Below are 71,790 nucleotides of genomic sequence, written 5' to 3'. Positions count from 1 at the left end.
TGTCACTTGGAACCAATGAAAAGAGCCTGGCTCCATCCTCCTTCAGCCCACCCTTTAGATACTTGTATGCCATAATAAGGTCTCCCCTCAGCCTTCTCTTCTCCAGGCTAAAGAGTCCCAGCTCTCTCAGCCTTTCCTCATAAGGGAGATGCTCCAAGCCCTTAATCATCTTAGTTGCCCTTCGCTGGACTCGCTCCAGCAGTTCCCTGTCCCTCTTGAACTGGGGAGCCCAAAACTGGACACAGTATTCCAGTTGTGGCCTCACCAGTGCCGAGTAGAGGGGGAGAATGACCTCCCTCGACCTACTGGCCACACTCTTCCCTATGCAGCCCAGGATTCCATTGGCCTTTTTGGCGACAAGGGCACATTGCTGGGCCATGCATAATTTACTGTCTACCACAACCCCCAGATCCTTCTCCTCCAAGCTACTTCCCAGCAGGTCAGCCCCTAAGCTGTACTGGTGCCTAGCATTCTTCCTCCCCAGGTGCAGGACCTTGCACTTGGTTTTGTTGAACCTCATTAGGTTCTTCTCTGCCCAGCTCTCCAGCCTGTCCAGGTCACGCTGGATGGCAGCACGGCCCTCTGGGGTGTCAGCCACCCCACCCAGTTTGGTATCATCAGCAAACTTGCTGAGGATACACTCTGTCCCCTGAATGATTGTTCTCACTGTAAAAAATGCCTTTCCTGTGTCAAGGTGAAGCCTCTCCCGGTTGCTCCCAGTCCTCTCTATGTGGCTCGTTATTAAGAGAGGCTCTCCATCCTCTTTGTACTGGCCTTTAAGTACTGGAAAGCTGTGATGAGTGCATGGGAAGAGCATCACACGAGGCCCAGTATGGGATGTTTTGGGGGAGGAACCGGAGGCAGGGAAAGCGAGGCTCCCGGGTGGTACTGAGAGGAAGAAACGGGAGAAAACTCGAGGGAAGATGGGATAACATGGCTGTCACTCAAGCATTGGCTGCTGTTCCGGATGCTTGCCTGGCCATGCCTGCTTCTGATCAGCGCAGCTTGTCCTGTCTTCTTCTTAAGTTCTATTCCTAACTATTTTCCCTGCTGAGGGGCTCTCTAGTCTGTGTGTATATGTATGTACGGTAGCCTATTAGGATGAACCTGGGAGCTCATGAGAGCCTTGAAGCTTCAAGTTGCAAACTTCAAGAGGAGTTTGGCTTGTTCAAGGGTACTTGTAGGATGGATCCTTTGTCTCGCCCCTAGAAACTTGCACACAGGCACAAATAGGCCTTCTGGTGTCTCTGGCAGTTGGCCAGGACCCCTTGTGCCTCCTGTAGCCAACTTCTTCTGTAACCTCACCCTTATTTCCACTCGCCCTGGTCTGTCCAGGTGCTGGCACCCCAGAAGAACAGTCCCAATGACCTCTGGTCCCACTCCAGTGACTGGGTCCACCGAGACAGGAACCACGAACCACGGCGACCTGTGGTTTGACTCCAGTCGCTGGCCCCTAGACTTCCATACACACACATACACACAGAAGAGAGAGCCCCTCACCGTGGAAAATAGTTCAGCAGACACCAAACAGAAAGGGATCCTTCTGGGCTGTCCAAACCGCCAAGCTCATCTGTCGCTGAGAAAGAGTTCTGCTCTTCTTCTTTTCCCTGAGGCTGGCCAGATGAGATTAAGGAGCCGATGAAACAGCTGACCTCTCCGCAGCAGACAGCCCCTTTCTCATCTCCTCTCCCTCTGGATTCAGACCCAACTGATCTGGCAGTGGCGGCAGTGGTCCCCTTTACCTGGCTCGCAGGCCTTAGGGAAATGCGAGGCTGGTGGGGGTGTGGGTGGGGCCTTGGCTGCAGCAGCATTCTGAGCTCTGAGCCCCTTGGTCAAACCCCAGTCTCTTCTTCTCACATCTTGTTTGCATGCTGGTGTGCCCAGGCACGCTGCTGATCACCGTGAGCCACGACGCACCCTTGGAAGTGCAAAACTACTGGGAAGTGCGCCCAGAGCAGGGCAGGCTGGGAAGAGCAAGAGACCCACGGTCGTGGGGAAGAGATATCCCAAGGAAACGTCCAGGGATTGGGAGAGGGAAGCAGGTGGCCAGAGAGGTAGAAGTGCCAATGTGTGTAAGAGAGGGAAGGTCGTGTGGGCAGGAAGAGGCTCCAGCCACCTCTGTGCCTTTCATAACCACGCTGGATCGTCCCTGTCCCTCTGACCCCTGCCAAGTTGCTCCTGACCACCCGGGACAGCACATCCCTTTGTGGCATGGCTGGCTGCTGGCTACTCCTGCCTTCACACGGGTCTTCCCTGCAGGTCCCCGCATTGTCACAAGACTGTTTAAGGGCCCGGTGTGTCTGAAATATGAGGGGAGGCTGGGATAGCTGGGATTCTTCCTATACCTGATGGAAGGGAGTGAAGAGGGAGCCAGACTCTTCTCTGTTGTACCAACTGGCAGCGCAAGAGGCAACGGGCACAAATTAGAACACATTAAATGTGGGATGGGGCCTGAAGAGCAGAGCCCTGAGCACTGCTCAATTAACAAGCGGGGATGTGTTACAACTTGTAGGCCATAAACATCGGGAAACTTGACAAAAGGTACAACACTGAGATAAGCAAGCTCCAGGCCCCCTGCCAAAAGAAGCCTTAAGAACTGTGTCCTTCAAGATAAGATATGTTTGCTAGCGTGAATCTCTGACCAATTAGATGCAGCTGTGTGAACAGTCTATGAACACAAAAACTCATTCCATTTAAAAACACGTAGTTAATGTAAGTATATATAAATGAATGATTGCGCACAACAAACGGACTTTCTGCTTGCATCAAGCTGCGTCCCGTCTCTCAATCGCAGCAATTAAATTCCATTTCAAGGCAAGAAACCACTTTCTTGCCGTGAGGGACAGTGGACCAGGTTGCCCAGAGAGGTTGTGGAGCCTCCATCCTTGCAGATACTCAAAAGCCAACTGGACCATGTCCTAAGCAATCAGCTCAAGCCGACCCTGCTGGAGCAGTTGGCTCAGACTGAAGGATCTCAGGAGGTCCCTTCCAGCCCCAGCAATTCTGAGATTCTGTGACCAGATAAGAGCAATGGCCCCCATTAAAAAGTATGTCACCCAAAATGTTCTGTGACAGAAAGTGGTTCACGCATATTTTGTTTTTGTTTCCCGTGGCTGGTTGAGCCTTGCTGAAGGCAAGGTAAACAACATCTACTGCTCTTCCCTTCTCCACCAAGCTAGTCACCTCACCACAGGAGGCTACCAGCTTGGTTAAGCATGACTGCTCCTTCGTAAATCCATGCTCACTACTCCCAACCTCCTTCCTGTGCTACCTATGTTTGGAAACTACTTCCAGGATAGGATGTTCTGCTCTATGGTCTTCCCAGGCTTGCCTACGCGGAGACAAGAAGAGGTTGCGGTGTGTGCTGAGCCACTTCAAAACCTTGCAAGTTCCTTCAAGGCAACTTTCATCCCAAAACAAGGGCTTACTTGAGGGCACACATCAAGATGCTCACACTCAGAAACTCTGGCAACAATGCTGGGCTGACCGACGAGGATGGGATTCGAACCCATGCGTGCAGAGCACAATGGATTAGCAGTCCATCGCCTTTACCACTCGGCCACCTCGTCAGCATACTGCTGCTGCTCCTGCCACTGCCACCACTGCCGCTGCCACAGCTCCTGCTGCTGCTTCTCCTGCTGCTTCTTCTCCTGCTCCTGCTCCTCTTGCTCCTGTTCTGGCTCCAGCTACAGCTCCAGCACCTGACGCCTACACCTTTGTATACTCTTTAGCACCAGAGAGAAGGAGCCAGCCTCCAGCTTTTGCCTTTGGGGAAGGGTCCATTCTCTCGACAGCCGAGCTGAGCTCCCAGTACCGTTCATAGAATCATAGAATGGTTTGGGGTGGAAGGGACCTTAAAGGTCATCTAGTTCCAACCCATACCCCCCCACACCCCCTCCGGGCTATAGGCAGGGATGCATTTCACTAGACTAGGTTGCTCAAAGCCCCATACAACGTGGCCTTTAACACTTCCAGGGATGGGGCACCCACAGCTCCTCTGGGCAACCTGTCCCAGTGTCTCACCACCCTCACAGCAAAGAATGTCTTACTAAGAAGGTAATGCTTACAGCCTTGGTGGATAAGGGGAGAGCAAGAGATGTCATCTGCCTGGACTTCCTAATATCTACTCTAACCCTCCCCTCTTTCAGTTTGATGCCATTACGCCTCGTCCTATCACTACGTGCCCCTGTAAAAAGTCCCTCCCCACTTTCTTGTAGGACCCTTTGAGTCCTTGAAGGCTGCTATAAGGTGTCCCTGGAGCCTTCTCTTCTCCAGGCTGAACAACCCCAACTCTCCCAGCCTGTCCTCACAGCAGAGGTGCTCCAGCCCTCTGATCATCTTCGTGGCCTCCTCCGGACTCGCTCTAACAGGCCCATGTCCTTCTTATGTTGGGGGCCCCAGAGCTGGATGCAGTACTCCAGGTGGGGTCTCTTGAGAGCGGAGTAAAGGGGCAGAATCCCCTCCCTCGACCTACTGGCCACGCTTCTTTTGATGCAGCCCAGGATGCGGTTGGCTTTCTGGGCTCTGAGCGCGCATTGCCGGCTCATGTTGAGCTTCTCATCCACCGACACCCCCAAGTCGTTCTCCTCAGGGCTGCTCCCAATCCATTCCCTGGCCAGTCTGTACTTTTGCTTGGGATTGCCCCGGCCCACGTGCAGGACCTTGCACTTGGCCTTGGTGAATTTCATGTGGTTCGCACAGGCCCACCTCTCAAGCCTGCCCAGGTCCCCGTGGATGGTATCCCTCCCCTCCAGCATGTCGACCGCAACACACAGCTTGGTGTCATCGGCAAACTTGCTGAGGGCGCACTCAATTCCACTGTCCATGTCCCCAACAAAGATGTTAAATAATACTGGCCCCAGTACGGACCCCTGAGGGACCCCACTCACCACTGGTTACCACTTGGACATGGAGCCGTTGACCGCAACTCTTGGAGGGCGGCCATCCAGCCAACTCCTTATCCAACCGAGTGGTCTGTCAGTCAAATCCGTCTCTCTCCAATTTAGAGACCAGGATGTCATGCCGGACAGCATCAAATGCTTTGCACAAGTCCAAGTAGTTGATGTCAGTTGCTCTTCCCTTACCCACCGACACTGTAAGGCCGTTGTAGAAAGCCACCAAATTTGTCAGGCACGGTTTGCCCTTAGTGAAGCCACGTTGGCCATCACCTATTTTCCATGTGCCTTAGAATGGTTTCCAGGAGGATCTCCTCCCTGATCTCACTGAGCACAGAGGTGAGACAGACTGGCCTGTAGTTCCCCGGATCGTCCTTTTTTCCTTTTTTAAATATGGGGGTTGTGTTTCCACCTTTTCCAGTCAGCGGGAACTTCACTGGACTGCCACAACTCCTCAAACATGATGGATAGTGGCTTGGCAACTTCATCCTCCGGTTCCCTCAGGAACATGGTGTTCTTCTACAGCGGGTGGTTCCTCATTCTCCCAGTACGTGCCCTTGCCTTTCAGTGACTTGAGCGGTGTGGCCAGAGCACTTGCCGGTGAAGACTGAGGCAAAAAAGCCGTTGACTACCTCAGCCTTCTCCATATCCCGGGTGACCAGGTCTCCCATTTTCTTCCGGAGAGGGCCCACATTTTCCCTAGTCTTCCTTTTTCTGTTGGAGTTTGTCGAGGAGCTCGTCCATGCTCATCCGTGCTCATCCGTGCAGGCCTCCTGATGTTTTTGCCCGACTTCCTCTTTGTTGGGATGCATCGCTCCTGAGCTTGGAGGAGGTGATCCTAGAATATTAACCAGCTTTCTGGGGCCCATTTTCCCTCCAGGGCTTTATCCCGTGACGCTCTGCCAAGCAAATCCCTTGAAGAGGCCATAGTCTGCTCTCCCAAAGTCCAGGGCGGTGAGCTTGCTGTGCTTCCTCCTTCCTTCCCTAAGGATCTTGAACTCCACCATCTCATGGTCACAGCAGCCAAGGCTGCCCTTGAGCTTCACATTCCCCACCAGCCGATCCTTGTTGGTGGTGAGAACAAGGTCCAGCATGGCACCTCTCCTCGTTGGCTCCTCGGTCACTTGGAGAAGGAAGTTATCATCAGCTCATTCCAGGAACCTCCTGGATTGCTTACGCCCTGCTGTGTTGTCCCTCCAACGGATATCAGGGTGGTTGAAGTCCCCCATGAGAACCACGGCTTTTGAACATGAGGCTGCTCGTACCTGTCTATAGAGGGCCTCATCCGCTCGGTCTTCCTGGTCGGTGGCCGAGATCATTGCCCTGCAGGCGTGCTCACGTCTCCAGCTCCTCTTGCTTGTTCCCCATGCCACGTGTGTTTGTGCATTAATTTGGGCCCCCAGTGAAGCTGACTTACTGGCTGGAGTGGCTGGAGTTCCTGTGTGCTGCACTCCAGGTGCTCTCCTGCTGACTAGTGATCCTTCTCCAGGCTCTGGGCATCTATTGCTGGCACTGGCATCAAAGTGGTAGGGCTGGGATGGATTGAGGTTCCCCTCCCCTGGCAACTTTAGTTTAAAGCCCTCTTCATGAGCTTGGCAAGCCTTAGTCTGAAGATGCTCTTCCCCTTCTCTGACAGATGGACCCCACCAGCCCGCAGCAGACCTGGTTTCTCAAAGCGAATCCCATGGTCTGAGTAGCCAAATCCCTGGCTGTGGCACCCGTCCTGTAACCATTTGTTGACTCGCCAGACTCGACTGGTCCTTTCAAACCCCTTTCCTTTGACCGGGAGGGCTGATCAAAAAACAAAACTACCTGCACTCCAGAATCTTTTACCACAGCTCCACAGCTCCCAGGGCTCTGTAGTCCTTGTTGATATTCCTCAGCCTGCTCCTGGCCATATCACTGGTGCCACACGTGAAACAACAACAGCTGACAATAGTCGGTGGACTGTACGAGCTTTGGTAGTCTCTCAGTGACATCCCTGATACAAGCCCCGGGTAAGCAGCACACCCATCTAGAGGGTGCGTTGGGTCGGCAAATGGGTGCCTCCATGCCTTTCAGAAGAGACTCACCTACTGTATCAGCCATCCCTTTTTCTTGGTTGCACTGGTCGTTATACAGGGATCAGACCGGGCTGCCTTACTCAGCTCCAGCCACTCACCTGATGTGACTGGTCTTTCCTTTTCAGTCTGCAGAGCGAGGAAGCAGTTCCGCAAGGGCACCTCAGGCTTTGGGGGAAGTCTCTTCCTCCTGCTGGTCCTTGCCATTGCAAGCTTCCGTTTGTCCTGGTTCCAGCAAGGATGGGGCTAATTTCCCCAAGGAGCCGGCAGGGGAGGCAAGTATTCCATACCACGTGACCCATGCCCAGCTATAAGAGGAGCTAGCCGGGGAGAGGGAGTCAGTCGCCACTCGGGGGCGGGCTGCGGTGGTGCGGGTCTGGTCGGTGCGCTTCGCGGCGGTGCTGTGATTGCGTTCTTATATTCCTTTACCGGTGTTATTGTTTTTCTTTCTTCTTCCCTTTGTCTGTTCTGTTAAATTATAATATTTCAACCCACGAGTTTCGCCCTTTTCTGCTGATTTTTCCCACGGCTGTGGGAGTCGAGCGAGCGGCTGCGTGGTTCTTTGTTGCTGGCTGAGGCCAAACCACGACAGTCCTTTGTGGCGCCCAACGTGGGGCACGAAGGCTTGCAATAACGACAGATCTGACCAGAACTTGTTAAAACGGATTTCTTATATGCATTTCTCCTATTAGTTAAATAGTCGCCGGTTACAATGTTGCTTCGTTTGTTTACATGGCTGTGTTATGTAAATTCTTATATGCTGTATGTACTCCCCGTGATGCTGTTTGTTATCTCGGGGAGAGGGATCAGGACTATCATTTTGTTGTCTTGTGCAATATCAGCTTATGATATGGTAACATCACTATTCAAGTGGCTTTGTTGGGGTTTCTATGCAGTATTGCTGTCCTGTCCATACCTTGGTTACCGTCTCTCAGAAGTTATCAATAACCACACCCAATCTATGGGAGAAACAGGGGGAGATACTTTCACCAGCTCTTTTGCCTCCTTTTTCTCCTTTGGGCCAGGTATAACACCTCTTGAGAATTTTGAATATCCTTGGGACGCTCAAACCAGTGTGTTCCTATTGCTATGTCTCCTGAATGTTTTTCAAGTCTTATTTAGGGTAAAACAACTGTTTAAGACTACCACTCAGAAATCTGTCCCAAGGCCAGATAGTCAGGGGTGGCATGGGATGTGGGAGAACATGGGCAGGTATCTAGAGAACTTCTCACCTCCAATGGTTTGGGACTTCACCCTTGAACAACTACAGGACCCTGATAAAGTAATAGAATATTTGAAAGGAAAATGCTGTGGCTATTCCAGAGAGGCACAACTTACGGCACTGTGTTGGGCCCTGGCCAGTATCTACCAAACACTGCTCAGTACTATGCAGGACCCTCAGGGAAAAGAGGGGAAAGCCAGACCAGCAGACAATGAGGCTACTCCAACCCCGGTGGCAGACAATGAGGCTACTCCAACCCCAGTGGCAGGCACTGTGGCTACTCAAACCCTCGTGACAGACAATGCAGCCACTCAAATCCCAGCGGCAGGCACTGCAGCTGAACCGGACAACCGACCTGTGCCAGTATCAGTTGCTCCTATACAGAAGAAGAAATACACCAAGAAATCAGTTCGCATAGTAAAGGATGATGATGATGAACCAGGGACATCAAAGGAACAGGAGGAAGAGACAGAACCAGAGATAATCACTCGATCCCTATCCCTGAGTGAGCTGCGAGATATGCAAAAAGATTTCAGTCGACTTCCTGGTGAGCACATTGTCACCTGGCTGCTCTGATGCTGGGATAACGGGGCCAGTAGCTTGGAATTAGAGGGCAGGGAAGCTAAGCAGCTGGGATCCCTGTCTAGGGAGGCAGGCATTGACAAGGCAATTGGGAAAAAGACACAAGCCCTCAGCCTCTGGAGGCGACTCCTGTCAGGTGTAAGGGAAAGGTATCCTTTCAGTGAAGATGTTGTATGTCGTCCAAGCAAGTGGACCACCATGGAAAAAGGTATCCAGTACCTGAGGGAATTAGCCGTACGAGAGATGATTTACTTCGACCCAGATAATGCGCAGTTACCCACAGATCCTGATGAGGAAGGTTTGTACGGAGCGCACCATCATCATATGCCAACTCCTTGGCAGTGATGGAATGGAGAGGTGAAGAGGGACCAACGGTGGATGAGGTGGATGGACGACTCCGTCAATATGAAGAAAGCCTATCTTCCCCCTTCGTTTCAGCTCTGGAGAAACTGTCCCAGAAGGTCCGGCAACTTGAAGAGAGTATGTCCTACTCCCCACCTGTACAGGCCAGCGTCTCAGCTATTAGGAGCAGGCGTTTCCCTACTTACTCAAGAGGGAGAGTATAGGGGGTACACACCACGAGGCACCCTGTGGTTTTACCTACGTGACCACGGAGAGGACATGAGGAGGTGGGATGGACAACCTACTTCAACCCTACGGACAAGGGTACGTGAGCTGCAAGGAAGAACAATCACAAAAGGGGATCCCTCCAGGAAAAGTGCAACTCCTGTTTCCAGCAGACAGTTCCCCAGACAGAATGGAAGGCCTGATCTTACCTCCGATCCTCTTGAAGGGACTTCCAAATAATTTTTGCAACAAGTGAGTAACGTATACTATGATCAGGATTAGAGGGGCTCTGCCTCCAGCCAGGTGGGGGAAAGGGACAACCGGGTTTATTGGACTGTGTGGATTCGATGGTCTGGCACATCTGAGCCACAGGAGTATAAGGCTCTGGTGGACACTGGTGCACAATGCACCTTAATACCATCACATTACAGAGGAGCAAAACCCATTTGTATTTCTGGAGTGACAGGGGGATCCCAAGAGTTGACTGTACTGGAAGCTGAAGTAAGCCTAACTGGAAATGAGTGGCAAAAGCATCCCATTGTGACTGGCCCAGAGGCTCCATGCATCCTTGGCATAGACTATCTCAGGAGAGGATACTTCAAGGACCCAAAAGGATACCGGTGGGCTTTTGGCATAGCTGCCTTGGAGACAGAAGAAATTGAACAGTTATCCACCTTGCCTGGTCTCTCAGAGGACCCCTCTGTGGTAGGGTTGTTGAGGGTCAAAGAACAACAGGTGCCGATTGCTACCACAACGGTGCATCGACGGCAACATCGCACTAACCGAGACTCTGTGATTCCCATCCATAAGTTGATTCGTCAACTAGAGACTCAAGGAGTGATTAGCAAGACTCGCTCACCCTTTAATAGTCCCATATGGCCAGTGCGAAAATCTAATGGAGAGTGGAGGCTAACAGTGGATTATCGTGGCCTGAATGAAGTCACACCACCGCTGAGCGCTGCCGTGCCAGACATGCTAGAGCTTCAATACGAACTGGAGTCGAAGGCAGCCAAGTGGTATGCAACGATTGATATTGCCAATGCATTCTTCTCAATCCCTTTGGCGGCAGAGTGCAGGCCACAGTTTGCTTTCACTTGCAAGGGCATCCAGTACACCTGGAATCAACTGCCCCAGGGGTGGAAACACAGCCCCACCATTTGTCATGGACTGATCCAGACCACACTGGAACAGGGTGAAGCTCCAGAACATTTGCAGTATATTGATGACATCATTGTATGGGGCGACACAGCAGAAGAAGTTTTTGAGAAAGGGAATAAAATAGTTCAAATCCTTCTGAAAGCTGGCTTTGCCATAAAATGAAGTAAGGTTAGGGGACCTGCACAGGAGATCCAATTTTTAGGAATAAAATGGCAAGATGGACGCCGTCAGATCCCAATGGATGTGATCAACAAAATAGCAGCTATGTCCCCACCGACTAGTAAAAAGGAAACACAAGCTTTCTTAGGTGTTGTGGGTTTTTGGAGGATGCGTATTCCAAATTATAGTCTGATTGTGAGCCCTCTATATCAAGTGACGCGGAAAAAGAATGTTTTTAAGTGGGGTCCTGAGCAACGACAAGCTTTCGAACAAATTAAGCAGGAAATAGTTCATGCAGTAGCCCTGGGGCCAGTCAGGGCGGGACAAGACGTTAAAAATGTGCTCTACACTGCAGCCGGGGAGAATGGCCCTACCTGGAGCCTCTGGCAAAAAGCACCAGGGGAGACTCAAGGTCGACCCCTGGGGTTCTGGAGTCGGGGATACAGAGGATCCGAAGCCCGCTATACCCCAACGGAAAAGGAGATATTGGCAGCATACGAGGGGGTTTGAGCTGCTTTGGAGGTGGTTGGCACTGAAGCACAGCTCCTCTTAGCACCTCGACTGCCAGTGCTGGGCTGGATGTTCAAAGAAAGGATCACTGCCACACATCATGCAACTGATGCTACGTGGAGTAAGTGTATTGCACTGATCACACAGCGAACTCGAATGGGAAACCCCAGTCGTCCAGGAATACTGGAAGTGATCATGGACTGGCCAGAAGGCAAAGATTTTGGAATATCACTAGGGGAAGAGGTGACGCGTGCAAAAGAGGCCCCACCATATAATGAACTGCCAGAAAATGAGAAGAAACATGCCCAAGTTCACTGATGGGTCCTGCCGTATTGTGGGAAAGCATCAACAGTGGAAGGCTGATGTGTGGAGTCCAACACGACGAGTTGCAGAAGCCACCGAAGGACAAGGTGAGTCGAGTCAGTTTGCAGAGGTAAAAGCCATTCAGCTGGGTTTGGACATTGCTGAGCGAGAGAAATGGCCGGTACTTTACCTCTATACTGATTCATGGATGGTGGCAAATGCTCTGTGGGGGTGGTTACAGCAGTGGAAGCAGAACAACTGGCAGCGCAGAGGTAAGCCCATCTGGGCTGCTGAACTGTGGCAAGATATTGCTGCCCGGATTGAGAATCTGGTTGTGAAAGTACGTCATGTAGATGCCCGCGTCCCCAAGAATCGGGCCACTGAGGAACATCAAAACAACCAGCAGGTAGATCAGGCTGCTAAAATTGAAGTGGCTGAGGTGCATCTGGACTGGCAACGTAAGGGTGAACTATTCATAGCTCGGTGGGCCCACAATGCCATCAAGGAAGAGATGCGACATATAGATGGGCTCGTGACCGAGGGGTGGACTTGACCATGGACACTATTGCACAGGTTATCCACAAATGTGAAACGTGTGCTGCCATTAAGCAAGCCAAGCGGTTAAAGCCTCTTTGGTACGGAGGACGATGGCTAAAATATAAATATGGGGAGGCCTGGCAGATTGATTATATCACACTCCCACAAACTCGCCAAGGCAAGCGCCACGTGCTCACAATGGTGGAAGCAACCACTGGATGGCTGGAGACATACCCTGTGCCCCATGCCACCGCCCGTAACACTATCCTGGGCCTTGAAAAGCAAATCCTATGGCGACATGTCACCCCAGAAAGAATTGAGTCGGGCAACGGGACTCACTTCCGAAACAGCCTCATAGACACCTGGGCCAAAGAGCATGGCATTGAGTGGGTATATCACGTTCCTTATCACGCACCAGCCTCGGGTAAGATAGAACGATGTAATGGACTGCTAAAGACTACCCTGAGAGCCACGGGGGGTGGGACCTTCAAACACTGGGATACCCATTTAGCAAAAGCCACCTGGTTAGTTAACACTAGGGGATCTGCCAATCGAGCTGGCCCTGCCCAATCACAACTTCCACGTACAGTAGAAGGGGATAAAGTCCCTGTAGTGCATATGAAGAATATGTTAGGGAAGACAGTCTGGGTTAGCCCTGCCTCAGGCAAAGGCAAACCCATCCGTGGGATTGCTTTTGCACAAGGACCCGGGTGCACTTGGTGGGTGATGCGAGAGGATGGGGAGGTCCGATGTGTACCTCATGGGGATTTGATTTTGGGTGAGAATAGCCAATGAATAATTTTATGATGTTAAATGTTAAATAACCTTGCTGGTGTATGTTATCATTATCATTGCTATCAATGGTACTACAGAAGAATCACCCAAATCAATGACAGATGGACTTTGATGAGACTGAGTAAAGTGCATGATGATGTAATAAGAACTGATCTCAGTATCTGGTACCCTGCAATTTTCCTTAAGATCAACATCTTTAATCTGCGGACTGTGGGCATGGACTGCATCAGGTACACCAGCCTCAGCAGCTGGCGCCCAGCAATCTCCTTGAGATCGACATCTTCAACCTGTGGACCATGGGCATGGACTGCATTGGGTTCCCCAGTCACGAGCTTCAAATACAGCACCCAACAGTTCAGCACTACACATCATCTGATGTGCCCTGAGAGACTGTTCTCACCGATGGAGCCTACCGTCATGGACTATGTGAGCTTAATGGACATTTTTAAGGGATGGCTCATAGACTATGGGAACTGAAAGATCTGGGCATGACATAGATGGTATGGAATAAGGGGTGGATAATGTCCTGGTTCCAGCAAGGATGGGGCTAATTTCCCCAAGGAGCCGGCAGGGGAGGCAAGTATTCCATACCACGTGACCCATGCCCAGCTATAAGAGGAGCTAGCCGGGGAGAGGGAGTCAGTCGCCACTCGGGGGCGGGCTGCGGTGGTGCGGGTCTGGTCGGTGCACTGCGCGGCGGTACTCTAATCGCGTTCTTATATTCCTTTACCGGTGTTATTGTTTTTCTTTCTTCTTCCCTTTGTCTGTTCTGTTAAATTATAATATTTCAACCCACGAGTTTCACCCTTTTCTGCTGATTTTTCCCACGGCTGTGGGAGTCGAGCGAGCGGCTGCATGGTTCTTTGTTGCTGGCTGAGGCCAAACCACGACACCGGTCTTCTACATTATTGGCCCCCTACCCTTCTGTGTGTGCCTGCGGGGGAGTTTTTGGTTGTTTGGCCATGGGCTATGGGAAATAGGTCTTTGTGGGAAATAGGTCTCAGTGTTCACATCAGAAAATGACTGAACGGCAGAGCCCCACGCTCGTTTCCGGGAAGGAACGCGGTAGAGTCACCCCGGAGGGGCTCAGTGCCTCTAAAGGACTTGAGCCTGACTTTGAGTTTAATTTGCCACCAGCCACGTTCCCCTCACATTCTGGAAGGATACCACCAGCTCATTTGGACAGGAGTCACTCACACTTGACTGGTGGACTTTTCACCAGGACACAGCATGTGCCTCAGGCTTGGCTGTGGCGTGTCTGTGCTGTTCCCCACGGCGCTCACCCAGGATCTCCTCACAGGCTGCTTCTCTCCCAGCACAGCTAACAGTCAGGAATGAAGAGGCAGCTGAGGGGCACCAGCCCCACTGCACTCGACTCCTCTTTTTACCTGCCAGAGCTCCAGTGCCGCAGAGAGTTGAAACCACTGCACTGGTCCCATGAGCCCAGGCCGCTCTCTGCCTTGAAGGTCAGACCTTGAGCTGGGGAAAACGGTGCAGAGGCCGGGCTTGCTGCTCCTGGTGGATAACATAAAGGTGGGTATGGGACTGTGTGCTGTTGGATGGACACAGACGGCAGGGCCCTGGGAGCCTCTCTTTCTCTTCCGCCTGGTTAATTCCTGACCTGGACAAAGGGGAGCAGCGCACAGCCTTGGGGTTGGGACCAGAACCACTTGCACCCTAGCCACTCGCAGGTGTTTCTCCAGCCCCAGCCTACCCCATGGGCCTATAACTGTGGAGATGCATGAATAAGGAGGACTGGCAGATTCAGGATTGCCTCTGGGGCAGAAGCCCACAGCAGAGGAAGGACTGGCTTGGGAAATGCCAGCGAGCTCCTTCCCAGACTGCTGGCACTCCCCGTTGTGGATATGAAAAATTCCTGGAGATTCTTGCGGTTTCTGGGTTCTTAACAAAGTCTCTCCTAACAAAGTAGCCAGGTCCATATTGGCTCTCATAATCCGCCAGCCCGTTGAGCCCCTGTTGCAATCAATGCAGCTCAGGGATAGTGAAAGGAAAAAGTGGGCTTCTGTGATACTTTCTTTTGTGTATTTAGAGGTGTGCCAACGAGTAATGGGGCTCCTTCCACAAGAGCTCTCAGCCCACACTGGTCTTTATCCCATCTTCCCTTGAGTTTTCTCCCGTTTCTTCCTCTCAGTACCACCCGGGAGCCTCGCTTTCCCTGCCTCCAGTTCCTCCCCCAAAACATCCCATACTGGGCCTCGTGTGATGCTCTTCCCATGCACTCATCACAGCTTTCCAGTACTTAAAGGCCACTACAAAGAGGACGGAGAGCCTCTCTTAATAAAGAGCCACATAGAGAGGACTGGGAGCAACCGGGAGAGGCTTCACCTTGACACAGGAAAGGCATTTTTTACAGTGAGAACAATCATTCACTGCAACAGCCTCGCCAGGGGCTGGAGGTTATCAAGGTGCGATTGGACACAGTGCTAGGTAATCTCATCTAGGCTCCCTCTCCCATGGAAGGCTGGACCACATGATCTTCTGCGGTCCACGCCGATCGGGGCGATTCCATCATTCTATGAATGCTCTATGAATACTTTGGGTTGTGTCTTTCGAGGTGTGCCAATGAGTAATGGGGCTCCTTCCACAAGAGCTCTCACCCCACACTGGCCTTGTCTGCGTTGCTATGGGATGTCAGGGGCAAAAGACGAGGCGCTCCTCAGCCCAGGAAACTAGGGAGAAACCCACAGTCTTGCCAAACCCACAGGAACTCTTGTGGCTACTCAGGGGGTTGGGACTGGAGAAGAGGGGAGAATGAAACAGGACTCTCAGGCAAAGCTGATGCCCAATGTCTTTAATGAGAAAATCAAAGGAAAATGGAAAAGACGAGAGCTTAAGCAAGGCATTTTGGAGGCTGAGTAAAGCTCAGAGAAGGACTGCCGTCCGAAGCAAAGCCTGCACGCCAGGGACGCTTCTTTTCCGATTCCCCTTCAAGGCTCGGGCAATCGCGTAACACCTAGACCCATTGCTACGGAAGGAAGGAGGCGGTATTTCCTGGGGAGCATAAGGCAAAGCAGAGCAAGAGGGGGAAAGAGAGAGGCTTCCTTGGGAAGGGACGGAAGGCCAGTGCAGGCCCCTTCCTCCAGGCGGAGCGGTGGGCGCTCGGCTCCTCTACAGACCGTGGCCGCGCTCTCAGGGCTGGCTCCTGGGCTCTCCTCGAGGCTTGCGACCCTCAGCCACGGGCAGGCAATCCACAGGCTTCAGCATAAGAGGTTGCCCCGTCCCAGAGGCCCGCAGAGCCCACGGCCCAGACCGGACCACCCAAAGCCCCCCAGCCCCAGGGAGCCCCCAGAAGCAATGGGCACACTGCCAGTGCTGAGAGAGCTCCCCACGGCAGCCGACGCGGTGGATCCCACGGCTGTGCTCTGAGGGAAGGAGCTGAGGATTGGGCCCGGCAGCGTCACCAGGACTGGCGAGGGCTGGATCGCAACGCTGGAGTCGGCGCACCGGATGACGCACGGCTCGTTGCAGCTGTTGGCAAGCGGGGTTGGGCCGCAGGCAGCCGCAGCTGGCAGGCACGGGCCGTAGCACGACATGTCTCGCAGAGGGGGGCGACCCTGCAAGACCAGGAGGGAGCAGAAGGCATTAGCTGTCGGGCCCTTTCAGACTCCCAGCTTGGCTCCTCTGAGAACGGGTAGGCCCCGGTCTTCCTGGGAAGTTCCTGCCCGTGCCAGGAGGAACCAAGGCAGGTCGCTGCACCATGGAAGGGAGAGGAAGCCCCTGTTGACCGGTTAGACGGTACTGGTGGTCCAGCCACAGACTTCAGCAGAGCGACAGCTGTAAAAGAGCCCAACTGACTCCCTCTCGGAAGGGAACATAGCCTTCCCTCTACTCTCCCCAACTCCCCTCCCAGAAGAGAGAAGCGCAGTGTATTTTCAAGCCTGGACTACATATCAGAAGGGATAGCAGTCCCCGGACAGAAATCCTACCAGCAGGAAGAGGAGTGAGTTCAGACTTACCAAGTTCACCGCGCAGAGCAAGGGAAGAGATGTGGATGGAAGGGCCTGGAGTGGCACAGGCTTTTTATATGGTGAGCCAGCACCTCAGGGGACCTGGAACACACCTTCTTTGTGAAGCACGTTAACAAACAGCAATTTGAGGCTTGCAAAGCACAGCCAACAGATGAAGAACTTGTCTCTTTGATCTGGAAGGTCTGGCCTGCATTTCCCTATTGGGTGAGAGCACAGTGATGCCTTAGATGCTGGCTCCTCAAAGCAACGGTCGTTTGAGGTGCCATGCCAGTTCCCAGGGAAAGGTTTCAGGAGCTCCAGGCCCTGTGTGTGTGTGTTGCTCACGTCCTTGCTGGGGAACGTGACTACCACTCTCAGTCAGGCCTTCATCTGCAGAGCACTCCTGATGAAGACCACTTGCGTGGGTCTCCTGTTGAATGGCGGAGGCTGACGCTGAGAAACACAAGGCCCCAGAGGGCCACGGAAGGGCTCAGCAATCAGCCAAGCCCCAGCTGGGTTCCTGTCCGTCCGAGGGACACGGAACGGACGGCACTCAGATCCCCAGAGCTGGTTGGAAGGTAAAGGACAAAGAAGGACCCTCTGTGAGATGGAGAGAAGCGCCATGGTGTGAAGGGATGGGGGCACTGGGACCGTTCCTAGAGGTGGCCAGGTAGCTTGGTGGTGGCCTCAAAACAAAGGTAAAAAGGGGAAGGGGGGAAAAAAGGTCTTGTTCTATGGAAATCCGTCAATGCTCATGCTTAAAATTCTCATTCTCAAAGTGGGTAGTCAGCCCCAAGGGTGCAAGGTCAAAGTGGCTGAGGAGTAAACGCACAGGCATTTGACCCAGGCTGCTTTTCACTTTCGCTTGCCTTGCCAGCCCTGGGAAGGACATGTCGTCTTGTGGCTACAGTTCAAAGGACAAGGCATCTTGCGGAGCAAGGATGGGCCTGTGCTGTCCGCTTCCTGCCCTCAGGTGTTAGACACGCCTGCTGAGGCAGGTGGATGCATGTGCTCTCTCCCGCTGCCTCAGCTTTGCTCAGGCGCAGCAAATGCTTGGCTCCTCACGCGGCAGAGGAATGCCTCCCCACCCATCCCGCATCCAGCTGCGGGGCAGGATGGCAGGCCAAGGAGGACAGCAGCCCAGCCATGCCACTCACTGCCTGCTGTAGCGGAGCTGTGACGAGCTGTGTCATGCTCCTGTCTGGTGGCAAAGGAGGCTACGTGAGGAGCAGAGTGTCTGTCCTGGTGTCTGCTTCTCTTTGCACCACCAGAAGGCAGAGCAGAGAGGGAGGAGCAGCAAGGCCGCGCTCCAGTTCTCTCCTTACCCACCGCGGCCTTTGGCATTTACTGGTGCACATCAGTAGTTTGAGCGCTCATCCATTAGTGCCCTGGCTGGGAACAGAGCAGCCATAGGGCAGGTCGTCCCATTCGGGGAGTTTCCCTCGGGGCTGGTTCCTGCTGGCAGCTTCCCCTGCAGACATTGCTGTGGGCAACGCATGCCTCTTCTGTGGGGCTGGGCCACGTCTCAAAGGGCCACATCCGGGGGCTTTGGGAGCTGGAAGAGATAGGCAGCCACTTCCCTGCCCTTCAGTTGAGGACATGCTGGGAGTCGAGGGCCTCGCAAGCCCCTCACAGAGCCTTTCAGGAGGGAGCATCACTGGCTGCTTTGTCAGTGTCTGCACTTCCAGTTCCACCTGGCAAAGAAGCACGGGTGGCTGCCTCCCACCCTGGCACCATACTGACTCCAGGGACCTCTTTCTGCCTGTACGGAGTGAGCACCTTTCTGCTCTGAGCTGTGGCACTGGGTCGGCCGTCCCGGCAGGATGGCACAACAGTCCCAGAGCGTGGCCCTGCTGGAAACGACGGCAGAAGTGAGACAGAGCCATCAGTCCTTTGCAAAGAAGGCAGAGGAGAAGGCAGCACCCTTCCCCCAGACACCACGGCCGCCCGGGTGAAAGCGTGGCCCATCTTCCCAAGCTGCATGGGCAGCCAGAGGCAGCTCTCAAGGCTGGTCACGTCCGTGCTGTCCCCCTTTGGCTGCTGTTTCAGCAAGGAGCACGACAGGATTTCAAGGAGTCACCAAGCGGTTGGGCAAGACGCTAGGAGCCATGACAACACTGTACACAAAGCTTCATTTCCGCAGGAACGCGGACATGAGGTTGTGCCTAGGGTCCTCTGCACGTCTGAGTCCATTTACCCCAGAGCCCCTGATGCCAGCGCACGGATGATTCGCACCGAGGTGGAGCTGAGGTCTCTCATAGCGCCTCAGCGCTTTTTGGTGGCTCACAGGTGATGCCGAGGTGGTCTGCTGGTGCCACCTTGCAATTAAAGGGCCTTGAATGTGCCCATTTGTCCCTGCGCCAGGGAAAACAAGCCAGACCCTCTGGGTCAGTGACCTGAACAAGCCACCCAGCAATGATGCAAAAATGAGTGTTGCTCGGGAAGGCTGCGCCAAAGAAAATTGGTCCACTTGGTGATGGCTCTCTTTCAGGCATGAGTCAGCAGGCTCCTTCATTGCTCTCCAGGGCCTTGTTGAGCTGTTGATTCTCCTCGGGAGAGTAAGAGTAAAGCCCTGGCAGGCAAGGCAAGGGCTCTGCAAAAGAAAACACTCTGGCCTTCCCTGACTGAAAACAACAGCTGAACTCCTGGGCTCCCTTTGCACAGCTGGAAAGTGCGTGCGTCACCGAGGCCCCAGGGGAGCATCTGCCACCAAGGCGGGCACTGATGTTGCTCAGGGTCGGCCTCAGTCCATCACAGAGAGTCCCTTTGAGTGGTCTTCAGGCGTGCTCCACAGGCAAAGTCCAAAGTAAGTGGCAGCCACCTTCCCCCGGATGGGCAGGACGTGCACAACATCCTACTCATGACCTGAATCTGCCGCCAGGCCTCACCAGCAACTGGAACGAGACCTCAGTGGTCTGGGGAAGAAACACAATTGCTATCAATGAAATCACTTCAGTGCTACCCAGGATGAAAAGGGAGCCAAGCATTTCAGGCAAAGGAGGCACGTCTTTCATCTACCAACAGAGCTTTGAGAAGCCAAAATTGCTGTTTCTCAACGTGCTTCATGCTTGTGTCATTTTCCAGCTCCCCTGGGGCTCTGGGCCACAGCATAAAAGCGTGCCCAACTCGCAGCTCCTCTACCCTCTCCTCGTGCCTTCCTCTGCTCTGCGAAGTTGGTGAGTCTCAGTTCATTTTGCCTCTTATCTCCTCGGTTGGCAGGGCAGTTTTTGTGGAGAGGGCTGCATGCTTTTTGCCTCCCTTGTCCTCGGTGAAGGGTCTAGGATGTGAAACAGGGCCTTGTTAACCGAGCAGCTGGGGGTAGCAGCGTGCCTCCATGGGGCAGGCATGCCTGGGAGTGGCAAGGCCAGCTGAGCTACAGGCTGTGAAGGAGTGTGACTTGAACGGGGGGAGCTTCCTTGCGTTTGGACGGACCCTCTTGGAGCAACCTGCAGTTACAAATACCCACTGCAGGCCCACCAAACTGCCCAGAAACGCCCTCTCTGCTGACACTGGAGGTCCATCAGCTGTCGGGCCATGCCGCTGCTTCCACCTTTGAGAATGCTTCCCAAGTGGGACCCTGCGTTTTGTGGGGGCGTTGCAAGTAATTCTGGCCAAGTTAGCCCAGGTGCCTGTGGGGACAACATCCCAGGCGGGCGAGAGAAGAGGTCTTCAGACACTGCAGGGGGTCAGCAGGCAGCGGGGAGGTTAAGGTGGCAGAGAGGAGGGTGCGTTGTGCTGTGCTGCCAAAAGCGAGCAGGGCACCATTGCGGGCCCTCCTGCTGCACACAGCTTTCTTGACTCGTGGGCCATCCCAAATCTCTCCGCTGAGCTCCCAGGCACTGCCCGTTCTCAGAGGAGCCAAGCTGGGAGTCTGAAAGGGCCCGACAGCTAATGCCTTCTGCTCCCTCCTGGTCTTGCAGGGTCGCCCCCCTCTGCGAGACATGTCGTGCTACGGCCCGTGCCTGCCAGCTGCGGCTGCCTGCGGCCCAACCCCGCTTGCCAACAGCTGCAACGAGCCGTGCGTCATCCGGTGCGCCGACTCCAGCGTTGCGATCCAGCCCTCGACAGTCCTGGTGACGCTGCCGGGCCCAATCCTCAGCTCCTCCCCTCAGAGCACAGCCGTGGGATCCACCGCGTCAGCTGCCGTGGGGAGCTCTCTCAGCGCTGGCAGTGTGCCCATTGCTTCTGGGGGCTCCCTGGGGCTGGGGGGCTTTGGGTGGTCCGGTCTGGGCCGTGGGCTCTGCGGGCCTCTGGGACGGGGCAACCTCTTATGCTGAAGCCTGTGGATTGCCTGCCCGTGGCTGAGCGTCGCAAGCCTCGAGGAGAGCCCAGGAGCCAGCCCTGAGAGCGCGGCCACGGTCTGTAGAGGAGCCGAGCGCCCACCGCTCCGCCTGGAGGAAGGGGCCTGCACTGGCCTTCCGTCCCTTCCCAAGGAAGCCTCTCTCTTTCCCCCTCTTGCTCTGCTTTGCCTTATGCTCCCCAGGAAATACCGCCTCCTTCCTTCCGTAGCAATGGGTCTAGGTGTTACGCGATTGCCCGAGCCTTGAAGGGGAATCGGAAAAGAAGCGTCCCTGGCGTGCAGGCTTTGCTTCGGACGGCAGCCCTTCTCTGAGCTTTACTCAGCCTCCAAAATGCCTTGCTTAAGCTCTCGTCTTTTCCATTTTCCTTTGATTTTCTCATTAAAGACATTGGGCATCAGCTTTGCCGGAGAGTCCTGTTTCATTCTCCCCTCTTCTCCAGTCCCAACCCCCTGAGTAGCCACAAGAGTTCCTGTGGGTTTGGCAAGACTGTGGGTTTCTCCCTAGTTTCCTGGGCTGAGGAGCGCCTCGTCTTTTGCCCCTGACATCCCATAGCAACGCAGACAAGACCAGTGTGGGGTGAGAGCTCTTGTGGAAGGAGCCCCATTACTCATTGGCACACCTCGAAAGACACAACACAAAGTATTCATAGAGCATTCATAGAATGATGGAATCGCCCCGATCGGCGTGGACCGCAGAAGATCATGTGGTCCAACCTTCCATGGGAGAGGGAGCCTAGATGAGGTTACCTAGCACCGTGTCCAATCGCACCTTGATAACCTCCAGCCCCTGGCGAGGCTGTTGCAGTGAATGATTGTTCTCACTGTAAAAAATGCCTTTCCTGTGTCAAGGTGAAGCCTCTCCCAGTTGCTCCCAGTCCTCTCTATGTGGCTCGTTATTAAGAGAGGCTCTCCGTCCTCTTTGTAGTGGCCTTTAAGTACTGGAAAGCTGTGATGAGTGCATGGGAAGAGCATCACACGAGGCCCAGTATGGGATGTTTTGGGGGAGGAACCGGAGGCAGGGAAAGCGAGGCTCCCGGGTGGTACTGAGAGGAAGAAACGGGAGGAAACTCGAGGGAAGATGGGATAACATGGCTGTCACTCAAGCATTGGCTGCTGTTCCGGATGCTTGCCTGGCCATGCCTGCTTCTGATCAGTGCAGCTTGTCCTGTCTTCTTCTTAAGTTCTATTCCTAACTATTTTCCCTGCTGAGCGCCTCTCTATTCTGTGTGTACGGAAGTCTAGGGGCCAGTGACTGCAGTGAAACCACAGGTCGCCATGGTTCCTGTCTTTGTGGTGCCAGTTTCTGGAGTTGGATCTTTGTCTTTGTGACTGTTTTTCTGGGGTGACGGCACCTGGACAGACCAGGGTGAGTAGTAATAATGTGGCAGCTCATGGAGCATGTGAAGGTATTCAAGTGCGCGTGTGATTGGTCTTGAGTATCAATCCAGATGATGCAGCGACTGGGTAAAGTGTTCTGGGAGCCACGTCACGGTGTGAGGTTACAGAAGGAGTTGGCTACAGGAGGCACAAGCGGTCCTGGCCGACTTCCAGAGACACCATAAGGCCTATTTGCGTCCGTGTGTGAGTTTCTAGGGGCCAGAGTGAGGATCCGTCCTCCTAGTACGCTTGAACAAGCCAAACCCATTTGAAGTTTGCAACTTGAAGCTTTAAGGGTCTCATGACCTCCCAGGTTCACCACTGTACTATTTTTCCTCCTATGACTACGTCCTCCTCTTGACCAGGTGGCCTCCCCTCCAGTCCTGTGGAACCAGCTCTGAAGGGGTCATCTGCCACACCATGGGAAAGCTCTGTTCATTGTGGCCAATTCCTTGCCGGACGCACAACCACCCCTCCTCTATCTTCCCTCATTGTCCTTTCTAAAGAGCTTCTCCAGATTCACGGCAGCACTCCACTCTTGCCCAATATCCCACCTCAGCTCTGTGAACCCTCTGAGACTGCAACAGTGCAACTGTGCTGGAACTTCACACTTCTCTGACTCCATCTCACACTTCTCTGACTCCATCATGCGTGAATCTCTGTTGTGAATGAGACTGCTTAAAGAACCAGCACCAAAGGTATCAGCAAAAGCGGTTTTATTGAGATATGCTGTTGTAAAATTGGGACTTAACGAAGTTCAGTGGCAAGGTTCACTGTTACTTATTGCACAAAGGATGTAACAATGATTCAAAGTTACCAATACAGAGTCAAATTTACCAGTACAGAGTCTTAGTGCACTATAATACAAGGTTATGCTATCATACCAAAGATCTGCTGTTGGTAAGAGGCCTTTCTGCCTCGAGGAGCAACTTTGAGAGGAATCCCAGCTCAAGGGGAGATCACCACCATTTGTAGCCAAATTACATGCATCACAATCTGCTGCTGCAGGCACAACAAAGCTGCAATGCCTACTGAAAGATGTGCTGGTGTGGAAAAGCGAGGAGGGAAATTCCAGCACAGAAAGCAGAGCTGTCCCTTCAAAGCAGAGCGTAAAAGGCCCCCCGTTTTGCTCCCCTTTGCTCCTGCACTGGTCAAGTCTTTACTGGAGTGAGTGGCAGCTGAGGGAACTTTGGGCTAGGATGGATGGTCGGTCTCAAAGGTTTTTGCTTTTGTGAAAGGTGCAGGAACAGGCCTTCCACATCTCCTTGCTGTTGGGGAATCTAGCACACGTGTCCCACATCACTGTACATCACACACACCGCTGTGCTCCCAAGGAGAGGCCTGAGGGGGTCCATTGTCCACTCAAGCACAGTCCAGCCAAGGGCAGGTCAGAGGTGCTGGCCTACGGTCAAAGTCTCTCGGCGAGGTTGGTTTGAATCCCACCTCTCACAAAGACCAAAAATAGATGAGCCTTGAAACCTTCAGTTTTGCTGTGAATGTTTCTGCTCACAAGGCATTTCTGGTCCCTGGGGACACAGGGAAAAGACCATGGGAAGTTAGAAGGCAGGACACAAAAGACCAGTGCCTTTCTGTGTTCCTTTACTGGAGCACATGAAGCAGACAGGCAGGCTGGAGAAGGAGGACAGAAGGCCAGGTCCCTCCCAGTAACTGAGGGCCTGTAGCACAGAGATGTGGCACCAGGACCCGTTTAGTGAGGCAGGAAAGGGATTCGCAATGCAGAGCAGGAAGCATGCAGTGAGGGCCAAGATGCAGCCAAGAGGAGGGAGCAGCCAGCCAGGCCTCCAAGGGGGGACTGAAGTGAAGGCAGGAGGGTCGTGGTACGGGCCAGTGAGGACTGGCTGAGTTGGGTGCTGCTCTTCAAGGTGTGTTTAGCAGGGTCCCGCTTGTGAGGGCCATGTGGGCAGAGCTGAATCCTGACACATGTGCTCCCCTGCTGCACTAAGCCCCTTTCAGGGAAGGTGCAGAGGCCTTCCCCAGTCTGTCCCAGCCCAAAGACCAAAAACCTGGGAAGCTGCTTTTCTTGTGCATCAGAGCAAGAGACCAACCTGCAGACAACAGGCCTAAAAGGCTGCTGACACCAGGGACAGGGCTGTGACACCTGAGTGAAGGTTGGGCAGCATGTCTCACAGAGGAGAAGGGTGAAATCCTGCATGGCAACAGGACCCTTTCCCCTGGCTGGGACGGAAGCTCAGGCTGGTGCAGAGGCAGCGCAACTCCTGAGCACTGGAGCACCAAGATGGGGTGAGAGCACACCCTCAGGGATGGAGAGCTACCCTGCCCCAGGGGGGCAGACCCCAGCAAAAACACATGCCAGGAGAAGCTGAGAAGGGACGAGTGCCAGTGCCTTTCTAGAGCACTCAACAGTGACTCACGGCACAGCCTGAGAGCACCAGAGGGGCAGAGGGCTCCTGCCGGGGGAGCTCAGGAGCGTGCCTGAGGGGCAAAGGAGGTGGGCACCACAGGTGTGTAGACACTCACAGCAAGTGGTACTGAGCCCTTCCCTGGGCTTGGAAACTCACTCCCCGAGTGCCCAAAGGAAGTAGGGAAGGAGGACTGAGGATGGTACAGGGAAGGCCTGGCTGTCCCACCCCCATGAGGGAGCCCCAGTTGGGGCTGTGTCCGCCCTCCATGTAACCACCCTTCCATCTCCTTTCCTGCTTCCAGGGGTCACGTGTGTGGCCCAGGGGAGGGTTGGGACTCTCCTTCTTGAGAGTCAGATCACTCTTCTGAAACACCCACATGTGCCCTCTCCCTTTGCTCCCCCCACAGGGGCCTCCAGTCCCCACAGAAACCTGCAGGGAGCAGTGCCACAGGTGCCTTGTGCATGGTGTGACTCTGCCTGATGATCTCACCAGCTGCCCTGAGAAATCGGGGCTGGCTACTGACGCTGCACTTCAACAACACAGAGGTGACATCCTGCAGCCTACTTAGAGCAACCCCATGGAATGGGGCAGGACAAAACCAGACTGGCCAGGCTGCAGCCCCTCAGGAAAGGATCTGAGTCATCCTGGCGAAGAGGGAGATGAGCTGGAGTCAGCGGTGCAGCCTCACAGCAATGAAGGCCACTCACAGAGTGGCTGCAAAACAGAGAGCACAACCAGCAGGTCAAGGGAAGGGATCATTGGCCCCTCTGCTGCTCTGGGTTTTCTCAGCATGACATTCAGTGTCTTGTGGCTGCTCTGTTACCACCAGTATAAGGACACTGACAAAGTGGTCAGTGACTAGAAGAGGCCATCAAGACGGCTAAAGGCCTGGACCGCATGGCATGCAACAAGAAGCTGTTTGGACAGACCCCCCGGGATCACCCTTAAGTTACAAACAAACACCCACTAGGGTGTTTGTAGAGCCTTCAAAAGAGAGATCTGAGGAGTGGACGCTGTGGTTTCCCTCAGCTGCCCACAGGGAGGCAGAAAGAAGGTGTAACTCGGCTCTTCTCAGACGTGCACAGCAAAGGGACAAGAGGCAGTGATTGCAAGTTGCAGGAAGGGCATGGGAAAATAAATGCTCTTACCACAAGAGCGGATCAATAGGAGCACAAGCTTCCCAGAGAGACTGCAGCACCTCCACCCTGGAAAATGTTCACAGCTCAGCTGGACAAGGCCTTCAGCAACCTGATCAAGCTTTGCCTTTGGCCCTCCTTTGAGCAGGACCGATGTCCAGATGACCTTCAGAGCCCATTGCCAGCCCGACTTCTGCTCTCATTGCTGTGATACACAAGTGCCAGTTCACACTTTGGCTGGAGTGCTACCTACCTTTCCCTGTTGCTTTGGCTCTGTGCAGTAGAGGATGCAGCAGCAACAACCCTGTGAGTACCACGGACTCATGGCTTCACAGGTATTACCCCTGACATCTCCTGACTGGTCACGGCAGGGGCCTGAGCTGTATTTTCCGCAATAACTGAAAAAGTAACCACAGGAAATCCCTCTTTTGTTGCTCAGTTTAGTCCCCTTCATAGATGTGAAGGGCGGCGTCCTTCACCTTCCCCACAGAGCACAACCTCCTTGCTTGCTCTAGATTTCACAAGGCAAGGTTTGAAACAGATGAGCTTTAACTGCTCCCATTAGACACTGACTTCATTCTGTGCCTCTCTGCTGGAATACTAGTGCACGCAAAGAAGGGGAGCTATTCAACACACACACACGTGCGTGTGCACACATGTGCACGCACACACACACACACACACACACACACTTTGAAGCAGGACAATTTCTGCATGTGATGAGAGCAGGGCTGCATGACAGAAGAACTTTTGTCACAGGAAAGGTAGATTGAATAGAAGTTATCAGGCTGACAATACCTGTGAAGAAGCCAGGGAAACATCTGCCAGTGCTCTGCGCTGCTGGTTACACCAAGTGCCCTGAAGCAGCTGAAGCAGAAAAACAGACAATAAATCCAAAGTGCTGGGGAGTGCAGTCTTCCTGACTTGGGCTTTTTTGTTCTTGTTTTAAAGGTATGAGATTGCCCCAGTTGGTTTGACAAGGAGGTGGCTGAGGAGGAGCATGCATAGACTTGTGATCCACTTTTGTTCTTCAGACTTGCCCCTCTCACAGCCTCCTCCTGCCAAGTCTCAGCGCCAAGGGGAAGGTGTTTGGGAACTCAGTCAGGCCCTTGTTGGCTGCCTCCTGCCCTTGAGGTTTTCCCAGCATGTGCCCAGAGCTGGCACTCCAAGCCTGCTGAGTTAGGTAGAGAGGCATGCTCTCTCCTTTCCCCTCAGCTTTGCTCAGCCTCAGCAAAACCCAAACTTCTCGGAGGTCCCACTTAGGCAGTTGACCTTGGACAGCCAATCTAAGCTCAGGTCAGCATGGATACAGCGCTGCCTGCCTGCTGGCCTTGAGGTAGAAAGAGTTGTGTTATGCTCTCACTTAATAGGACATTAAAGGATTTCTGCCACTCGCTCAAATTGAAAACCGATGCATTTCACCTTTGAAAACAGCAACAAATCCTGTCACGTGCAAAGAGGCCAGTCCTGTGAGTTGTACTCAGCAGCCCCTGCCAGTCCCAGCCCTACGGGATGACCATACAGTATTGCTGGGGCAGACTTTGGGTTTTGCACAGTGCTGCAAGAAACAGGCAATGCTGTCTACAAAAACAGAAAACCAAACCAAAATGCCATCTTCAGAATGTGGCAGTGTGCTCCTCCCCCGCTGCCCCCCACCTTCTCTGGCTCCTGTTCAAGCCGTATCTGTCAGTGGGGGTTGTGATGTGTTGCACCTAGACTTTGGGGGATGGACGACAATATAGCCAAACGCTCTCTGGAATAGGGACCTAGATGTCTCGTTGCTATGCAAATATGACAATAGGTCAATCATCTTGCTCTATAAATAGTGAAGAGCCCAGGGCCTGTTGAGCTCTGTTGCATGGCAGCGGGCTGCACGCCAGGATCTCCCCTTGAGTAGGGATGCTTTTCAAAGTTACTCCTTGAGGTTAAGAAATTCCTTGCCACAACAGATCCTCGGTAAGAGGTTACTAGCATGCTAAACTTTGAAATCTTAGCTAAATGATATAAAAGGGTTGATTGTGCATATGTAATCCTTTAGACATAAACGGTTGATGAAGGGGCACGGACTCCGATATGCAGGATCGAAATCAGCTTTATCAAGCAACTGTGCTCTTTATATACTTTTCTACCAAGGCCAGTAATTTTCTACTTTACTTGTTTACACCATCGCGTACTCTAAAAGATCATGTTCCCACCGAAAAGGGAATCTCTCTTCCGTGTGAACAGCACCTCCTTATCTAGGGAGTAGCTTCATGCAACTTCATCGTCTGCCAAAACAGTGCTGCAGCTGCTTATTCCTCCCTATTAGTTCTACCACTCTTAACCCTTCTTTTGCCTCAGTCCCCACATCTCCCCCTTTTTTTGTTTTGCTGAACATTAGCACTGTGTTTATTGATTTTTTCACCATTCTCTGCGTGCATTGTAAAAGGCATGGTATAAAGCGCGGTTCTGCAAAGTAGCATGTCTAACCGAATCTACATCCATTAATAAGCTAGTGTTATATAGTTATTTTGCATGTTCGCGCGAATGTTACAGTCCTGCTTTGTCTTCTGCTAGGCTTAGTTTGTTCGTTCATGCGCCCTTATTATCAGTCTGATTGGTCTCTTCTTTGCCGCAATTTCGGATCTTGTTCAACTTCCTCATACTTTCACCGCCGCAGCAAAAGTTGTCGTCAACATCTCCATGTTATGATAACTAGAACCAATTCTTTGACATGCCTCAATCATTTGGACTAAAAAAATCATTGGATTTTTTAGTCCAATAATACACATTGACAATCATAATTAGCATTTTCCACAGCAAGCTGCATTAACAAAGAGTCTTTCACATCAGCATTCGCTACTTGCTTATCAAGCGCTTCCTTCAATCTGTTGATAAACTGCATATAAGACTCTTGCGGCTCTTGCTTTATTTTCACATAAGATGCAACAGCTTTCCCAGTATCAGGGACTTTCAGAAGGGCTTGATAAGCTAGTGTAGTTGTTTGCTGTAATATTTGCGGAGCCAAGCGCGCTCGCAATTATGGCGTTTTTTATAGGCGTCTCCCCCATCAATTGTGGTAAACCCACTCCCCTTACAGGATCATCGTCAGCCCTTTCCAAATTTGCAAGGGCTGCCACTTGGCAAGCAGATTTCAACATTGATTCAAATAATACCATTTGCGTAGGAGTAAGTATTAAATGCGTAATTTGCCATATATAATAGGGTGTTAATTCATTTTCCAAAAATATTGCTTGCAACAGACTCTGGGTATGTGGCGCACCTAACCCATTTTGTATAACAGTTTGTCTCAAGTCTTTAATTACTTCATAAGGAAAAGGCAAGTGCTCATTAGGCTGATCCGTTTGTCGTATGACGGAATGTGCTATTGCATTTCCAAATTCTGTATCTCTGCTGTCTAGTGCCTGTTGCTGCAAGTCTCTCCAACGGGTTCTTGGGTTGAATCCAGTTCTGGGGGCAGTCGGTGTCAGAGCCTCATACTCCTCCAAGTCCGTAGATGGTTCGTCAAAAGCCGGCAAAGGAGGTTTGGGTGTGGGATTGATATTAAGTCCCGATAAGTTGATCGAATCGTGCTCGGCATGTTCAGAGCGCGCCCCCTCGGTTCGTGGTTCTCCCTCTTTCGAGTGGAGTGCTGCAACTGCTGTCCCTAATGCCTTGCATTCCACTTTTTTGTCTTTTAAGCTTTCTAGAATTAATCGCCAGACAGTCATAATGTCTTTTGCGGTAGAGTCACCACGAGATGCGGCGTCCCAGATTTTTTCCCCTGCTTTTTCCCATGTCTCAATTTCAAATGCGGTGACTGAATCAGCTTTTTGCCATTGGCTTTTTGCCATTTTAACGTGAGTTTTATCTTATACTCATCATACTTAATACCTCGATTCTGCAATATCTTAATTAAGATCTGTACTGTAGCTTTCTCGTCTGCAGACATACACGCTCCCATCTTAATGACTATCCAGCCCCTCACCTGCACTCAAACGGAGAGGCGATTGACCCAGGTATATGTGCTCAGTCAGTCCAGCTGCTGTAGCACATCGTTTGGCTGGAGGTCTCCCGGCGCCCCAGCGTCCCGACCCTATCACGTCAGGGTCACCATTTGTCGGAGATGAAGGGGCATGGACTCCGATATGCGGGATCGAAATCAACTTTACTGAGCGAGCGTGCTCTTTATATACTTTTCTACCAAGGCCAGTAATTTTCTACTTTACTTGTTTACACCGTCGCGTACTCTAAAAGATCATGTTCCCACCGAAAAGGGAATCTCTCTTCCATGTGAACAGCACCTCCTTATCTAGGGAGTAGCTTCATGCAACTTCATCGTCTGCCAAAACAGTGCTGCAGCTGCTTATTCCTCCCTATTAGTTCTACCACACTTAACCCTTCTTTTGCCTCAGTCCCCACAGTTGACCATGTCTGGGACTGGGATTGGATCCAGCTGCACCAAGACTGAACACTGTCACATTTACTATCAAACTTCTTTAAATCCCTGGTTTATGTCAATAAATATTTTGCTGCTTACAAGTGAAGTGAATCACACAATCTGCAACACAGAATATGTGTGTGGGGACAAAAAGGAAAAGACCCAAAAGGAATGAAAAAAAAAAAAAAAAAGAAAAAGAACTGGCTGATGGGTCTTTGAATTTTGAGATCAGTGTCACAGAGAGAGGGAAGGTCGTGGTGGGGGAGCTCCCTTTCCCCATGGTTGTGGGGCATCTTACAGCGACCTGTAACATCATCACGGGTGCAGGCTGGTGCTGTTTATCTTTCCTTGTCCTTAGGTTGATGACCTTATAGAACATTTCTCTGGCTGACTGACAGAGTGGAGAAGTCAGGAATGTGCTGGGACTTTTCTGCGTTACCGTTTTGTTATAAAATCGCCAGAAGTAGAATGTTAGAGTACTGTGTGTTCTGAAACTCGTAACCATAGAACCCTCACTAGGTAATTATTATTTTGTATCAAGGAACAAGTAGAACCCAGATGAAACAAGGAAGAATAGAATAGATAAGTTTTGTTTGAGTCTAGTAATTATAGAAAACTGTTATGCACCAGTGATGATGCTTAGAAAACCCCTTACCCTTCCCATCTTGATTTACATATCAAGAACCAAATTAATAGATATTAATAGAAATAATTGTTGATTATTTGGATATGGGTATTGATAGTAATGTATAATCAAGGGACCAATCAATGAAAATCAAACCCATAATATGCATTTGATCACTAGGTATGACCTAAACTAACTGTTGAACAACGTAGCTTTCAAGTACCTGTCAAGAAAGTGGTAAGTTGTAGGCCTGGTTGGTAAACCGAGAAAATCTTCTGGAGGTTCCAAGGTTAAAGGGAGGGTGGAACTCTGTGACCAAGCTGAGCATGCGCAAAGATCGAGTTCAACCAGCGGACACAGTGAGGAAGACTATGGACGACCACCAGAGGACCCTGGACGACCACCAGTGTACCTGAAGGCGCACGTGTCATGGACATCTACACATATTAATGAATTCTCAGAAATTGTATGAATATGTATATTTTGATTATATGTAATTTTTTGTAGTGGAGCAACTCAGTACGCACACCAGGTGGAGTTGTCCCCTGTGCGTCTGGCGCCGTAATAAAGAAGTGCCTGCTTTCTAAACTTAAATTAAGTCTTAGAAAGTTTGTTTCCACTGATTTACGGTAACAGTTTGGGCTGGCAGCAGCTCAATAAATAAGATGGGCACAGAAGTAAAAGTGGCATTCAAGTAAAAAAGGGAAAAGGTCTGGAAAAGTCTAACTAGGAACCAACTCCCCTCATACCCTGTCAGTAAATTTTCTCCGTAACTGAGTTAAATTTATTTTCTAGTGCTTAATTTTTTATGACAGTAGCAGTGTGTTAGTAGATATGTCTATGCCACCGCTTGTGTTAAAAGAAATTTACACTGCTCCTGGGCAGAAGGGGAAGCTTTGGGGTTATAAATCTCCTTTTTGAACCCGCTAAAAGGCAAATTGTGGATCTGAATCAAAGGCGGGTTCCTGTAGAAGATTTCTAATCAAATCCTAAATGGGGTCATCAGACACCCTCTAGTACAGGGTGAAATTTCTTCAGGCCCTCTGTGCCAACACTCTTATTTAAGAACTTTTTGTGGTGCTTTTGCTGTTGCTGGAGATGTAATTTAACAAGGGAGAAAGGGGAGGAATGTTTTGAGTTCATTCTTAGTTATTCAGGTCTCCCACATGGGAGTTAAGTAGATAGGAAGGAACCAGAAGGCTCCGCTCTGCTATTGTGTTAAGCAGCTTGGCACACACCATTTCTCTGCAGGGCTCTGCTAAGGCAAACTCCTTCCTATTCCCTATACAGCCACCTTTCAACACAGGATGCTCAGTGCTCATAGACGTAACCCAAAGGCTTTCTGGGCCCACACCCAAGGGCTCTGAGCAGTGCCATAAGGCGGCCTTTATGCCTGTTGTCAGCCGCTAAGAGAGGGTGTCTCCATAGCCAGGGATGTCAAGGAACTGTTTTGTGCACAACTGATACATGTCAGCATGCATGACTGAGGATGAGGCCCCCTTTCTAAATGGACAGTGAATGCTGGAAAAAGCCCACCACAAGAATATGTCAAATACAGTCAGTTACTTAGGCAAAGAGAAAGTGATAAGTCAATTTGATGGGGAGACTTTCAGGCCAGAATAGTACTATTGAAATTTACTTCTTACTGAATCGATAACTCCTAAAGGATCAAGAATCAATTTTTAAAGGGAAAAATCTTAAAAACTATCAATAAAAACCTGATTAATAAAAAAATTGCTTAATAAAAAAATCAATTAATTCAAACAAGAATTTGGAAACACGAGGCATTCTTAAACTTTAATCAGGTTTATTTATTATTTTAAATTGTACTTGCAGAAAACAGACAAAAAATTTCCAGCTGTAGCCAGTCCCAGGAACAGGGGCTCTGCAGGATAACTGGAGCGCTGGGAAGATAATGCAACCAAAAAGCCATGATGTTTGCCCCCAGAATCATAGCCCAGGACTGCGTAAGAGCTGTTCACAGTTAGTTAAGGACCTGCTTGGACTGTCCTTGACAGCAAAAGGGCTATGGGGCCCTCTTGGATCTTCAGAGACAACATCCTCAAAGCTAGCGAACACACCAGTCTGATCTGCAGGGAGTTGAGCAGGGCCTGGCAGGAAACCGGCATGGTTGAACAGGGACTCCCTGAATTACTAAGTTCAGACTCCAGAAGGACGTGCACAGAGTGTGGAAGGGTGAACAGGCTACTCAGGAGGCATATAAGGAATGGCCTTTGGGTGCAGGGATGGAGCTAGGAAAGGCAAAGCTCAGCTGAAGCTGGAACTAAGGGAAGGATGGGGAAGACAATGGAAAGGGGTTCTGTACAAGCATCAGCAGCACAAGGAAGGCTTGGGGAGCTAAGGGAAACATGGTCCCACTGCTCAGGGGGCATAGTGACATCCAAAATGCCGAGGAACTCCTTGCTCTTCTTTATCTTGTCTCTCCTGGGGAATAGCTGCCCTCAGGGTTCCCTGGCACCCAAATATTAAAGATATATATGGATACCTATATGTATTATATAAATATATATCAATGTATTTAATGTATAAAAATACCTAAGGGGAGGATGCAAAGAGGATGGAGCCAGGCTCTTTTCATTGGTGCTCAGTGACAGGACCAGAGGCAAATGGTACAAACTAAAAACACAGGAGGTTCCCCGTGAACACCAGGAAACCCTTTTCACTGTAAGGGTGAACGAGCACTGGCACAAGTTGCCCAGGGAGGTTATGGAGTCTCCATCCATGCAGCTACTCAAAAGTCATCTGGACATAGTTCTGGGCAATTGGCTCTTGATTGATTGCCCTGTTTGAGCAGGGCGGTTGGAGTAGGTGACCGCCAGAGGTCTCTTCCAACCTCAACCATTCTGTGATTTAGTGAAATTTTCTAGTAACGTCTGTGGTAGTAAAGCTTCAGCCACAGTGGAGACTGATACAACTGGGAAGCACTAATGCCAGATGGACACACACCATAGACCTGATGGGATTCACCCCAGGGTGCTAAGGGAGCTGGCTGGTATCATTGCAAGGCTGCTCTTCATCATCTTTGAAACGTGTAATAGGCTGACCCTGGCCAGCAGCCAAACATTCACACAGCTGCCTGTTCACTTCCTCCCTCCCCACACTTGCAGTGACAGGGGGGAAGAGGAAAAGCAAAAGTGAGAAAACTCTTGGATTGACATAAAAATACTTCCAATAGGTGAAGGAAAGAGGAAGAACCCTCAAGTGATACAAAGGGAATCACTCATCACCTCCCACCATAAGAATGATGTCCAGCCAGTCTGAGCAACAGCCAGCCTGGAAGACAACGTGCCCCCCCTCCCCTCCAGTTGCTCCTTCCTCTTCCCTAGTGTTTATTGCTGAGCATAACACCATATGGTATGCAATTTCCCTTTGGCCAGTTTGGGTCAGCTGTCATGGATGTGTTGAGTCAGGGGTATATGATAGAGACAGTAACACATTGTGTACTGATTGACTAGTAGTGATTCATAACCTAAAGGACAGGCCTGATAAAAAATGGACGAAGCAAGAAGTCTTGAGACATTGCCAAGGACAGGTCCTGATAATGAATAAGAGTAGGCCTTGAAAAGCGGCTGAAACCAACCCTGCAGTCTGGACAAAGACCAAAGAAGAACTGAGTTTGCGCAGGGACAAAAAGTTACTTGCAGTGATGAAGAGGAATCATCAGCCTTCATCGTCACGACCCTCAGCGACCACCACCGGGAGGCATTGCACAAGCGCAGTTGGGAGGAGTTTATGAAAATGACTTCTTAGAGCTAATTTTAATACAAAGCGGGGACAGGTTATGCATATGTATAGGCATATTGGGAAATCTTATGATTATGTAATTAAGTACTATATATATTTGAGAAGGCCACTGCATTGGGCACGCACGATTGTGGTGGGGCGACCCCCCATGCTGCCCAGCGCTGAATAAACATACCTACTTCACAACCTTCTCGGTTGTCGAGTCTCTGGAGTCTCATTTCCGCACGTCAGTGTCTTCTTCCAATTTCTTGCCTACTTGCTGGGTAGGCAGAGTGTGAAAAAGAGAGACTGAACACTGTCCAAGCACTGTTCAGCAGCAGACAAAACATTGGTGTGTTATCAACAATGTTTTAGTCACACATCCAAAGCATAGCACCCTGACTCCTATGAAGAAAACTAAATCCATCCCATCCAGACTCAGTACGCTCCCTTCCCCTGTCAACAAGGGAAGCCTGAGATACAAAGCTTGAGAAACAGAGGGGTTAAGGATGCCCTGATGACAGTTCTTAGAACAGGTGAATCATCTACCTGGTCATAAGAGTTACGCAAAAGAATAAAGGTCACAAAGGGCTTACACAAAAAATATTCTAGACTACCACGTACATCCCATTGTAGCCTATGCAGAGGAAACTTGTTTTATAGTTCTATCCTTTTTACAGAAGGATGGATAGGAAAGTTAATAGTAATTCCTACTGGAACATTCTGGCCTCTAAATTGGAGATACGCATTTGATGAATGGACTATTAGATGGATAAGGAACTGGCTGGATGGCCACATCCAAAGAGTTACACAGTGAAGGCTTCAATGTCCAAAGGTCCATACTGGGATCAATACTATTTACTAAATGACATAGACAGTGGGGCTGAGTGCACTCACAAGTTTGCAGACAACTCCAAGATGAGTGCTACAGTTGATATGCTATAGGGAAGGGATGCCATCCAGAGGGACCTTGACAGGCTTGAGGAGTGGTCCCTTGTCAACCCCATGAAGTACAACTCGGGTTGGGGCAATCCCCAATATCAGTCCAGACTGGGGGATGAATGGATTGAGAGCAGCATTGCAGAGGACTTGGGGATACTGGTGGAAGAAGAATTGGACACAAGTCAGCAATGTGCACTTGCAGCCCAGAAAGCCAATCATATGTACAGCTGCCTAAAAACAAGCATGGCCAGCAAGTCGAGAAAGCTGATTCTGCCCTTCTACTCTGCTCTCATGAGAGCCCACCTGTAGCACTGCACCCAGGTCTGGAGTCCGCAGTACAAGAAAGATACGGACCTGTTAGAGCAGATCCAGAGGAGGGCCATGAAAACGATCTGAGGATTGGAACACCTCTACTATGAAGAAAAGCTGAGGTTGTTCAGTCTGGAGAAGAGAAGGCTCTAGAGAGACATTGTTGCAGCCTTTCAATACTTATAAGCCCCTCTAAGAAAGATGGGCCAATAGTTTTAAATTGAAAGAGGGTAGATTTAGATTGGACATAAGGAATAATTTTTTTATGAGGGCAGTGAGACACTGGAACACGCCACATGTTGTGGGTGCCCCAAACCCAGAAGTCTTCATGGGTGGGATGGATGGGGCTTTGAGCAACCTAATTAGTGAAAGATTTGCAGAAAGTCTGTTACGTTATTCACAGTGAATTCTGGGCTCTTACAGGACAATGTTCATGGGCATCCTGTCTCAGGTTGAGTCACTGTAGGCTGCCATTTGTACCAGCAACAAAAGAGAAGTGCTTCAGAAGGGTGGTCAGACTTGAGACGGACTTTGCTCCATCTATAAAGGCAGCTTTTGGCATGAGCATTCGAATTCACTCATGTCCATTAACTACGAAATTTAAGCAAGGTGACATAAAGTTTAAGACAAACATGTCCTGGGCACGTGAAAAGGAAGGGTGGTTGGAACCTTTGGAAATAAAGGTATCTAAACGGAAGTTGAAGTGCGTGATGTTGCTGCCTTTATGGTGGTACCTGTCACGTGTACATGACTTGCAAGTCTCCTTAGCACAGGAGAGGTGAGCTATATCACTTCAAAACCTAGAACAACGGGACTGTTAGCCCTTTTTTAATCAGGCTCCTCACATCTGTTCAAAAAGCAGTATTCAGTTAATGTTCCTCTTTACATACATCACATCACATCATACTCAAACATGTCATACACTTTCCTGTTTTTCTCCTTCAATCATGCACTTGTAAGGCACATGTAGTTGTGTAATTATGTTCTCCATGTGTTAAGACACATTCAAACCTAATTTCACCATCAGCAGCTGATGATGGAACTTGTCACACAGCCTAAGGCCTGTACAATACAGATGTCCTGTAGTCATCCTTTATACTCAGTGAACAGGAACAGAAATTTCTAAGGCGTGGTTTCACCATGTCTAAAACAGGTTACCCAGATCATGTTCTAGCAGTTCTTATTCCTGTTTGCTAAGGACAGTCTAGAAAAGTATATGAGATATAGCCAGCTGGGGAGAAGTTAAGTTGTCTGAACATAAGGGCCTTTTTAGACACTTATGGTGCGACAGTCATCTGTGTGGGACTAGGAGGCATAATACAGGGCCTATGGGAGACATTCATTGTAATGAAACAGAGCCACAAGCCAGGTGAGATATCACAGGGTCTTACCAACTTTGTTTCGTGCAGTGGTGTTTCTTATATTGAAGCAAGTCCTGAGCACAGGAGAATGTAAAAACTGCATGACAGCAAGTATATTCTTTCTTTTCTACTGAAAAAGTTTTTGCTATGATCACCAGATTTTCTATTAAAGAACACATCTATTTGTAAACTTCACCGTTCCCAAAATCTGTGACTGGCTCATTCTTAGGGAATCCAATCCAGCAAAATATCAAGTACATAGCATACCATATAAATTCATAGGAAGTTTCGAAAATCAGTGATGGCATCACTAGGCCAGAAAGCCTGGCTGCAGAGAGCCCAGCTCAGGAAACGTAGCATTTATTCCATCTGTTCTTTTCTTCTCTCAGGGAGCTAGCTTCTGTTGTGTTTCTTCATTTAATCGTGACCTGGTCCACCTTCGGAAAGAAGTAGAAAGAACTGTTAAATGTCCCCCAAATATTGACTACTGCCTGACACCTGAGCGCACTGTACAACTCGAGGCAAATACCATTCCAACTTCACAGCATCAGGCTCCTGAGCCTTCCAGACCCCAGTCTTGCTGTCATCCCCATTCCCCAGCTGCTGCTCTCATAGCCCAGAAGTATCACGTGGAAGGCAGTGAGAATCAAAAAGCCTTGCCTGGTCTAAGCCTTTCTGTTCCCATGAAGGCCCTTGACCAAGGCAATTTCTTCTTGTTCAGCACACACAAATACCATTCAGCACACACTTAACTACAAGTAATTCAAACCTAACTGTGTATCAGCCAGAAGAAACAAGTGGGGTGCCCATCTTAGCTGCCTCCTCAGCTGTAGAGCACAGTGTGAGACCTGTGCTGTTCTGAAAAGCACCTCACTAGACCTAGGAATGATCCAGCTCTCTACAGTAGACTCGTGGTCTCTGCAGGGTCTCCTAGCCTGCTTTATAAAACACTCCTTCCACTGAAAGGAGACAGAATCCACCAAAAACTGCAACGTGAGGATCTCCAAGGGTTTAAGAGATAGAGTCCTAGCTCCTTAGAGGCTACAAGGAATAGCCACATAATTCTAACCCCAGATCTTATACCATGAGAAAACAAAGCAGTAACTCTAACCAGTTTGACTCCTATGACATCAACAACGTTAAGGAAGGGACTGATATCTGACTGGTAATTTTAGAAATGCAATATAATTCTTCAAAGAGGGCAGTAACAATGCCTGAAGCAGATATCTGTCATTGCTTTTGTCCAGCTATCAAAAAGAGTTCATTGGGAATCAAGTGAGAATTCATTTTCTTCCTAAGGTACACCTGGCACTTAGCCAGACCGTATGACTCAGGGCTAGGAAAGGAGATGCCTGCAGGGACCACAGGATAACCAGGGACCCAGTGCTGCAAACAAAGCTTGTTTGCAGCCTTCTCTGAAAGAAGCAGCAACACAATCCCAGTGACACACCCCATTGACTACTGCCCACCGGGCAGCTGGAAAATGCCCTGTGGACCCCTGTGTCCTCACCGCAGTGTCTGCCGCTGCCAGTCAGGATGTTTCAGCTTCTCACACAGCAGCTGTACTCCAGAGTCCCCCAGCCCGTTAAAACTAAGGTCCAGGTCTCTCATGCTCAGATTGGTGCTGAGTACTGTGGTCAGGTACCCACAGCAGGCACCGGTGAGTATGCAGCTCAGCAGCCTGCAGAAGACGCATCGAAAAGAGGTGTGAGGCTCACCATAGCTGTGGCAACCAATGCACCCTCTCACATGGCCCATGACTGTAAGCCTACCCCACTCCACACCCCATCCATACTGACTACACGCCAACCACTTTGTCAATGGGGTGACTAGCACTTAGAGCCACTACCCATTCTCAGTCCAGCCTGTAGTCAACCTTCAGTCAGCCCCTTCTCAGAGATGCACAGTGGAAGGATGAGAGTCAATAAGCAAAAGTTGGGTAACACAGGAAACTAATTAGATTTCAGAAAACTTTCTTAACCAGGAGTGTGTTCACCAAGGGTCCAGAGAGGGTGCAACCTAAATCATGTTACGATTCTGGGTATGGGCAATACCCTTCTTGTTGACAGCCCTTCTAGGCTGGAAAAAAGGTCTGTAGAGACACTGCTATGGTCCTTTGAACCCTCCATGCATTCATGATATAAACACAAGGATGCACTCCTTCAATAGAAAACATGGTAACAGGAACTCTGCTTTTGCCAGTCTAATCCTTACTGCAGGACCGGCTCATTCCTGGCAACATTTCAGATCTCTAGATAAAGACCTCCACTAGCTTCTGTCCTGCATCCTTCCACTGCCTAGCTACTGTCCTGGCTCAGGTGGGAGAGCTGACAAGACTATGTTAATTGGCCACTTCATCCATCTGTGTGTGTTTCAGGATCCCCTTCCTCCTGCATTACCTCCACACGTCCTTAGATAACCCCTTCAAATTTCCACAGTATCGCTCCTGAATTCTACTACAGAAGTGGGGACCAAAAGCTTAGCAGCAATTTCCTCTCCTTGATGACCTTGAAAAAGTGATGTATGACTTCCCCTGCTTCATGCATTTTACCCATTGGAAAATGCCCCTTTCTGCTTTAGATGTCCCCCACTCTCTTCTCTAGTATAAGCTTTGCCTACCTTTGCCCCTCAGCATCAGCAGATGGGCATCAGGGCACCCTGCAGGTCATCTCAGTTGACACAGACTGTCTCTGTGCAGGATCTCAGTCAAGCGCCTCCAGGGAGCCCTGTGGCTGTTGTCTTTCCTCATTCAGAGGATCTCAATAAGAAGCTTCCCAAACACTTCCAGTGCTGAGCCTCCTTCCCCCCACCCTGCCTCAGTCCATGCTGACCTTGTCCATTCTGATGAGTGCTGGAGATCACTTGAGAAGAAAAAGGCATGCTTTATGGTTTTTCACACTGTGATTTCTGGGTGGGAGCTCAATGCTACTACTCCCACTTCAGTCACATTTGGCTGAATGCCATTGTCATAACAAAAGGATCCAGTCTCATTTAAGACAAAGGGGACATTTAGATAGCAATCCGGAGCTTGCAGACTAAACACAGGGCCAACACATGGGTTACTGGAGGGCTATGTGAGAAAATCAAAACCCTAAAAAGAAAGCTGAGTGACCCAGCGCATACTGATTCGCAAGCATGGCCATAGTGAGGTACCGCACACACTGTACATGCAAGGACTACAGGACTGACTCTCCAGCTCAGTCCCGTGGGACCAATCCCAGAAGAGATCCCTACATTTCAGTTGGTCACACAGACTTCTCTGCACTACTGCCAGACACAAAGACATCCAGAAGGGGTGGACATCCCCGTAGGGTGCCACAGATTCACACACACTGGAGGGAGGAGTCAGGCCTGACAGCAGAGACCTTTCATGGGAAGGGATGTTCTGCTGTCTTCCACTGTTCGCTCACTTAGGCCCGTGCAACACCGAGTCTGCAGAGACCTGGGCCAAAGCAGGAGGTGACTGGAGGGACACCTCTTGCACACACTTCTCCTGGCATGGCTGGGAAGGAGCACAGGGTGAGTAGGGACCAGCGCTGAAGATATCTGGGTTTTAGCACCTTCTCATCTTTGCAGGAAGCAGCCAATAGCTCCAGCCCCATTGAGTATTGCCCATGGTGTAATTGAGGAAAAGCCCCAAGGAAACCCCATGTCCCTCACCGCAGTGTCTGCAGCTGGCAGGAAGGGTGTTTCAGCCCCTCGCACAGAAGCTGCAGTCCAAGGTCTCCCAGGCTGTTAAAAGAAAGGTCCAGCTCCCTCAGGCTCTGGCTGATGCTGAGCACTGCCGCCAGGTCCCCACAGACAGTGCTGGTGAGCTGACAACGACACAACCTGTAGAGGACAAAAATGGAGACGATCCACCCAGTTGTCACAGCCATGCACACAGATGCTCCTGCCCACCAGCTCCTCAATGGGCCAATGACCACAAGCCATGGCCACAAACCCTGCCCACACTCGCCACATGCCCACCCCATGGCCAATGATGGGCCAGCACCACAGCCACTGCCTACTCCCAGCCAGTGCCCTCCCAGGAAGCTCTGAAGGGCCCCTTCACTCCACAGCTCTGCCCCAGCCACACAGGACCCACCCAGGGGAGGCCTCACCACAGCTCCACCCACCAATCCCAGCCAACCATGGCACCACATAGCCCACCCTGTCCCACCCACTCAGGACTGGGCCAATTGCGGCAGCAGGCAGTGACAGCTCAGGGCCATGGCCCTTTCCTTGCAGGCAACCGGAAGTCTTGTTCCCTGACGGTGAGCCAAAGGGAAAGCACCAGAAAGATCCAGAGTGTGAACAGCACGCCCTCATGCTTCTGCCCTGTACATCTAGCCTTATGGCTCAACGTTCAATCCACCAACATTCTTGATTAATTCCCACCAGTTCCCATCCCTGACCTTCTTCCCCACTTGACTGGGTACCTCCAGAGGCTAGAGACAGCAAGCGGGAATTTCTGTGAACTCTGTTTTCTCCCCAGACACAGTCACATCAGCAGGCACACTAGTGCTCCCACTGCACCATGAGGGTGTGCACAGCTGGATTTCACTGTCTGCCTAGAGGGTCCCAGTGCCATGGGACCTACCCCATAGGACTCGACCATCCACCTGGGGCGCGCTGTGATGAGACAGCACCTATGCAAGACCCCGACAGCGGGAATGGCAGCTCGGACAGCCATGTGAGTAAAAGGGAAGGACTGGAACGGCAGTTGAGTGACCCCGGGACACGTGTCGACACGTGGCCACGGGCACAGTGTGCAAAGGCAGACACTGTGCATGCGGGAGACCAGGACTCACTCTCCAGCTCACTGCCCCTGGAAAGGTCAAAAGGATAGCCCTGCCTTTCCGCTGGTTGCCCACAAGCCTCTCTGCTGCAGTAGAAGAGGGAAGCATGCCCAGAGAGGCACACTTCCCCCCTGGGGTACTACAGAGACCAGGACTGGGGCAGAAGGCCCCTAGGCAAGACATCTGTCACAGCTATTACTGCTGTCCTGGCAGGGCAGGCAACAAGCACAGGATGGGCAGGGACCTCGCCCTGCAGATGCACCTCACTGGTAGCCTGTTGCCATCCCTGCACGCAGGCAGGAGCTGCCCTGCCCCAGCCGCAAGCTACACTGAGTGTTGCCCATAGGGCAGCTGGAAAAAGCCCCAAGGAACCCCGTGTCCCTCACTTCAGTGTCTGCAGCTGGCAGGAAGGGTGTTTCAGCCCCTCACACAGCAGCCGCAGTCCAAGGTCTCCCAGCTCATTTTCACCAAGGTCCAGCTCCTTCAGGCTCTGGCTGATGCTGAGCACTGCCACCAGGTCCCCACAGACTGTGGTGGTGAGTTGACAATGCCACAACCTGCAGAGGACAAAAATGGAGACAATCCACCCATTTGTCACAGCCACTAGGACAGATGCTCTTGCTCACTAGCCCATCACCAAGTTGATGATGACATACCATGGCCGCAAAGCCTATCCACCCTCACCACCCACCCACCCCGGCTTGTGGTGACTCGCTTCTGACACCTGGCCACAGACCACCATGTCCATTTAGGCCCTTTGGTTTTTGCTCAAGATATTCCAGGTACTGCTGGCAGCTTTTCAGAACAGGCCTTCTTTGCTTATGCTTTGAGATCTTATACGTGTTTTGTTCCGCCATGAGCAAGAAAATCTTCCCTTGTTAGGGCCTCTCCCAGTGCAACGCCTCTTTTTATCTTTGCTCTGATTTATGGAAAAGCAGTACTCCCCACTTCGATTTACAGCAAGCTGCCCCTCATGTATTTATAGAGTGGATAGGGAAATAACCCTACAGATGGCTTAATGATGAAGCCACGAAAAGGGAGCTTTCTCATTTCAACACCAAACCAAAATGTTATGTAAATTACCTGAAAATCAAAAGAAATATTGATGAATGGGGCTCTGAAGTATACAATTGCAGGGAGGAGAGCACAGGAGGACAGCACAGCCCCAGCTAGGAGAAAGACAGAGAGCCCACATCTGGTGCACTCTGTGGCATAAGGACACTGATGAGTTGTCAGAGATGAGGAGCAAGTACAAGAGAGTGAGGAGAAGGGGCTAGAGTTTTAGCAGGGGAAAAGCTAGAGAAGAAGTAAGGTAAGTTCTTGCTTAACTAAGTCTGAAAATTAGAAGGGAGAGCAAATACCCTAAGCACTGAGGGAACGCTGATAGCACTTGGAAGAAAGAGACATCCTCAGTAATAGTGTCTGCTGGAAAGACAATGTGACCATGAAACATGTCATAATTCCACCCAAGAGGACAAGCTAGGCCATAAGTAGCCAGAAAGCAGATTACCTTGGCAAAAGATGACCTAGGGTCTGGTTAACCACCCTTCTGCAAATGTGAAAAGCAACATGCATTTTGGAAAACAGGTCTGTGGAGACCTTCAGACAAGTCTTCAGACCCTCCTTACATTCACAATTTAAACCCAAGGATGCAAGATTTTTACAAAAAAACCCAGCATCAATTACTACTACTCAGTCAATCTAATCTTTGCTACTCATTCCTGGCAACATTTCAAAGTCTTCAAGCAAAGGCTGACGTAAAGATCTCTGCTAGTCTATACCCTGCATTGTTCTGCTGTCCAGCTGCTCTCCACATGCACAGGTAGGAGAGCAGGCCAGACCATTTTAATGCAGTCCAACTGCACGTTTCATGATCTATTTCCTCCTGCATGGCTCCACACATTCTTGCACAACTCTCCCAGCTCCCACACTATTGCTCCTATGCTCCAGTATAACAGTGGGGACCACAAGCTTAGTACCACTTTGATCTGCACAATGACCTTGGAAAAGCAGATACTACTCCCTCCCCTTCACAAGTTCTGCCCAGCTCCTCCCTCTGATGAGTGTCATTTCCAAAACCAAAGTTCCCAGGTTAGCCACCCAGGGCTTAAGAAATGAAAATGGGCGAACAGAGCTGGATGCCCAGAAGACTCTGAGGGTAAAGGGACTGACTTTATTACATAAGAAAGAGCTCCTATGTAAAGATGGCTTCAAAGACATATGCAACAGAACTTGACTGACAGTGACCTCACCTATACAAGTGGGTTTGCTGGTAGAATAAACCAAATCAGACCAGCTGAAAGCAGCAAAGATGCAAAAAAATCATACAAACTCAGCTAATAACTAAGCATTAAGCCTATTTGCACACAGGGGTCATGTACAAATACTCAAAAATTAAAAGCAACAGATGATACTGTGGCCAAAGCCAATACGTTACGTAAAATGTAAACATGAATATGTAAATAGTTAAGATTGCGTATAAGGAATGACGAGTTGTAACATGGTGTCCTTCTCATGCTCCATGCAAAGAGGTACCTTTATTGCTGGCAATAAAAAGGAGTTTTAGCTAGTGTTTATTTCTGCTGCCTTCTTTCCAGTTCCCATGGACTAACGAGAAGAAAAATGCAACCGACTCCATTTCAGTAACACTGGAAAGGGACCTGAATGACCCAGCAAATGTCTCGACACATGACCATGGCCAGCCTGTGCTAATGCAGACATTAGCATGCTGGGACATCAGGACTCACTCTCCAGCTCACTGCCCCTGGAAAGGTCAAAAGGATAGCCCTGCCTTTCCGCTGGTTGCTCACAAGCCTCTCTGCTGCAGTAGAAGAGGGAAGCATGCCCAGAGAGGCACACATCCCCCTGGGGTACTACAGAGACCAGGACTGGGGCAGAAGGCCCCTAGGCAAGACATCTGTCACAGCTATTACTGCTGTCCTGGCAGGGCAGGCAACAAGCACAGGATGGGCAGGGACCTCGCCCTGCAGATGCACCTCACTGGTAGCCTGTTGCCATCCCTGCACGCAAGCAGGAGCTGCCCTGCCCCAGCCACAAGCTACACTGAGTGTTGCCCGTAGGGCAGCTGGGAAAAGCCCCAAGGAACCCCCATGTCCCTCACCGCAGTGTCTGCAGCTGGCAGGAAGGGTGTTTCAGCCCCTCGCACAGAAGCTGCAGTCCAAGGTCTCCCAGGCTGTTAAAAGAAAGGTCCAGCTCCCTCAGGCTCTGGCTGATGCTGAGCACTGCCGCCAGGTCCCCACAGACAGTGCTGGTGAGCTGACAACGACACAACCTGTAGAGGACAAAAATGGAGACGATCCACCCAGTTGTCACAGCCATGCACACAGATGCTCCTGCCCACCAGCTCCTCAATGGGCCAATGACCACAAGCCATGGCCACAAACCCTGCCCACACTCGCCACATGCCCACCCCATGGCCAATGATGGGCCAGCACCACAGCCACTGCCTACTCCCAGCCCAGCTCAGAGGCCCCCCTCAGCCAGTGCCCTCCCAGGAAGCTCTGAAGGGCCCCTTCACTCCACAGCTCTGCCCCAGCCACACAGGACCCACCCAGGGGAGGCCTCACCACAGCTCCACCCACCAATCCCAGCCAACCATGGCACCACATAGCCCACCCTGTCCCACCCACTCAGGACTGGGCCAGTCGCAGCAGCCGTGATAAAGCAAGGCTCATCTGGCCCTCTGACCATTATCTTCTACGGCTTTTCCTTGTGTGCACCAATTGTACAACTCCAAAGTATCAAACATGAGTCCGGAGGCAACAGGCAGGGGCATGGGGGTCCAGGTGATCTTCTCCTTGATCCTTTAGTCAGGGGGAAGGATTGAGGTGTGGAGGAATCCCATGGGTCAGCAATAGGTTGCGCAACAGGTGTTGACAACAGTGTTTTGGGTTTTACAATCATGGTATCATCTTTGACGACTGGTAAGTGTTTTAAAATAGATGGGATCCAGCTGCTTAAGTGGGGAAAAAACATTCTTGACAGCAGGCTGCCCAAGGAGAGCTTTAAACTAGGAACAACCAGGAATGGAGCAGATGATCGAAACCCAAGTGAGGAATTGCTGGACAAGGTCGGCAAGCAAAGTGTTCGGGATTAAGTAAACTCGGAGACCTTCTAATCAAGAAACCAGGGCTGAGGGGTGCCCACCTCAAGTGTATCCACATACACAAGGAACTGCCTACAAGACAGAACTACGGGAAAGCTCTCAAATCCTTTCTTGGAAATCAGCATGGCTGTGCGTATCTCTGAAGTGCATGTACACTAATGCATGACCACAGGGAACAAAAAAGATAAATTAGATGTGTGCATACAGTAGCAGGTCTATGATCTCGATGGAGTCAGAGAGACATGCTGGAATTCCTCACGTGACTGGACTGCTGCAATAGATGGATACAGGCTCTTCAGAAATAAGCCTGGAATATGAAAAGAGGGACTTGTGTTTTATGTGAGATCAGCAGAGATGCATGGAGATGGACAATGAGCCAGCTAAGAGTTTATGGTTAAGGATTAAAGGACAGATCAAGAGGGGTAAGACTGTGGTAGGTGACCACCTGATCAGGAATTGGAAGCCCCTGGTCCTCACGAGGAACTTGAACAAACCTGATATCTGCTGGAAGGACAACACAGCAGGAAAAAACCAAGATGAGAGGTTCTGGAGCTCATTGACTACAACTCTCTGATGCAAGTGACAGAGCAGCTGACAAGCGGAGGCACTCTGCTGGACTTCATGCTTACAAACAAGGAAGAACTGATCAGGCGTCAGACTGGGGACAGACTTGGCTGTAGAGACCATGAGATGATGGAAGTCAGGATACGGAAAGTTAAAAAGACCTGACTGGTTAAAAAAATTAAAAAAAAAAAATACAAACAAACAAAAAAAAAAGCGCAAGATCATAACCCTGGACTTCAGAAGAGAAGACTTTGGCCTGTTCAGAGATCTGCAAGGAAGAATTTTCTGTCTTGGAAAGGAAGAGGATCCAGGAGAGCTGGCTGATATTGAAGGATCTCTTCCTTCAAGCTCAAGAATATTCCATCCTGACAAGGAGGAAAACAAGCAGAAATGTCAGAAGGCTTGCATGGATGAATGGCTTCTGTCAAAACTCAGTTGTAAAAAGGAGGTGGAAGTGACTGGGGTAGAATATAGACACTGTCCAAGTATGCAGGGATGGAGTTAGGAAAGCCAAAAGGTAACCTGGAGTTTAATCTGGTAAGGGAGATGAAGGGCAAGAAGAAAACTTTCTACAGGTTCATCAGCAGCAAAAGGAAGACTAGGGAAAATGTGGACCTACTGCTAAATGGGAACAGGAAACTGGTCACAAAGGACATGCAGAAGACCAAGGTACTGAGTGGCTTCTTCACCTTGGTCTTATCTGATAAGACCAGTCTTCAGCAGTCCCAGCTCCTTGAAACCAATGAAAAAGTCTAGGACAAGGGCAGGCTCATTTTCTGTTGAAAGGATGACATTACAGAATATTTAAACAAACTGGATATAAACAAGTCCATGGGGCCTGATGGGATGCGTCCATGAGCACTGAGGGAGCAAGTCATTGCCACTGCAAGGATTCTCTCAATTATCTTTGAACCGTGAAGGTTATCAGGCTTTCTTCCTGTGGACAGCAAGAAAGTAAATATCACCATTAACTTCAAGAAAGCCAAGAAGTAGGATCCAGGGAACTACAGGCTGGTCAGTCTCACCTCCCCCCTGGGACAGTGAAGAAGAAAATAATCTTGGAAACCATATCCAAACATACAAAGGACGAAAAGATGACTGAGAGCACTCAGCACAAATTTACAAAGGACAAATCATGTCTGACCAATTTGTCAATGATGAAATGATTGGATGGATGGATGAGGGAAGAGCAGTGCATGATTTTTGTTGGGAAAAAGCCCCAAGGAGCCCCCTGTCCCTCACCACAGTGTCTGCAGCCGACAGGAAGGATGTTTCAGCCCCTCACACAGCAGCTGCACTCCAGGGTCTCCCAGCTCATTTTCTTCCAGATCCAGCTCCTTCAGGCTCTGGCTGGTGCTCAGCATTGTGGCCAGGTCTCCACAGCAGGCACTGGTAAATTCACACCGCAACACTCTGCGGGGGAGACACATCCGTAAGTGCTGTGGAGATCATCACAACCACAATGGCAGATGTAACCGCCCACCAGTGCCTCACTAGGCTGATGACCGTAAGCTATGGCAAACAAACCCTTCCCATGCTCACCATGCACCCACCACATGGTCAGTGAGGGACCAGGGCTGCAGCCACTGCCCAATCCAAGGACAGGCCCATGGCCTTCCCTCAGCCAACGTACTCCCAGGAGGCGCCAAAGAGCCCCTGGCCCCACAGCTCTGTTCCATGCAGGAGCCACCCCTGGGAAGGGATCCACACAGCCATACACCCCATCATTTGCTGCCCACAAAGATGCTTGAGAACACCCTCAAGACGACCCCTGTCCCTCACCGCAGCATCTGCAGCTGGCAGGAAGGATGTTTCAGCCCCTCACACAGCAGCCGCACTCCAGGGTCTTCCAGTGTATTTCCCTGCAAGTCCAGCTCCCTCAGGCTCTGGTTGGTGCTGAGCACTGCAGCCAGGTCCCCACAGCAGGCGCTGTCAAGTTGACACCACTGCAACCTGCAGGGGAGACAAACGGAAAAGAGCTGCAGGGCTTATGACTGCCCCAATGACAGATGTAATGCCTGCCAGCCCCTTACCAGGCCAATGACCATAAGACATTGTCACAAATCCTACCCCACACTTCCCCAGCAGCAGGGAGAAGAGAAGACACACACTAGGCAGGGACCCCAGCAACCAGGTGTCTGGAAGAGCTGAGTGAGGAGCACTGTGGAGGGCACAGCCATCGGCTCCACCTGCACAGTGCTTCTTTCTCAGGATGAACAGGGACCCAGTACTGCAGACTCACCTGGCCTCCTCCTCATTCTTGCAGGGAGCAGCCTCCCAGCCCCAGCCTCATTGAGCGCTACCCACAGGCCAGCTGGGGAAAAACCCGAGGAACTTCCTGTTCCTTACCACAGTTTCTGCAGCTGACAGGAAGGATGTTTCAGCCCCTCACACAGCAGCCGCAATCGAGGGTCTCGCAGGTCATCAATAAGTTCCAGCTCCCTCAGGCTCTGGTTCGTGCTGAGTGCAGCAGTCATATCCCCATAGCAAGTGCTACTGATTTTGCAATTCAACAACCTGCAATGAAGGCACATGGAGATGAGCCAGGAGGCTTATCACTGCTGTAATAACAGACAGACCCGCTCACCAGGCCAATACTCATGAACAATGGGCAAAAACACTGCCCCACACTGTCTAGGATACAAGTGCCCATCATCACCCCCCTCTTCAGCTAAGGGACCAAAAGACCTCAGAAATCTCAGAGGGCTGCCTCCTCTGCCTCTCTCTCCACAGCCCAGGGGAAAAGTCTGGAGAACTGCATTGTTACCCTTTCTCATGGCATACAGAAGAACAGCTTCACCCAAAGCGGTAGGAAGTCATCTTTACAAGTCAGGACACAGCAAACAGCATGAAAGCCAACAGTGTCTTTGATATGGTCACTCACAACCAGGAGCAGTCCCACAAAGCCACGTATGGCCAAAAACTATGGGAACTGAATGGAGAGCACTTCAGGCAGGACGGTGAGGGGTGAGCATCACTTGGCAGATGAAAATGGAGGAGAGGAATCATGGTGGAGGGAGGGACAGAGGCCCAACACCGCACAGCAGTAGGTCACCCTGGAAATGCGTTCGCTGCCAGCAGTGAACTGCCACAATAGTGCTGACCTGCATCCCTTCACCTGGCAGGTAGCCCTGGCAAAGAGACTGAAGAAACATTACAACAAAGCTTCCAACATGCTAAGCAGGGCTTGGCAATACCTGCCAGTTATATATTTCTGATAGGTGTGTTGCACAGAACTGCAGTATGTCTGCCTGTGTGCCCCCCGACCCTAGCTCCCAGGTACTACTGCCCTGATGGAGGTTCAAACTGGCTGCAGCAAAGTCTAGTGAAAAGAGAACCAAAGGGGAAGAGGGGAAGACTGCACTAACTGTGAAACGAGACCTTTCTTCTGGGCTGGCTTTTGAAGTTTCCCACACCAAAGAACCACAAGATACTACTCTCTCAGCAGGGACTCTGAGCCTTACAGTCCACCAACGTTCTTGATTAATTCCCACCCGTTCCCACCTTCTTCCCCACTTGACTGGGTACCTCCAGAGGCTAGAGACAGCAAGCGGGAATTTCTGTGAACTCTGTTTTCTCCCCAGACACAGTCACATCAGCAGGCACACTAGTGCTCCCACTGCACCATGAGGGTGTGCACAGCTGGATTTCACTGTCTGCCTAGAGGGTCCCAGTGCCATGGGACCTACCCCATAGGACTCGACCATCCACCTGGGGCGCGCTGTGATGAGACAGCACCTATGCAAGACCCCGACAGCGGGAATGGCAGCTCGGACAGCCATGTGAGTAAAAGGGAAAGACTGGAACGGCAGTTGAGTGACCCCGGGACACGTGTCGACACGTGGCCACGGGCACAGTGTGCAAAGGCAGACACTGTGCATGCGGGAGACCAGGACTCACTCTCCAGCTCACTGCCCCTGGAAAGGTCAAAAGGATAGCCCTGCCTTTCCGCTGGTTGCCCACAAGCCTCTCTGCTGCAGTAGAAGAGGGAAGCATGCCCAGAGAGGCACACATCCCCCCTGGGGTACTACAGAGACCAGGACTGGGGCAGAAGGCCCCTAGGCAAGACACCTGTCACAGCTATTACTGCTGTCACAGTATCACAGTATACTAGGGATTGGAAGGGACCTCAAAAGATCATCTAGTCCAATCCCCCTGTCGGAGCAGGAACACCTAGATGAGGTTGCACAGGAAGGCGTCCAGGCGAGTTTTGAAAGTCTCCAGAGAAGGAGACTCCACAACCTCCCTGGGCAGCCTGTTCCAGTGCTCTGTCACCCTCACTGAGAAGAATTTTCTTCTCAGATTTAAGTGGAACCTCTTGTGTTCCAGCTTGAATCCATTACCCCTTGTCTATCATTGGTTGCTACTGAGAAGAGCCTGGCTCCATCCTCATGACATTCCCCCTTTATATATTTATAAACGCTAATAAGATCACCCCTCAGTCTCCTCTTCTCCAAACTAAAGAGACCCAGCTCCCTCAGTCTTTCCTCATAAGGGAGATGCTCCACTCCCTTAATCATCTTAGTTGCCCTACGCTGGACTCTCTCCAGCAGCTCTCTGTCCCTCTTGAACTGAGGGGCCCAGAACTGGACACGATACTCCAGATGCGGTCTCACCAGGGCAGAGTAGAGGGGAAGGAGGACCTCTCTCGATCTACTAACCACCCCCCTTCTAATACAGCCCAGGATGCCATTGGCCTTCTTGGCCACAAGGGCACAGTGCTGGCTCATGGTCATCCTGCTGTCCACCAGGACCCCAAACTTGCTGATAGTACACTCAATTCCCTCATCTAAATCATTGATGAATATATTGAATAATATGGGCCCCAGTACCAACCCTTGAGGCACTCCACTGGTTACCGGCCTCCAACTGGACTCTGCCCCATTGACTACGACTCTCTGGCTTCTCTCCTTCAGCCAGTTCGCAGTCCACCTAATTATCCGATCATCCAGTCCACACTTCCTCAGTTTAGCCATGAGGATGCTGTGGGAGACTGTGTCAAATGCTTTACTGAAGTCAAGGTAGACCACATCTACCGCTCTGCCATCATCCATCCACCTCGTTATTTCCTCATAAAAGGCTATGAGGTTGGTCAAGCATGACTTCCCCTTGGAAAAGCCATGCTGACTGCCCCTAACAACCCTCTTATCCTTGATATGCCTTGAGAGGGCACCAAGGATAAGCTGTTCCATCAGTTTCCCAGGGATGAAGGTGAAGCTGACCGGTCTATAGTTACCCGGGTCCTCCTTCTTGCCCTTTTTGAAGACTGGAGTGACATTTGCTTTCCTCCAACTCTAAGGAGGCCTTAGCTTTCCTAGTTGCCTCTCTACATCCCCTGACAGCAGCCCTGTACTCCTCCCAAGCGGTCAGCCCCTCCTTCCATGATCTATAAACTCTCTTCTTCCACTTGAGCTTGCCAAGCAGTTCCCTGTTTAGCCACACAGGTCTCCTGGCTCCCTTCCTTGACTTCCTACGTGTCGGGATGCTCTGATCTTGAGCTTGGTAGAAGCAGTCCCTGAATGCTGACCAGCTATCCTGGGCACCTTTACCTTCAAACAGCTTAGTCCACGGGATTTCCCCTAGTAATTGTTTGAAAAGGCCAAAGTTTGCCCTGCTGAAGTCCAGGCTTGCAATTCTGCTTGCTATTCTGCTTCCACCAGCCGAGATCATGAACTCCACCATCTCATGGTCGCTGCAGCCAAGGCAGCCTTCAACCTTTACTCCTTGCACCAGACCCTCCTTGTTAGTGAGGACGAGATCCAGCAGTGCACCTCTCCTAGTCGGCTCCTCCACCATTTGCATCAGAAAGTTGTCATCAATGCATCGGAGGAACCTCCTAGACTGAGGCTGGCTGGCTGAGTAGTCCTTCCAGCAAACATCCGGAAAGTTAAAATCCCCCACGACAACCAGGGCCTGTGACTGTGAGGCCACTCTCAGCTGCCCATAGAAGGCCTCATCAACTTCCTCCCCCTGATCTGGTGGCCTGTAATAGACACCCATAACAGTGTCACCCCTGCCAGCCTGTCCCTTAATCCTCACCCACAGACTCTCAACTTGCTCCTCAACTGCACGTGGACAGTACTCAGTACATTGTAGTTGCTCTCTCACGTAAAGGGCAACTCCACCACCTCGCCTGGCTGGCCTGTCTTTCCTGAAAAGGACATAGCCACCCATGACCACATTCCAGTCATGTGAGCTGTCCCACCATGTCTCTGTAATTGCCACCAGATCATAATCTCCTGACCGAACAAAAGTTTCTAACTCTTCCTGCTTATTCCCCATGCTGCGTGCATTGGTGTACAGGCATTTCAGGGAGCGAGCTGAGCACACCAATTTCACCCTATGGGTATGGGAGGCCTCCTGGCCTTTATCAATTCTGGAGTGCTGCCCCACCAATGCAAGCTCAGTAACAACCCCATCCCCCTTCGAATCTAGTTTAAAGCTCTCCAAATGAGCCCTGCTAGCTCCTGGCAGGGCAGGCAACAAGCACAGGATGGGCAGGGACCTCGCCCTGCAGATGCACCTCACTGGTAGCCTGTTGCCATCCCTGCACGCAGGCAGGAGCTGCCCTGTCCCAGCCGCAAGCTACACTGAGTGTTGCCCATAGGGCAGCTGGAAAAAGCCCCAAGGAACCCCGTGTCCCTCACCGCAGTGTCTGCAGCTGGCAGGAAGGATGTTTCAGCCCCTCACACAGCAGCCGCATTCCAGGGTCACCCAGGTCATTTCCTTCCAGGTTCAGCTCCCTCAGGCTCTGCTTGGTGCTAAGCAATGTGGCCAGGTGCCTACAGACAGCCCCGGCATGTTGACATCTCACCAATCTGAAAAAGATCCGCAGAGTTGTCACAGCCAGCTGGACGGATGCTTTTGCCCACTAGGCCCTCACTGGGCCAACAACCATAAGCCATGGCCACAAACCCCACCAGTGCCCAACCCACAACCAATACCCTCCATGAAGGTACCTCTCAACCCCACAGCAGTGCCCCAGCCAGTGGGCAGCTGCCAGGTGCTGCCTCAGCAGCCTCACTCCTGCCTCCCCCAGCAGTGGCAGCTGAGAAGATGCACACCAGACAGGCAGCCCTGCATTCAGGGTTCCTTAAAGAGCTGGGTGAGGAGCATGGCGAGGGCATAGCCACTTGCTCCACCTGCACAGTGCTCTTCTTGGGGCTAGAACCAGGAGCAGCTCCCACTTCAGTCCTCCTCCCGCGGGGACCTCTCCCTCAGTATGCCAGTTGGGAGAAGCAAAGCCACCTTTTAAACACAATGGGTTCAGCTCATTGTAAACTGAAGGGGGAAGTGCTGCCTTCCCATTGAGCCAAGAAAAGTTAAAGGAGACCTTGGAGTGGGAAGGGGTCTGGGAAAAGCCCTGAGGAGCCCCCATGTCCCTCACCGCAGTGTCCGCAGCTGGCAGGAAGTATGTGTCAGCCCCTCACACAGCAGCTGCAGTCCAAGGTCTCCCAGCTCGTTATCACCAAGGTCCAGCTCCCTCAGGCTCTGGCTGGTGCTGAACACTGTGGCCAGGTCCCCACAGATGGTGCTGGTGAGTCGGCACCACCACAACCTGCAGGGAAGACACAGGGAGAAAAGTTGTGGGGTCATCACAGCCACCAGGCCCAAGACTACAACCCCTGCCCACAGTCACCACATGCCTACCCCACAGCCAATGATGGGCCAGCACCATAGCCACTGCCGTTTCTCTCAGTCAATTCCCTCCTAGGAGGCACCCAGTGGCCCCTCAGCTGCACAGCTCTGCTTTGGGACCTAGCCCAGGGCTGATGGAACAGGGACAGGGACGTGCCCAATCCCAGCTGGCCGAGTCTGCGGGTGGTCATGGGGCTACCCTGCCCTGGCACTGTGCCTGGCTCCCTGCAGGCTGCTGGGAGCCCTCAGCCCCACACTCGCTCTGAGGGACACGTCACCCCTCCCCTGCAAAGGCCAGCTCTGCCCTCAGGCCTGGGCAGGGGGCAGCTGCCAGGTCTTGCCTCAGCCACCACAGCCCTGCCTTTGGACTGTGCTCCTGGGGACGAAGGGAAACCCACAAGAATCTGTTGGATTCACTACAGTCTGATCTTGGGCCTAGGTTTTATTGTGGATGCCCCTCCAAGGATGTACAATTTGTGCTCTGCTATCCCCTTCTCTGGGGTGGGAAACCACTTGGATATCTCTGATGTGCTTTTATCCTGTCTCTAATGAAGTAAAGAAGAGCAGAAGAAGAGCAAGTCTCCTCCTTGCTTCCTAAGCATCTTGACTCCTGATCTGACATCAAGGTCTATTTCTCCACCCCCCTCCTCACCCTTAGCTGAAGTTCCCAGAGGGACAGTGTCAGGTTCCAGTGAAGCCATGGAAAATTCCCTTCCCTAAATGCTGCATTGCAGGGCCCTTGGATATTAGTCTATGGTATAAGGGTTGTGAACATGAGCTCTATCAGGCTGCGAAAGGACTCCACTCCATCTCTCCAACACCCGGTCACAGACAGCAGGCTTAACAGCATCAAACAAAGGGATTTCCTCAACAGCAGGATTCAAGTAAACAGAGTGAGCTGCGTATTTGAGCTAAGGGTTGCCATTTTTGTTTGTTTGTCTCTAAGGAACAGAATAGTTTTCTCACTTGATGGTTTTTAATTTGCTCCTTGGATTTCCTAAAGCTTGACAGAGCAGGGACACAGGCGGTGAACTAGCCTCCTCTGCCTGGGGTGCATGCCTAGAAAAGTCAGAGAACACATGATCTGCATTACAGGATGCAAGCTGAATTTGTTACAAATTTAAAAATATCAAGATAGCATGTTAGGGAGCATAACACCCCACTCAAAGCATAACTGTAAGCACCTCCAGTTTACTGCAAAAAAAACCCCAAACCACCAAAAAACAGGTGTTTCATACTGTGCAATTCTAGGTCAGATTTACATGAAATTCACAGTAATCACAAATGCTGTACTGTACATGGCTACCTGAGACATGTCTGGTTTTGCTGTCTATGTACACAGATTGCATTGGCTGTGATCAAGTTTGTTAAGAAGCATTCCCAGGGAAGATGGGCTGCTGATTCACTCTCATCTGCAAACCTTCAAGAAGCAATGCGCTGGGCTGCCTCAATAGAGGTCTCCAAAACTGCCTCAGCTCTGATCAGATCAAAAGACACTGTTCCTTGAATTCCAGAGGAGATTCTTTTGAAAATTCAGGGACTGAAGAAGAGAAACTGCCCCAGCTGTGAAGGCAAGAGAGAGCTAACAATGTCTCCAAGCAGGAGACAGGAACAGGAGCACATTCACAGCCTTCACTTCTGGTGTCAACCCCTTCTTAGAAGCTGTGTTCCTTCTCTGTGCATTAACTAATACCGTTTGGAAAAGGGTGATTGTAGTCCCCACTGAGCACTGAACTCCTAAAGACAGGAACCAAGGGACCAAGTCCAGCTGAGCCCATTGGGTAATGCCAGCTGTACTATAAGCAGGAGCCCAGTGCCCTGGTATAAGAACAAGAACCTACTTCAGGGCTGTAACTGCACAGATCTGGAAAGCAGCCAGATCAAGGGAGCTGATTCTGCCCTTCTATTCTGCTCTCGTGAGAACCCACCTGTAGCACTGCATCCAGTTCTGAAGTCCCCAGTACAAAAAAAGATACGGACCTGTTAGAGCAGATCCAGAGGAGGGCCATGAAAACGATCCGAGGATTGGAACACCCCTCTTATGAAGAAAGGCTGAGACAGCTGCGGTTGTGTAGCCTGGAGAAGAAAAGGGTCTGGGGAGACGTTGCAGCCTTTCAATACTTAGAGGGGCTTACAAGAAAGATGGAGAAAGACTGTTTACCAGGGCCTCTAGTGACAGGACAAGGGCAATGGTTTTAAACTGAAAGAGGGTAGATTTAGAATGGACGTAAGGAAGAAATTTTTTATGATGAGGGTGGTGAGGCACTGGAACAGACTGTGCAGAGAAGCTGTGGATGCCCCATCATTGGAAGTGTTCAAGGGCAGGCTGTATGGGGCATTGAGCAACCTGATGTAGTGAAAAATGTTACTGTTCGTGGCAGGTAGGTTGGACTAGATGATCTTTAAAAGGTCCCTTCCAACCCAAGCTCTTCTATGATTTTACCTGTTGGACAGACAGGCTCTTGATCAGTGTAATTAGAGCAGGACAATAAACTTGCTCTTTCCACTCCACTTGTGCTAGAGTTGTGCTGCCAGGGGATTCCTCACATTTTTTCCTTAGCTGTGGTGAGGGAACACCAGAACTCTAAAACTGATGGGGAAACACCCAGAGAGTACCACCACCATCCCTTTCCAAACTCCTTACCAGTCACACTACTGACAGTGGAAATACAGATACAGAAGAGAGACCCATGCACCATCCAAGTCACAGGTCCACAGCTGCTTTGCAAGATAAAACATAAGCTGAGCCTCCACAGCAGGTATCCAGATGCCACTGGTGGATCCTACAGCACAGATCAACTCTGGCAAAGTCACATTACCCATGAGAGCTTTTAGCAGGAAAACAGCACCCCTAGGGAGAAGTGGAGAGCATGTAATCACGGGCTGCAGAAAGCCGTATCTCAGGCTTTTGCATCCAAAGGGCAGGGAGTGAATTGGATACCTCTATACAGTGTTGAGCCTGGGGACCCCTCCAGCACAGCCTGGCTTTGCATGGCCTCTCACTTAAGCTTAGCTCTCACAGTGAGAGGAAGGAGTTTATGACAGGTGGAGGCAAGATAGGGGATAGGGACTTTAAAAAGGCCGGGCACAGAAATAGAAAGCAAAGCTATGGGCTCAGCACCCCTTCCCCTGAGCCATGAGGTCCTGAGCAGCGCTGTCGCTCACATGGTGCAGTGCACAGTATGTCCCTGTTCAGAATGAGGATATGCAAGAAACCCACGGGACAAACAGGACTCATCAATCTGGTTAAGACTGACTTAAAACCCTCAGTGACAGGAGTCAATGCTGTAGCTCTGACCAGGCAGCCTTTATGTGAAACAGCCTCAGGGTGAAAAGCCTTGGAAAGGTTATGAGGTCATCCTTTGCACAGAACATTCTTTCTGAACTCCGTTACTTATACAAGCACGTTAGTTGCACAAAAGTTTACCTCTGAAGAAAAACTCCCCTCTAAGGCACTCTCTTCCAGTGCAGCAGTCCCAATGCCAGGCCCCAGATCACAGCAGCTTCTCCCATTTAAGAGACACTTTTCACTGAAAGAAACCTTTTAGAGCAGCAAAAAAATCCACTGAATAAATTTAGGTTCTCACACAAACCATCAATTTCATGTCTAGCAGCTGGAACCTGGATGAAAGGAACAGAGCCGGAGCCTACGTGCTGGAAAGATTGACAACACCCTCAGAGGGCAGCAAGAAGGAAGAAAAAGCATATCTACAAGAGACTGCTTGCTCTTGGGCTTCACTGACTATAGATCTGCACTGCAAACTCAGTGCAAGATAGCCTGAGCTGAGCTTAGAAGGAAAGGCCTTCTGAAGACTTCAAAGGGCATCTTTAGTACAGATTATTTGTTTCAGAAATGCATTAACTTTAGCTATGCTTTGCAATACAAGTCTTTCTAGTTAGAATACGAGGTCTCTGAAGCACCCTATTCCAGTGGAAGACTCACAATGCCACACCTAAAGCTGCAGCAGCTCTTCCTGTTTAACAGACATCACCCTAATTTGAAAGAAACCTGCAACAGTAAGTCATCTTCATTGAATGCAATCAATCAAACTGAGCCTCAAAGAGCAGAGTGAATGACAGGACCACACCTTCACGGTGGAAGGGCTGAGAATGTCCTTGGGCACTACCACAAATCTGCTGCAAAACGCAGCATTTCAGCCAGAAGCAGGTGGTGGTGGGACAGTGGGTCTCTGAAAGACCACAAATCGTAGAATACCCGCATGTTTGAGGTTGGAAGCAACTTCTGGAGGTCATCTGCTCCAAGCCCCCTGCTCAGGCCACCTCAAGGAGGCTGCCCAGGACCATGGCCAGCAGCTTTTGAATATCACCAAGGATGGAGACCCCACAACCTCCCTGGGCAACCAGTGCCAGTGCTCAGTCACACTCACAGTGAAAAAGGGTTTCCTGATGTTCAGAGGGAACCTCCTATGTGCCCACTGCCTCAGTCCTGTCACCACTGAAAAGAACCTAGCTTTCTCCTCTTTACGCCTTCCCTTCAGGTATTTATGTACATTGATGAGATCCCCCTAAGCCTTCTGTTCTCCAGGCTGCACAGTCCCAGCTCTCTCAGCCTTTCCTTATATGCAAGACATTGAAAAAACAAAGTTGAAAAACTTCTCAGCACTTGTCTTCAGTATCTCATTGACATTGTATACACTGGGTTGTGTGAACCTAGGAGACTGCCTCTGTTACTGGCCTCAGTATTAACTGTCCTTTAGAAAACAAAAAAAACCCCACCCTATTACTTGAAAGAGCACACTGATGAAATAGCACACATCAAATAACCGTACTGCTCCTTCCTCTAGACACACCAAGTTGCCTCTTTTCAGCTCTGCCTCAGCCCAAGTTCCACCTTTGGACAATTCTGAGCAAAGGTGTAATTTTCAAAGACAGTTTCTATCCCCACACCAGGACCATTCCTCCTGGGCTGACAGCTCCACAGTCATAGGCCTCTCTCCTTTCAAAGAATAGACGATTGTGCTTTGACAGTCATCCAGTATCACAAGCAAGCCTCCCCACAATGAGACGGTTGCACCCCACAGATAAGAAGGGCATAAAGGAAAACTACACTTTTCCAGTGATGTTTTACCCAAGTCCTAAGAAGTCCTCCACAGCATAAGCAAACTGGACAGGCAAATTAACATACCTTTAAAACCCTTTTCTGCACAGGAGAATAGGTCCCTGTAAAAACAGTATGGGGAAGAGAGCTGCCTGAATTTCCTGCAGAAAAACATCACCCCAGGCTAGTATTTGCCTTCACCTAGGAGCAAAGGCTTTGAAGAGAAAAGGGACATCTGAATTTACTACTCTTTTCCTCCTTTATACAGCTGCTCACACACCATGTCCTGCCTCCATACATGTTGTCCACAACAGGCTTAGTGAATCAGTAAAAAAATAAGTAACACGGATACAGGATGGAGGCAGGGGAATTTTGTTAGTATGAGAGCAAGAAGATTCTCTTCACCATAGCATTAGCTTCACGCTGGTTTTTATAACGGAAAACTTCCAACCAATTTTAGTTTTTAGTTTTTAAAACAGGGGAGAGGACCAATTTATGTGATCAAGAAACTCCACTCCTGTGGTTGCGAACAATACTTACTGATGTGACCTATCTGGAGGTCCTGGAACAAACTCATTTTCATGGTCTTCCGGTGCAACTGAGCAACATTCAAGATGAAAGGAGTCCAGTCCAGTCCACTGTTTGACACAAAACGCAAGGATCATTTGATCGTATTGGCTCAGAATGCAGTCTTTCAGAACTATCCCAGTGAAATGTTCCAATGCATTGCTCACAAACATTTCTTCTTGAATCTCAAACAAACAGTGAAATACGTTCAAGTTGTCAATCACTCCTTGGCCTATTTGAATCCACTTCAACAAGTCTTTCTTAACTCTAGGTGAGATTTTACACCCAGTCCTTTCTATCAGGTACTTACTTGTTTCCTCATTTAACAGGCCAAACAGGAATCGTACTACTAATATCCAATTTGTATCATACTTAGTGTACTTTTCTAACACTTTCTTTATATCCTTCCTTGGCATCCCCAATTCTCCTGTTTCCTCATTGTCCTCCAATGCATAATACAATGCTGCAAAAAACTCTTGAAAGCTCAGGTGAAGGAAGCTGTAGACACTCACACACTTCATACGTTTTTTTAGAACACTTTCATTCAGAAAAAGGGAGAGGAGGACTGGGTGATTTAAGCCATACACCTCAATCTCCTTTTCATGAAACAGGATCTTCCGCTTCCAGATTCCATCAGCAGCCATGCAGCAAAGCCTGCTCAGGAATTTCTTCACATCCTGCTTCAGATGGTCAGTCCTACACTTGAGTAAGCTGAAAATGTACAGCATGTACAGCTCTGTGGTTGTTCTAGAAGTCTGGGCAAGATCTTTCCCTTCATTAAGTTCTTGTTCAAGGACAGTGCAGATGGTCCAACACATGATGGGTACAAGGCACATGGCAAACAGAGTGTCATTTCTTTTGACAAAGGTAATAGCTTTTATTGCTTTCTCTTCATCCCTGAAGAACTTGTGGAAATATTCCTCCTTCTCAGCATCCGAAAAGCCCATTATTTCTGCATAATGCTCCTCCTTTAGACACTGTCCCAGCCTTTGAAGAGCTGTTGGTCTTGTAGTGATGAGCAAGGAGGACTGAGAGAGAAGAGTTTTCTGAAATAAACTGCTCAGAATGATTTCCACTGGCTTCCTTTCCCCACAATCAGAACACAGTTTATTTTTTGGCTGATCACAGGGAAACCTCAGTTCATCAAAGCCATCAATGATGAACAGAAGTTTTTCGGGACTAGCCAGGATTGCTTCAGGTGGTGCCTTTCCACAAGGACAGCAAGCTGAGATCAGATCCACCAGACTCAGCATATCTGCCTCCTGGGAAAGGTTGATTTCTCTACAGTTTATGTAGAATGCATAGTCAAATTGTGCATAAATGGCTCCTCTTGCCCAGTCTAGCATGATCTTTCTTACTGTCACTGTCTTTCCAATCCCTGCACCACCCACTAGCACAATGATCTGTGGAGTTTGACCTCTTGCATCAGGATGAAAAAGTGTTTCTACAGTAACTGCAAAGCGAGTATCTTCTCTTCCGACTTCTGCATGTCTTTCTCTTAGACCCAGGACTTCATGGTCTAGTTCACTTCTCCCCTGAGGGTTTGTAACCATCATCAGCTTCGTATATCTATTGCTTAGAGTCACATTCTCACCCAGACAAGCGTTCACCTCTTTAAACGTATGGAACTCTCTTGCTACATGGTCTCTGTATCTCTGTCGGTAATCTAAACCAGTAAGAAACATAAGTGTAAGTCCCTAATAAGTGCATATTTCCCATTAGCTCCTTATTATTAAAACTATTCCAACAACACACTACCTCTGCACTGCACTTGTTTTATGTGATTTCCAAAGACCTTAACAATGGCTCATGGTGAACACCCATCTGAACAGGCATCTCTTATGTTTTACTTAAGGCAGGTGGGGGGGACGGGACAGGACGTGACAGCTCCTCTTTACACATCTCCATTAGGTTGGGAGCGTGGGACCCATCGGGGAAGAATGCTTTCATGGGGAAAACTGCTGAGGATTAAGTTGGAATAGAGTTGCTAAGCATACTCCTCTTTCTATAAAGCATTGTGGCACCTCTACTAAAGAAGACTTCCAATTTAATTTCTCTCACGGAAGACAAAAGGTTAACAGTGCTCTGGCCAATCTCCACTGCAATAAATAGGCAATAATGAAAGCTGCTTAGCTATCACCCATCAAATCACCTCTACTTTCAAACTCTGTGAGGGGAGGATAATCTGAAGTGTCCTTTGCATTCCCTATATGGGCAAATGATTGTGCACTGTTTGCTCCTAGCTAAGAGCGCAGCATATACTGCAACGGTTTCTGCTGAAGCGGCACTTACCTTCAGCTGACGTTCCAGTATCCAGAGCTGAAATAGGAATTGAACATGGATATTAGCATTTTCATGCAGCAGCATCCCATGGACAATGCTTAGGGGCAGCGGATTCCTCCAGGGCCCAGTCCTTGCCTAAGCTTGCCTAAAATCCCAGAGGACACTGCAAAGTCAGTGATTTGCTCCTGACACTGGCACATCATCACCATGAATGCTCCCCACTCCCTGAAAATCCAGGCAGATCCCAGAGTTCTTCTTTCAACTTGCCAGTATTTCTCTCCAAGAAACATCAAGCCTGGCACGTCTGCTCCATGTTGCCTTTCCTGGAGGTCTCAGCTGAGAACTGCTCTAAGAGCTTACTTAGTTCCATGAGCAACTCTCCACTCTTGCTGGCTCAGCATGAAGCCCTCCACGCTGGCTCATTCAATAGGGCTTTGTATAAGGTGCCTATGCAGGTGCACCTGTGTGCTGGACACACAGCGGGTACCTAAATTGCTCTGTAATTGAACGTCTGGGAAAGAGTCTAGCCTCCGAGTCTCACACAGCATGCAAGGCTGGCAGACACGATAGAAACAAAAGGAAGGCCAGTAAAAGGGACACTGCAGTCATTTATGGAAATGAGCAGGAAAAAACATTGAGCCAAAATTCTTCCGCTTCCACTGCTTAAGTCCTCCCTCCATGTCTTGGGCTGTGATTAGCCCCTAGACCTTTCTCCCTACTCGAGTTCTCTAGTTAAAACCAAGAGCACCAAATTCTGGTCTTTCAAAGAAAAACAAAAGCCTGAAACCATACTGTGTTGTGTTCCTACCACACTCAGAACACAAAGGCCAGGGAACTTCTATTTCTCTCTTCCACAAGACTGGGCTACTGAGACTAATAGAATTCAAGCAGTGCATCTTCTCATAAGCCATTCACCTGAGGCACCCCATGAGGAGCTCCCACGGGCATCAGGGCCCTGGGCTTTAGGCCATAAAGGTTATAAAGACCCCAAACCAGGAAGTCTGGTCCTGGTCTGTCTTGACACTGCATCAGGATCCACACCTGTGCTGAGCACAATAGTCTGGGATCCCCTACAGCCCCTCTTTTCTCTCTGCTTATGCTCCTGGGGCCAAAGGCATAATCCCTGGGCTCCCGCAGACTCCTGCGGCACAGGGCCCCACGCAGGTACAACCAGAGCCTCCTCAGACACAACCAAAGGGAAAGTACGTCGGTTCATGTCCTAACACTTACCGTTCATCCCATACCCCAGAACCCTCTGACAGACAGGGGTGAAGGCAGCAGACACCCACTGAACTACCTTCACATGAGGAGGGAACCCCTCTCCTACCAAGGAACCCCAGCTCCCACATGGGGCCACAACCTGTCCCATCTGACCAAGAGGTTCTCCTACTCTTGAGGACAAAAAAAATGTGTTCTGTCTCACCACTGCTAAGAAGTCACTTGCACTTTTTCCAGGGAGCAGTCAAAGAGAAAGAAAGAAAAAAAAATTCATAACCTCCCGTTTCCTCACCTTGCTGTCTCTTCTGCTTCAGTTTAGTTGCAGTGTCTCTTTGATTGATCCCTTCCAGCACACAGATGGCTATCTCCACAGCACTGTCTGGTCCATAGTGCTCACACATGCAATCAGCAAGCCTGACTACATCATTGGTTTCTTCAAGTAAACCTCTGGATAGATTAGGTGTTCCTTCATAGTCAATATGTGATAATTTAAGCTTGAACTTATTGAACATGTCCAACACAAGATCCTCCAGTGCTTCCAAAAGGATGTCCCAGGAATTCATCTCTCCTGCCATCACTCTATGCTAAAAATACCCTGGAAAAAAGCAGATGTTCAAAGCTACATTCTCCCCTTGAGACCACAGTACTTCTCTCAGTCTTTTCCTGCAACTCCTGCCTCAGGCACAGGGCTGACATATGAAGAAACGCTGTTGCAGTATCTCCATATGCACCACACAGAAACAAAGACAGCAACCAGGGTACCTGAGGAAAGCCTGGGCCCCCTGCCGTGCTAGTCACGGAGGCAGAGCTGGGACTGCACCCTCTGTATCTCTGGAGACAGTGGCTAGCGTGGGTGGACAGTGGCTATCTCTGCAGTACTACCACCTTCAGGAGATCATGCACCCACGCACAGCGCAGAGCCACTGCAGCTCTCACTGCATCCACAGCGTTTGCCTGCTTGCAGCTCTGCACCTCACAGGAACAAGAGTGACATCCAGGGAATGTGAAGCCCCTTCCTGCAGGTACAATGCAGAAGTATTTCATGAGGAACTTGTAACGAAAGAACCTAAGTGAAAGTGCACAAAAAGTGGGCTCTTTTTTTTTTCTTCTTCCTTTTAATTTTACATCTCATCTACTTGTCAAGCCAATGAGAAGCCCCGCATAGTCTTGCCCCAGGAACTCACTATGTGCTGAGTGAAAGAGCCTTTCCAACACATCACCTCATTATAAGGTTCACATTCTTCAGTTTCTACAGGCTGCAAATACTTGGCTTTCTGCCCTTCAGCTCAGTCCTCTATTGCTACCCTTGCAGGCCTGTGTGTTGTGTAAGGAGCAAATAAGGGCGAATGGAATAGCTAAAGGCTCAACCAGAAACATGGAGGGGGAGAGTAGTCATGCCCCTCACAAGGCTCAGTTAACAGCACCTGCTCCAGCGCAGCTGCAGCCTCAGGGGACCATCTCTGCGCCACTCCCCCCCCCAGCACACACGCATTTCCCTTGGGTCTACGAGGCTGAGAAGGGACAGGAGCTGGCTGTGCATCTGTGCTTTGGCACTTGGGCTGGCTTCTGCCCTACTGCAGCTGCTCTACAGACTCGGGGCCCAGCTCTAGCACTTGCCTCCCTCCTCCAGAAAAGGGCTGCTTCCTCCCCGCGGCGGCTGGTGGGACTGCCCCCTCCACTGCTAAGGGCCGGGAAGACCAGCCGCTGGTGAAGCCCCACTGTGCTCCCTCGAGTCCCAGGATCTCCCCAGCCCCGCTTCCCCAAGCCTCGGGACACCATGCGGCCCCGCTCCGCTCCCCCCAACTCCAGGACCACGCCAGCCCCGCTTCCCGGGAAACCCCCCAGCCCCGCTCCGCTCCCCACAGCTGCTTGGCCACACCAACCCAGCTCTCCGGGTCACCCCCCCTGCCCACACCTGCTTCTCCGAGCCCCCCAGCTCCGCTTCCCAGGACTACAACCCCGCTCCCGCAGAACCCCTCTTCCCCCACCTCAAGGCAGCTGGACGGACCTCAAGGGGCGGGGCGGAGCGGGGCGGGGCGGGGCAGCTACGGCGGGCGGTTGGGGCCAGTCCCAGCAGTAACCGCGCGGTGCCGCCAGCCGGTGCTGATGCGCTGCCGTAGGTTTTTACTCCCTTCCGCATCAAGTAACTCATAAAAGTGAAGAGTTGTACTCTAGGGAATGGCGTGCAGGGGCAAAACATGCCTCAGCACTATCAGCTGTAGTCTGTGGCACTGAGTTCCCATGGAATCTTATTCTAAAATTCCCTCGAATCTTGCTGTGATGGATTGATGGAGGCACAGAAGTTGCACTCTACTGTCCCAGGCACCCCGTTGTGACCTGGGCTCTCAGCACATACCAGTAATGAAAAAAAGGAAAAGGCACAAACCGCTATCAAGAATCGGCAGCTAATGTTACTTTTTATCTTCATTACTCTCTTCCTCAAGCATCTCTCCCCCTGCAGAAGACCTCTTAGCTCTTCTAGGTACTGCCTTAACCTCAAATCTGGACATGGGAAGACTGGGTTCCTTTGCTAGACTAATGCTAAGGCATCTGTCAAGAGCCAGCTCCACAATCGAGGCCAATGGTGGAACCACTGAGCAGTGCTGGCCTCGTCTCCCTTGCCTGTCCTTCCTGAAGAACCTGTATCCTTCCATTCCAACACTCCAGTCATAGGAGCCATACCACCACATCTCCGTGATGCCTGTAAGATCATAGCCCTGCAGGCTTGTGCATGCCTCTAACTCCTCTTGTTTGTTCCCCGTGCTACATGTGTTTGAATAGAGGCATTTAAGTTGCACTCTAGGTGCTCTTCTGCTGACCTGTGATCCTTCTCCAGGCTCTGGGCGTCTATTGCTGGCACCGGCATCAAACTGGTAGGACTGGGATTGCTTGAGGTTCCTCTCAGTCAAACACTTTTTCAATGGGATGCCAAGTCATGGGATACCGAGATATGGGGCGTGACACAATGATTCTCACCTCTACAGGGACATGCAATCATTACCAGTGGAAGCCTTGTATTATGAGAGCTTTTAAAGGACAATGTAAAATTGAAAAAGGTATTGCTCAGAAAAGCACAAGACAAATGGCAGTGGAGAATCACATCTGACTTGGAGAAAGTTGTTAGGTTCTGCCTTGTAAATCCAGGATATAGCCAAGCCGCGCATAATGACCAAACTGCATTTATGGCAGCTGCAGTGCATGATAGCATAGCTCCAGGGCTATGTCTAGGATTAGGCTCCAAGGACTTCAAGTCATCACCATGGAATGAGCGGAGAACCCAGAGAGGAGAAGTAGGAGCAGTCAGGATAAAAATAATCAATGTTAAACAAAATGGAAAGCAGGAAGGACTTAGAGAATATAAAAGGAAAAATGGCAAATGAAGTGTGTCCCCTGGTTTGAGGTAAAACACTGAGTCAGGTCTAGGACTCTCCCAGTGCCTGCCGGTGACGTGATCATCACCCTGGGAGCTTGATATGGTTTGTATATATTGTATATATTTCATTATTTTCTTTTTACTATTTTATTAATATTTTCTTTAAAGTAGTTTAGTTTCTTTTTAAAATCATAAGGCTCTTTCTCTCTCTTCCTCCTCTCCCTTCAGGTAGAGGTGGGGGAAAGCATCTGTAGTTTCAATGGCCAGTCTGGTCCAAACCACAACATATTTATTGGCACCCAATATGGGGCATGACCGGGGCTCTGGTAGATTGACTGAATAGTTAGAATTCCAGCTTGTTCAGAAATTAAAACAGACAGCTCACGTCATGTTGTTCTTAAGCAAAATGTTATATCATGCCTTTAGACAGCTTTGTTTAAAGTTAATTGATGCAACGCTGGTTAACCTGCTGAATGTCTTGTATGATTTATTTGCTCTTTGTGTTTGTGTGCGGTGGTTTAAATGTACTGTTCTGCTGTGGTTTGGGATACAGATCTATAACACGATAACCTGGATAACAATTTTACCTGCATATCTCAGGCATCACATAATGGGTTCTATTACTAATTACACTTTTGATTTTACCTGGTGAAAGTTTACTTCACCCTTTAATGCTCATGCCATGCTAGAGGATGGAAACTTTTTGATTTAAAAAATGTATGTTACTTTCTTAAAATCGTTATTTTATTGTCAGTTTCCCTGCATGTGTTGCAGGGGTGGTTTCTTATTAAAAATCGGTGCATGAGTTGGTATTACACAACATACTGCTACTGAAATCCCACAAGCGACTGTGCTGCCCGCACCGGCACAAGCCACTCCAGCTTTGACAATGAACACCACCACTACTGCAACTCTGACAACAACCACTGCCGCTATTCCAGCTGCTTTGAGAACGATAACTGCCACTATTCTAGCCTTGACAATGAGTACCGTCATTGCTCTAGCTGCTCTGACAATGACCACTGCCGCTATTCCACTCCTCAAAAGAGAGGCATAAGCCACTCCACCGCCCCCAACAGCACAAGCTATTACAGCCTCAACAACAAACAATATTACTAGTCCAGCTGCTTTGACGAGTATCACTGCTACTCAAACTCTGTCAGAACTGGTACAAGTTGCCCTGGTGACCAGGAAGCAGCAAAGGAGGTCAGCTCATTCCCCTGCCCCTTATGACAAAGACCAGATCAAGCCCGACAGCATGGGAGAGAATTCTTCCAATGAAGATCAAGGAGAGGGTCCTTCTAAAGCAGACAAAGGAAAGGGCGCTTCCAAAGCAGAAACAGAAAAGTGTCCTTCTCAGGCAGCATCAACACAGGAGGAGAAATCAGATGCAGAGGTAATCATTAAATCCTTCTCTATGGAAGACTTGCAAAATATGAGAAAGGATTTTAGCCACCGTCAAGGTGTGACGCGTAATATCTGGTTGCTCTGATGCTGAGATAATGGGGCCAATACCATAGATTTAGAAGGTAGAGAAGCCAGGCAGTTGGGGAACTTGGCGAGAGATGGAGGTATCGATAAAGCGATTGGGAGAAAGACAAACACTCTCAGTCTCTGGAGGCGACTGGTGTCGGCCGTAAAGGGCAGGTATCCCTTTAAGGATGATATTGAATGCTGCCAGAGCAAATGGACCGCCATGGAAAAAGGTTTTAAGTGCCTCAGAGAAATGGCTGTGCGAGAGGTGATTTATGGTGACTGGCGAATGACTGTAGACCCTGATGAAATGCCATGCAAATGACCTATGCTGCAAAAGTTTGTGCAGAATGCACGACCAGGCCCTCAAGACGAGTCTTGGAGCCTTAAAAGTGGGGCTTTGGAACTTATAAATGAGGGTTTGTACCCTAAAACTGAGGCTTTGGACCCTAAATAGGAGGCTTTCAATCCTAGAAGCCAAGCTTTGGACTCAAAAAGTGAGGCTTTGGAACCTATAAATCAGAATTTTATCCCTAAAAGAGGAGTTTGGACCATAAAAATCAGGGTTTGGACACTCAAGATGCATCTTGGACCCTATAAACGACTGACTGGATCCTAAAGACGCCTCTTTAGAGCCTGAAAAAGAGGCTTTGGAAACTAAAAATGTGGCTTTGGATTCAAAAGGAGACTTTCGAAACTACAACTGAGCCTTTGCACCATAAAAACGATGCTTTGGAGCCTAAAGTGAGCTTTTGGAAGCCCAAACTAAGACTTTGGAAAGGAAAAATGAGGCTTTGGACAGTACAAATGGAGCTTTGGGCCCTAAAGCAATGCTTTCTGCCCTAAAAGTGAGGGTTTGGGCCCTTAAATGGAAACTGTGAGCCCTAAAAAGTGACAGGAACACCCTAGGGACCCTCCCTTTACCTTGCTGGGCGGCAGCAGCAGGGGGATGGGCATGGGGGTGGACAAGTCTATATCTGCGTGAGATCATGGTTCACATGAGGGGGTGGGTTTTTGGGTGAATTTAGGGGATTTTGGGGATTGGAGGGGAAGTACCAGTGTGGAAGGTGACAGCGCCATGGTCAGCGACCGTGGTGCAGACAGGTTGGTGGAGGCCAATGAGGTGTGGGGCCAAGTGGTACACATACCAAGTGGTAAACCTGCCTCTACTCTGGGTTCAAAGATGAGGGGATCAGTGGGCTGAATTTGGCGTGTGTGTGTATGTCCACATTCTCCCCACCCAAACCTGTGAGGAGCAGAAGTGTCCAAGTCACCTCCATGAAGGTGATGGCTTCCCATTCTGGGGGAGGGCTGAAGGAAGTTGCAGTAGCTCTGTGCCAGTACCAACTCCTCTAATGCTGCCTCATGGCGCAGTGGAGCAGCACAACCTTCATCAATTTCTGGCACATCCTCTGCCACTGGCTCTATCGTAGCTGCTTCTGCCCCTACCGTGCTTTCTGATAGAGCCATGGCCCCTTGATGTTGTGGCCACAGCAGAGGAGGAGGCAATGGTGAGAGGTGCTAAGGCTGCTGACCAAGCAGGGGGACCTGGGGATGGGAAGGGTAGAGGGGCGCCTAGGGGCCCCTCATGGCCCCTGGTGGGGTACGCAGTGCGGTCATCAGTGTCCCCTGGTCTCCCTGCGACACAAAGGTGGACTATGTTGACACTGCCATGGGGCCAGCTTGGAAGGCGGCCGTGGGCACCGCAGTCCTGGGGACGGGGCACCTGTGGGAACAGGTCACCTGTAGGGATGACACTGGGGACACAGCCACTGTGGGGACATACGGGGGACAAGACACCTGCAGAGACAGAGACAAGGCTGGGTACAGTGATGTGGACAGGACACCGGTGGGGACAGCGATGGGGACATGGCACCTACAGGGATGACACTGAGGTCAGGGATAGGGTCAGCCACAGGTTATATACTTGCCTCCCCTCTGCATTCAAAGATGGGCATTCAGGAGGCTGAATTTGGCACGTGTGTCCCCCCCTACCCCAAGGTGCTCTCCCCATCCCTTGAGTGTCCCCCCCAAACCTGTAAACAGCAGAAGTATCCACATTGCCTGTGTGCTGGTGACAACCACCTGTCTGGAGCGAATGGAGGGGGGGAAGCTGATGCAGAAGATGTGCTGGTTGTCAGTGGGGTCAAACACCTCCAGGGTGTTGCACTGCTCCTGTTCCGTCAGCATGCAGATGTGGGTGGGATCCCCACTGGGGTCCACTGTCACCTATGGGGAGGAGGGGACGGTTACCTAGTATGGCAGGGACATGGGGGAAAGGTGGGGTCAGTGGTTAGTGTACATTCTTGATGCTGTTGAGAAGGCCTGGCAGTAGCAGGCACAGCAGCCAAAGTCATGGAGGAGAAGGACAGTCCTGCCATAATCCAGAAGGAAGAGGTGCTGCTGGGCTGGCATCAGCTTGCAGTAGCTGTGAGAGTGGGGAGACAGAATGGAAGCCATCAGCGGTCATTGCTGCTGGCAGCCCAGGCTCTGGAGGTACAGCCCCTTGGTGTCTGGAGGGAGGACACAGGGACATTGTCACTAGCTGGGGAACAAGGTGCCATCCACACACATCCCCCTTGGCAATGGCAGACTCACATTTGAGGACGGCTGCCCTCTTTCAGGGACAGGCGCTGGCAGTGGCAGGGGAGAGGGGTACAGAGGTGGCACCAGGTGGCCTCGCTGTTGCATACCTCATGGAGGTAGTGGCAGGTCTGGCCCAGCCTCAGCAGGTTGGGCAGCATCAGGAAGGAGATAATGTGCAGTAGCTGTGAGGAGAGATGGGGTGAGAGCATCAACCACTGCTTTGAGGGGGAGACCCCAGACCCGCCATCTCCCCCCACTCAACGCACTGTCTCAGGAGGCATGTACTCCCGCTCCTCACCATCCTTCAGGCTGCTGTGGGGTCACTTGGGCTGTGGTGTAGGGTTGTGGGTGAGGTGATGGCGGGGGGCGCCACCACAAGCATCACCCCCCACCATCCTGATCCACCCCACTGCCCTCCTCCTGGGTGGTCAGGCTGCCCAGGAGCAGCACCCACCCTTCACCTGAGGTGATGCTGCCTTGGATTGGTCACCTAGGCTGTCACACTGCCCTGGATTGAGCCCTACCCTTTCCCTAAGGGTAGCCTCTGATTGTCCTCCAGGTGGTCAGGCTGCCCAGGTGCAGTTCACCTGAGGTGATGCTCTCTCCGATTGTCCTCCTGGGCTTTCACTGGCCAGGTGTGGGGCCCACCCTTCCCTGAGGTGATGATTCCTCTGATTGGCTGCCTGGTATTTCTCCCTTGCTCCTCCCATCAAATGATGGGTCAGAAAGCTTATCAGTCATCTGTGTGCTGCTCTACCACTAGCTGTG

The 71,790-nt window shown here is 50.6% G+C and overlaps 1 protein-coding gene across 1 annotated transcript; it reads right to left on the bottom strand.

Moving 5' to 3' along the window:
* Positions 1-41,010: 41,010 nt before the first annotated feature.
* LOC309679053 (NACHT, LRR and PYD domains-containing protein 12-like) lies at positions 41,011-64,165 on the bottom strand (the record flags this gene model as incomplete). Its single annotated transcript, XM_082492284.1, has 11 exons — positions 41,011-41,185; positions 42,522-42,692; positions 45,257-45,427; positions 48,068-48,238; positions 48,608-48,778; positions 49,175-49,342; positions 53,473-53,607; positions 54,213-54,383; positions 60,462-61,755; positions 62,382-62,408; positions 63,883-64,165. The coding sequence occupies 11 exons, from the start codon at positions 64,163-64,165 to the stop codon at positions 41,011-41,013; spliced, it is 2,937 nt and encodes a 978-aa protein (XP_082348410.1).
* Between the last annotated feature and the right edge of the window lie 7,625 nt (positions 64,166-71,790).

The sequence above is a fragment of the Vanellus vanellus genome (assembly GCF_965231255.1).
Source record: "Vanellus vanellus genome assembly, chromosome: 17".
Classification (NCBI taxonomy): domain Eukaryota; kingdom Metazoa; phylum Chordata; class Aves; order Charadriiformes; family Charadriidae; genus Vanellus; species Vanellus vanellus.
Note: the sequence above shows the minus strand (reverse complement) of the source record. Positions and strands in the feature narration are given on the sequence as shown.